The sequence below is a fragment of the Protopterus annectens genome, chromosome 6.part0 (genome assembly GCF_019279795.1).
Source record: "Protopterus annectens isolate FY-2018-M chromosome 6.part0, PAN1.0, whole genome shotgun sequence".
Lineage (NCBI taxonomy): Eukaryota > Metazoa > Chordata > Ceratodontiformes > Protopteridae > Protopterus > Protopterus annectens.
The window spans coordinates 708,457,230-708,529,318 of NC_056737.1; positions in this window are offsets into that span (position 1 = coordinate 708,457,230).

A 72,089-nucleotide genomic window follows, 5' to 3' on the forward strand; every position below is an offset into this window, starting at 1 on the left:
TCTGACCAAAAGAAACTTGCCCTGATACCTCCCAGTTGTCACCACCCACTTACACATCATCATCAACACTACTTCTGGTATCAAGTTACCTTATGCACCCCTGTTTTCATTCCCTCTGGTGAACACAATTTACAATATTCAGTTCCTGTCAAAGCTTTCAGTCCCCAATCACTGGGAAAAAAATAAGGTAATTACATTTTTGTGTGTGTTTGGGTGGGGGTGGTTAGGCAAGACTCTCATTGTTTACTTTTTATGAATTCATCAAAAAGATTATATTAATTGTGCGGATCTATATTTCCTTTATTTATTCTTCATATAGTATAGTCAAAAGAGTACAGTTTAGTGAATCCATACTAAATCTTAACAGTCTATTGACATATTCCCCTTACTATGCAGTAAAGCATTCTCAGAATTAGTATATTTAACTATCACAGGTTGATGGCCACTGTGGTGCAGGGGTTAGCATTTGTTGCCTCACAGCAAGAGGTTCTCCTGTTCGATTCTCGGCTGGAGCACCTTGTGTGTGTAGTCTGCATGTCCTCCCCGTGGTCGAGTGACATTAAAGACATGCAGGTAGGTGTGTGCGTGAATGGGTGTGCCTTCTTTGAAGGTTGGGCGTTGGGCTGGCGACTCGTCACCATAAAAATCCACTGCCAATCATTAGCGGTTGGGAGTTCTGCTGTGGCAACCCCTAACCAGGAAAAGCCGAAAGAAAGAGAACTATCACAGGTTGATGTAATGTACAGGCCCCATTGTGACAGCAAACTTTGGACTTCATTGTTTAAAATTAATCTGTTGCTTGGGTTACACATATGTTTTTTTTTACAGCAGGTCAGAAAACCATTATACTTGGCTAGTATTCAGAGATCAAAAAACAAAACAAGAAAAAAGAAGACTGCTTCTACTACCATTCAAAACTTACATCATTCTGATGCTTTCTATGGAGCAAGTAGCAATCATGCATAACATCATAACATTTAGCTACTATTCAGAATTCTGCACAAAATAAAATTTGAAATTAAATGAACAGAAAACTCTGTTTACTAATATTTTAGTTTTGCATTCCTCATATGCTTTCTTGTAAGGTAGTAGCAAGTGAGGTCATAAGATTCCTGAAAGGCTACTTTTCTCTGAGGATAGAATACACAAGCGAAACTAATGAATTACTCAGTGAGAACTGTTGTGAGTACAGTTGCAATTTGAGATGGAATTTGACTAAGATCACTGAAACTTCCTGTAAGCACCCCTCTCCCAACCTCTGCTGCCAAAGCTGGGATGTGCTCAGAAAGTCATACTGAAAATGTAAACAAAGACCAGAATCAAAACCAAAATTATCTGGGACTGTCCCTTTAAGGAAGGGAGGTAGAAAGAAGACAGTACCTGAAACTCATAAAATATCATTTTAAAACTGTGTTATTTCAGCGATTTCTTTATATTTCTACAATTACTACTTAATAATTGTGTAACATATGTAGGAAACAAATGCTTAAGTGTCACTGCATACCATCTACTAACACCTTTACTGGGGAGTCTCAGACTTAACTGTATTTTAACTGTATTTATCATTATTTCCAATAGTGAATTTAATTGTGCTCTGACTGAAGACTCACAGTGCATTGTAGGTAAGAAGTATCTTTCCAAGAAAACAAAATCACATCAAGATGTTTGCATCTATGAATGTATTCAAGGTTGTGCTGCAGATAAATTGGGATTATATAGAACTTCATGGCTAGATAAAAACATATTTTTCGTGCTCCACATACAGTGGTCCTTTAAGTAATTCTACCCAGATATTTTCAAGACTACTATACCAAGAGAGATAGTGTGTGAACATTAATATAACCTGATTAGCAGTCACTTGTCATTTCAGTTATTAAAAACACACAGGTTTTGCATTGACTGTACTTTTCAGAACAGGCATATCTCATTGTCAAAATCTACTTACAAAATAGTATGAGGAATGATATGCAAATTGATGAAATTTATGGCAGTGTGCATGTAGAACAGCACCCCTGAGAAGGTACTGTTCAAAATTAATGGAAGCATTTATATACATGGTACAACTTTGTGACAGTTATAAGGAAAATAGAAGAAGCCTTGATAAAACCAGTTTGCGTTTTTACCAAATTCATAGAAAATTACTTTAAATATACTGTTTTAAAAGACCCCAACGGTGTGAAATAAATTTATACACACACACACACACACACACACACACACACACACGCACACACACGCACACACACGCACACACACACACACACACACACACACACACACACACACACACACACACACACACACACACACACACATATTCTCTAATTTATACTAGGTGATTAGTACATGATCATCTTACAGGGCCAGGAACTGTCACTCCCTTAGCCTTTTTGACTGGCTAATCCCCTTAATATGGCTTATTTAAGCTCACCCAACCCATGGCTTTTATCCTTCTCTTGCTATCACAATCACAGTAGAGTTCTCATGGTACTAGTCTTCTGTGAAATCAGGCTGCTCCACATTTACTCTCAGAGTTATTCTGCTTAACCAGTGATGCACAGCACCTAGGAATACACAGTACATGTATTCAGCATTACTTTCTTACAATATGAATAAAAATATATATATTACACATATATACTTTTATTTAAAATACAAATTAAGAATATTGCTAGTGCTGAGTACATTAAATGACAATGTACATCAAAGCATTTTAAAAGGGCTGAGGAATAAGCTTTTTATGGATAAATCAATCAGCACAGAACAATCATTATTACCATATGCAGAATGAGAATCATAAAATTAAGAAGCGTTAAAATAAAACAAAGCACTTGTTATGTATATGCTTCTTCATTAATAGAAATTGCCCTAAGGTGTCACTTACTAGTCCACCCAAAAAATCATAAATCAAAAGTAATATGAATAGAAGAATTTTAAATGCTGCATTTCAAGGCAAAATCCACAAAAAGAAATATATTTAGCCATATTCTGTAAGGATTCTAACTGCAGTTTAATAATTTAAGGAATAATGTGAACATCAATTTGAAATGTGCACTTTAATTAAAATTAACAGTAAATAACATTCTGTTTATATAGAATTCATTATCCAATTGCCTGCCCTGGGATATTTTAGCAGATGCAGCTGTTTTAAGCAGAACAGGAAGTATTTTGCTGGCAAATGGTAATGGATGATTTACTTCTCATGGTCGCAAAACTAATGGCCTAGAAATGGGGGCTGGGCTGCTGACCATTAAATATAAATGTGTGTGTGTGTGTGTGTGTGTGTGTGTGTGTGTGTGTGTGTGTGTGTGCGTGTGTGTGTGTGTGTGTGTTTGTGTGTGTGTATGTGTGACTGATTAACTGTACCACATAACTCATGTGAATTCAGTTAAATGAGGACTAGTGCTAAAATTAATTCAGATCCCTGAAGTCCTAATATCCTTATATTTATTATATTTTCATTACTTAAATTGCAATCAAAGGCAAACTAAGTGGAATGAAATTCCATATTTCAATAAGGCTCGTTGTATGAATATTTGTGAATATTCTCCTTAGATTACTGTCACTGTGACGGACCCTTTCAGTGTGAAACTTTGAGGAATATGACATTTTTAAGACCCAAAATGAGATATGTTCCTTATAATGAGGTACACTTGAGAGTCATGTGCACCATTCTGCCTCACAGGTTGGCTGGCAGCAGCATCAAAACTTAATATTTTCAGCTTTGTCATTTTTGTTTGTTATTTAATACAATTTTCAGTAATACTATTTTAAATAGACATTTTCACATATAGAATACATTCCATAATTACCTATCAGATTGTATGCCCACTTAATCATTGCGCTGTTACTCTGTCACTTATATCCAATAGGCATAATTTATTTGTTTCTTTACTTATTTGTCCCTCAAGCATAGCCACAACACCACCCCATAAACTGGGCTATGACATTTCTTCCCCTAAGTTTCCCCTCCCTTATGCATTTTATGTTGTATAAATTACCAGATTCAAAATTCTGGAAGTATTTTTCACCGCCCTTCAATTTTTGGACAGTTACCCCATTTGGATATAGTGAACCTTACCTCCGGCAATCGCTACACCTTCACTTATCATTAATCATTCCTAAAAATGTTTTAATGCTTCAATTAAAATAAAAATTCCAGCGCTTATGCAAGCCCATCCAAGTAATCCTTTCTTTTATTTTATTCAAGTTCTCGGACACCAGTCACCCGAGGCAGCTTGAGACAACAGAATACATCTCCTTACTGATTTGTACAGCAACCCAGCCAGCCTCCCTCCAGATTTCCTGCCCTCCTAAAATAATAGGAATATCTTAATAAGGTATAATCACATTATGTCCATTTGTAGTGGGTCTAACATTTTGCTGTTTCAGAAAACAGCCCTAGCAAATAAGAAATGAGCACTCCAGTCATGTGCAGTAGGCTGCACAGTGTTCCAAGTTCCTGACATAAGAAATTCAACTACTTTTTAAACAAACAAATGAAATGTGGATCCCTGATGGTTTTGGGGAGAGAGGCTACAGTGCAGCAACCAGTACCTTGTGACAACCCTGATTTCACTGACACAATAAAAAGAGTCTTTGTTTTACTGTTTTCATGCTGTCACAGTACCTGCACTTTAAACAAAGTATTACATATGTGTGCATGCTTGTCTCATGCACACACACACACACACACACACACACACACACACACACACACACACACCAATTTGTAGGGAAGGCCAGTAATATTCTTCAGCTCAGCAGCCTTATTCTCTGACTCATGTTAGTAAACTGCAACCACCAGCAAATTATTAAGCTGGAGACCAAACAGTCTCTGTTTCATTCTTGCAAATAAACCAGATAATTATAAACACAAGTGATACTGTATAGTGGAATGGTCTGACCAATCTTGAGATGGATGCCAGCAGCTTATTACTATTTAGTAATAAATAAATAGATAGATGAGCAGTCACAAACTGTTTAGATTTGAATAATTAATCAAGATTTTACTTTGAAAAGAATGAGTTAAGCAATACAATGAACAGGTAAATATACAGAGTAATAACAGCACATGGAAACAGAAAATTATTATCTTCTTTGGTAACATTTTGTTTGTAAGCCAAAACACAGTGTCTTATGTGTTACTTGTGTTTTATTGATTTTCTTTTACATTTCCATTACTAGGTTTTCTTGATGATGGTGAATAACTTTCCAATCCCTTTTCAAAACAGATTATTTTGTAAAATGTTTAAGTTCCCCGTACTCCCTCTTATGTTTAATAGTTTTCCTAAACACGTATCATAGTTTTGAGAGTTCCTATTATGTCTATCATTCTGTTTCCCCCAGTTTCTGCAGTTTTACCCTGGCACATTCCCCACTAAAGATTTTTGTTCAGTCCAGTGCCCTATCAGAATTTTGATACTTTTCAGTGAAACTCCTGAAAGTCTGAAATAGTGTGATCCACAGGACATAACAGCAAACTGCAAAGTTTGCCATTACACCTAAAAAACATTTTGTTTTACAGAGATCAAGCCCTCTGCACCCCCTGATGCTCACATCCCATGCACCCACACTCCAGCTATTTATATGTTTTCCAACTCCAAGACTGGGGTCAGCCTCTTAGTTGGTAAGATATTTCCCTGTGGTACATTTGCCTTGAGACACATGGCTAAAGTGACATTCAGCTGCATAGACATATGGCTGTTGCAAACTTCCTGTGGGCAAAGAAAAGCTTGCAACACCATGCCCACAGCTTCAGTAAACAAGTGCATGTGTGCAGGGGAAATAATGTGTGCTGTGCTTGGTGTATCTTGCATGCTTATGTTAGTACATGTCGAAGTGTGCTGCAGCATGGGCAAAATCCTGCCTGCTATTGTAGTCACACATGTTCAAATATGTGCTTTAGGTCATTTTTGTAGACATTTTGAAGAGGTTAATGGTCCACACACACCAGCAATAAAAGCACTGCCCATTGGGTACTACGTTTTCACTGCCATACCCACGGGGCAGCCTGATGCTGATGCCTAAAGGCAATACTTGTCTTGTAAGGGAAACAGTTCCAGCTCATTACATACTTTGCATTATAAAAGGAATTATAAAGGCTTTCATGCTCTGCTCAAGGCTTGAACGCAGATGATTTGCAGTGAGCAATAATTCTTCTATTTTCTGCTTTCTTATTGTTTCCATGTTCCTGTTAACTGTCTGAGTTGTTTATTTACCCTTGTTCACCCATGTCACATAGCAAATGGAGTAACTATTCTGTTTATAGTTATTATAACAGTGAATTAAATGGACAAAATGTTCTGTATGTTTTTATATCACAGTGACACTATCTACCCACCATATATCAGTCATAATGCTGTACACAATCTGAGTATGCAGTTCTATAAACTACTAGCAAATAGACATGCTCTTTACAGGGAATATAATGCCTGCATGGTATCTGTATGTTCTAGGCATTACATAATGAATGGTCATGTCAAACATTATCTTACAAATAACCCATCAAGACCCAGTACATTGAAACAGGAAATAAATTTCATTTTCTGATGCACTACCCATAATCCAACTACAGTAAGCTGAAATTTGTCTGAATAATGGTAGTTTTATGGTAAGGGCTTTTTTAATGTTAAAATTCTCATTAGGGTTAGGGGCAGGGGCAGCTTAGGGTTAGCATGTATTACTAAGATGGAACAGGGTGCAAATATGTGCTAACCCTGCCCCTATAATGTGGAACAGAGTGCAAATATGTGCTAACCCCAGCCCTTCCCCTATAAGGTGAAACAGAGTGCAAATATGTGCTAACCCTAACCATGCCTCTGCCCCTGCCCATAACCCCAACTGGCATCTTAACTTCCCTATAACACAAACACAACACAAGACAGCTCAGACAATAAGCACACACACATATGCGCATAGGCACACACACACACACACACACACACACACACACACACACACACACACACACACACACACACCTAGAATACATGTCACTTAATTTTTTTGGCAAAGGAAATATCTGACAAAACATGCATTCAGTAAACCAGATGTTTGCTCAAACAACCCTGCACTTCTGGCTGTCAACCAAAGCAATGGTCAATCAAACACATGACACTCATTCTAGGCTGTGCACAACAGTTTCCCTTCCAAAATAGACTTGTTAGGCATGGGAAGTAATTGTGGCCACAAAGCATGATTTATGACTATTTGCATAACACAATACACTACAAATAGCAGTGAGACAACACATAAAAGAAACAGTACAAAATGAACTATGCTATAAGTTACAGTACAGACAGCATTGTTTATAAGTTCATAATTTAGTGTTCTCTTAGTCTAAAGATCATCCAGGAACACCGCTTCTACAAGATCATCATAAATCATATCCCGACCCATTTATCTAGTTCTTGATTAAATATTCTAACATTTTGGATAACCATAACATTACAGGTACATTATTCCAGAGTGCAGCCATTTTATATTGACAAAATTATGTCTTAGTTTGGTTGTGAATGTAACTTGAAATAGTTGTGCTTCAATAAAAAATTACCATGGTATGGATATACATCCAAGCTCTCTTTTAAATACTGATTGTAAAATATTCTGTGCACAAACATTATTTTGCTTTGTATGTAATGATAATACAAAGTTAAATTCATACACCTCTCCTTGTAAGACTTATGCCTGATACATTGAAATATCTTAGTGAATCTCCTTTGAGCACTTTCCAAAATGTTAAGCTGACACATAGTAAATAAAAAACCAAACGTTGAGAGCAAAAACCTTTATCAAAAACAAAGCTTTCAATAAAATCACATGTTTAAATACAAGCCCAGGACATCACATAACCCGCAGTGTTTCATTAAAGCCTGTCTTGACTAAAATACAGCACACAAGGTTAAAATAATAACATTTATTAGCAAGTATATACTTTGAATATGTTGAATAATATGATATTTTATTGAGTAAGCACATTTTTATGTAGTTTTATTAACAATATGTCTTTTTTATCTGTTTATTGTAAGTTTGTATTATTTCATGTCATATGACCTTGGCTGCGGGTTATGTGATGTCCTGGGCTTGTATTTAAACATGTGATTTTATTGTACCTTTTGTTAAGCATTGAAAAAGGGTTTTGGCCTGAAAGCTTTGTTTTTGATAAAGGTTTTTGCTCCCAACGTTTGGTTTTTTGGTCATTGTTCTATTTAACAGCAGTGTTGGTTATTACATAGTAAATAAAGAAACACTATTGTACTCCAGTATAGGATGAATACATGTGAAGTAAATCATTGTCAACAACTGGATTTGCTGCTACAACATGACACAAAGCTTTACTTTTTATTGTTAAAGTGATTACTCACATGCATGCACATAAACACACACACACACATACACAGTCACACATAAATATGTCACTATATTCTTAGTTATTGATATGCAAAAACGTATTCACATATGATAGATTTTGTGTTAAATATTGGAAAAAAAATTAAACCAATCAAAAAAAAATGCTTTCCTTTCCCGGCTGGTGATCTAAAAAGAAAAAAGTAATAAATAAATAGTACCACAGACATAGCTTCTCTGAATAGTGCTGCTGTTAGGGAAAGTTTTTTGGTACGGCAATACTGCGGTGGTGGTGCTGCGGTAGCGTTGTCGCCTCACAGTAAGACGTTGTCCTGTTCAATTCTTAGCTAGGGCGTCTTCTGTGTGGAGACATGCGTGAATGGGCGTACCTTCATTGAAGGTTGTGCATCAGGGCTGGCAACTCGGCATGTAAAAAATCTACTGCCAATCATTAGCAGACCGGAGTTCTGCTGTGGCGACCCCTAACCAGGAAAAGCCAAAAGACACAACAACAATGTGTAGGGCTGAAGTTATGGTCAACAGCACAGTTAGGGCTACCGTACAAGAGTATGGATGTACAGGGTTCTTCAATAATTGTCTAATCTAATTAATATTAAACTAACTACACAGCATAACTAAATTACAGCCAATACATCTTAACATAATCCTCACTATAATACTACAGCACACAAAAAAGGTTAAAAAATTACTTCAAGACAACAGCAGAAAACCATCAATGAGCCAGTCTCCTAATAAAAACCCTTCAGAAATAGCCTAAAGTCCTATTCAACAAATAACTTTAAACAGTTGTTAGGGGAATTCAAAAAATGCTTGGAGCCTTTGTGAAACACTAAGCATTGTGATCATGTATACTTTTATTTTCACTAGATGAACAGAGTATGATTAGATCTGCATCTTAAATTCATGTGTTTGTACCAAACATCTAGCCACATCACTATGACCTGATGAACAACTAGGAAGTATTTTACATTGCTGTCCCCAAAACACAGAATGCAACGACAACTAATGTTAAGTCATAACCATCTTGGGAAAGTTTATTTATATGATGTGCTTTGTCCTTGTAAAAAGGAATAAGATAGGTGGGATGGCACATATTTGCAAGTTACACTCTCCTTAGCTGTAACATGAGAAATATGCTTTGTATGCTGCATATTATCTTAATGTATTCTCAAATTATTAAATAAATAAATCTTAGACAAAATTTAAAAAAAAACATAAAATTCAATAAAATTTTAATAACACATCTGAACACTTGACTTCTTCAGACTGTGTTTACTACATACAAGATGCAAATAAATATACATCCAAAACTTACACATGCTCAGATTCAATTAGTTCAATGTTTAACTTCATTTTTACAAGATAAACAACGCAATTCTCTTTATCATTAAAACTAGGTGCATTACAAGCAATAAGTCACACCTACCAACAATATTTGTATTCCCAATCTTCACTGAGTTCTCTGAGAAACCTTCACAAATTTTCCAATTTAGTCTGATACTATTCATGATATTAACAGCATCAATAGACCTCTCCAAAAACATGTCAGCACTATACTTGCTATTCACAATTAAAGAACTGACATTACTGGATCCTGCCATTGACACAGAGAAATTCATTTCTTCCTCTTGGTGGACAATCCTCATATTTTATATAATAAATCAAAGGGATAATCCCTACTTATAAACTTATTGGACAAATCAACACTTTTATCAAAAATGTACATCATTCTCAATTAATCTGCATACACTCAGAAACTGACTTTTAACTATATTTTCTTTTAATCAATAAAATAAATATTATTTTGAACAGATTTCCTAAACACTTTACTTTATAAACAGTTAATCTCATAATCTTTGAATACTACCTAATCTAAAAAAAATCAATCAACATTTATTAAAATTCCAGGAAACCTCTAAATAGTCACAATTATTAGGTAAGTATTATGCAAAAACTTAAAGTGTTGCAAATCATGTCCACATATGGTAAAACTATATCATATATCAAGTGCTTATAAAAGACAATTAAACTCATAAAATCTGAACAATAAATATAACTATAAATATAAATATAACAGACTACCTATCTATGTCAAACAGAGCTCCTCATTAGCACTCTTCAAGAAAAATCTTGATGATTGGATGGGTAATAGGAAATTCACCCCGGGGATCACTTCTGTGGTTCTGTTTGACAGAGGCACAGGAAAATAATTTTCTTGGGTGGCAAAAGCCAGGGTATCTTTTTGGCTAAGCTTGTATAGGCCCTAGGGCCAATAGCCTAGTACTTACCTATGAACCTATGAACTATCCATGTTTGAGCAATAATCTATATATGAGTGTATGTATGTGTGTGTGTCTGTGTGTGTGTGTGTGTGTGTGTGTGTGTGTGTGTGTGTGTGTGTGTGTGTGTGTGTGTGTGTGTGTGTGTGTGTGCGCGTGCATTTGTGTATGCATGTGTATGCATGTGTATGCATGTGTATACGTATATATATATATATATATATATATATATATATGTGTGTGTGTGTGTGTATGTATGTATATATGTGTATGCATATATATTTATGTATACTCTTACATGTATATTTACTTGAATGTATATTTGGAACACTTAAACATTTATATACTGTTATTCAGTTGTGAAATATCTTGCAGTGCTCTACCTGGTTCTTATCTACTCTCATTGTATATTTTGTACACTTGTATTTTCAACCAAAAGGGGTAATATCCTCTTATTGTATACTAACGGCTGTAAAGTCTACAATCTGTATGCTACTTCTCTGTAATGTCTCTTTTGTAAATTTTTCGTCTCTCTGTAAACTTACAGAGTTTTTCTCCCCAGGACTCCACTGAAAACGGACATTTGTTGTTCAGTCGGACTATCCTGGCAAACAAATGTTAAATAAATAAATAACTCTTTTCCCACTGATACCTTAATGTTGTATCTTTCTGGTAAACTGATGCATATTATAGTCTGATACATTTTTTAATTATAGAGTATGATGACTTTAAAATTGTATTTCTGGTCTTTTGTAACATACACCACTCATTACATTTAAAGCAGAGACAGGCTTACACATATCATTCACATAAACATCTGCATGTGTAGAGTCATAGGAATTTCAAGGCACCTGAGCTTCATGACCATTTATGCCGTGCCAGTAACCACCCTTTGGCTGTAGCTTCTTTCTCTAGGAAAATTAGGCCAATCAAGCCCAGGGTGAATTTGTGGGTGCCATTCTAATCACGTTAGTCCTGTTTAAAGGATGAAACTGTATCACACTACTTACTCTACAGGGATAGTCTGTTCCAGAAGTGGGGGAGATGCTGTGATGAATGTGTTTCTCCACTGTATTTTTATATATTTGCAGGTGAAGATTTATGCCCCAAGTTCTGGTATTTATGAGGCTATTAGACTTGTGGAGATACAACACATCAAGAGCAACTGGATCTCTTTTGTCACAAAAGGCAAGGCATAGATCTCCTCTCAAGTGTCTATCACATACTGAATAAAAGGATAGTGCATTCAGTCTCTCTCTTTGTAGTTCAAGGACATTAAGCCCCTGATCATCTTAGGAACCACTGAAGTCTTTCGAGTGGTTTGATATGCTTAGTGAGGTGCATCCTGAAGGGAGCATTATAGTCAATAATTGGCCCAAGCACTGCTGAGTATAAGGGACCACTGACCTCTGGACATCCACATGATATTCTCTTTGCAATTATCTGTGCCAAGCAGAAGGATTTTCTGACTACTATTTTCAAGTGATGAGATCAACTCATGATCCAAGGTCCTTAACAACATTTTCATTTTGAAAAGGGGTATTGTTTATGCTGTATACGGAATGATGGAATTGTGTATCAAATGTGTCAGTGTTGCACTTTTTACATTTTATTTAAACCCATTTTAAGTACACCACTTATTTACATGTGTATGTTCTTGGAGAAAGGTTAGTTTATTAGAGGGGGACTTAACAATAACTCCCATTTTCTAGTCATCTGCAAACTTAGTCAGCCAGAGATCTTGGTTTCCAGTCTGGAGATTAGAAAACAAATGCCAAAAAGGACGGACTCAAGCAATGACCTCTGGAGACTAGGCTTTCATACTTTCTGATGAGGCACATGCCACTTGCACTGTGTGAGTTCTATCTTTTAGCCAGTTTGCTATCTATTTTACCATTAAGATCTATTTTAAGGTATTACATTTATTTACAATGGCAACATGGAATATGGTATCAAATGCCTTAGCTAGGTGAAGATACACTGTGTGAATAGTAGGATCACTTTTGCCAGTCTGTGTAACAATCATGAAAAAAATAGCAGAATTCATTAGGCAGGATCTTCCTTTTACAAGGTCAAACTGCTACAGGTCATCCAATCACCTTAAACCTCGCCCCTATAAATCATTTTAGTCTACAACTCCATACCCAATGATGTATCAGCAAAAAGTGTTGATGATTCCCATCTCAGTGAAACATCATCTTGATCAAATAAAATGCAGCCACAAGAAGATCATACCACCAGAGAGGATAGATAGATAAGAAAATGACAAGACTGGAAAATGAAGTGGAGAGTTTACATTATGGTGAAAAATTAGAATGAGTAGGACTCTACAGTATGGACACAAGGAGGGGCAGAGGGGATTTAACCTGGGCAGATGTGATCTTGAAAATTTGTGTGAGACAGTAGAGCAGAAGGCAAAGGCCAGGAGGAGCAGGAGGAAATATCAGATCCTGAATGAAGAAACCAATTTCAGTCTGAAACTGAGAAAGAATTGCTTTTGTACAATAAGAGTGGTGATTGCAAGAAGTGATCTTCATAAATGGGTGGTGAATAGCAAGACTATGGATATAATCATTAAGGCCTAGGATAAATGTTGGAGTAAAGGTGGAATACAGAGAGGAGAGGCAAAATACTAGCTGAATAACAGCAATAGGTAGATACAAAGTTTATTTCCAGCAGACTCTAACATATATGCATATATATTTAAATGCAAGCATATGGGCATTTGGTTTGATCCCCAACTTAGTAAATAACATATCCCTTTAGACAATCATATGGCATTTAAATGGGTTAGAGTATACGTATGACAAAACAAATTAGGGTACTTGCAGACACCTTTTTATCTATCAAGAGAAATACTTATTTTCAATTAATTTGTTTTGTGAACTTTAGCCTGGATTGGAACACACTCCTCAAATCATCCTCTCAGAATGTATTAAAGCTAAATTGTCTTAATAGGTTAGTGGCTCTGTTAACAAGACTAGTTAACAAATACTAGTTGAGGAAGCATGTTGACAGAATACTAATAGCCACATTTAATGATGATAAATGAAAGTAGCTTTTCATTTCCAGGGTAAAACTGCTCCCATTCAAAGACATCTCAAGGTCTGAAGCATGAAAAATTAGAAGCTAGACTGTATTAATCAAATCATTCTAAGTACACAGAGGAAAACGTTTCTCACAACATCAAACCATCAACGATTCAAAGAACAACTTTGAAACGTGTTTTTTGGGGACGATGTTTGGCACAACTCTAGACCATCAAAGATTCAAACCATTAGTGATTCTAACATTAGGAGAGACTTTCCTTCTCATTCCTCACTGAACCGAAGGGCAACATCAGCAATCCACCATTGTCCACTAATCCTTTATTTTCCTATTCTCCCCAAACTATTCCTTCTCTCTCCCATTCATACATACTTGCAATTTCCTCCTTTTTAAGGTCATTACTAAAGCCGAGGTAAAAAAGCTTCTAGAAAAAAAAGGACTATTCCTCTCAACCTTCCTATGATTCTTGTCACTCGGATATGTCTGGACTGAGTAGTAGTCTGCTTAGCAAACCTCTGGCATTTCTGTTCAACCTAACTCTCACAACCAATATCCTTCCATGTCGCTTTAAATATGCCCTTGTCAATCAACTTCCAAAAGTCTACACCCTATCCTCAGCCAATGACTTTCATCCCATTTCTAACCTCCACTCTCTTACCAGTATTCTTGAAAAAAAAAACATTTACAATCACATTCTTGATTACATTACTAAGTATGGCATTCTCAGTGACAGGCACTGTGGTTTCAGCCTTAATTACAATATTACTGCAGATGTCTGTTTTTATACTGATCACATCTACTCTAACATGGAATGACAATGTGACTGTAGCTCTCTTTCTCAATCTAAGAAAAGCTACCAAGGTGATCATTCCCTTCTGCTTCACAAACTTGATTTTACATGTTTGAAGTACTACAGTGGTTCAAAAGCTGTCTCTCCAATCATACCTTCACAATTCTTGGATCTATCATCATCTGTATCTCAAGAATGTTACACAAAGGTGCACCACAGGGTTCTGTTTTTGGGCCACTTCTCTTCTCACCTTTCTTAAATTGCCTTCCATAGGACCTTTCTTACACCAAGTGTGTACTCTGTGCAAATTACATTGTTTTCTTTTGAGTAGTTGAAAATAACTTTAGCCTCAAAAACAACTTCAGAGAACAATTTGGAGCTGGCTTCATTTTAATACTTTACTCTTGTTACCTGTGAAAAACCCTTCTCTAATTTTGCCCCTGCTAGTTGAAATTCTTTAGCCGAAGAATTCAAACAAATAGACAATTCTGCAAATTTCAAGAAGGCTCTTCATTACTAGCTACTTAAGGAACACAAATGTAGCTGCTTTATACATACTAGCTAGGAAAGTGTTCTTACCACACCTGACGTATTATTCCCAATCTCCTGCTGCATCTACATCACTAGCCTGACTCACTAATAATTATTTTTCTTGTTTTCACTTCTCTTACCTAGGCACTGTAGCTAGACCACTGTTAATCTCTGTAGACTTTGTAATTGTTGCTCTTACTGTTATTTAAAATTGTATCTTTTTCTACTAAATATCGTACCCAAACTTCTATGCTCTGCAAATGTCTATTCACCTGAGTGCTCATAGGTTCATAGGTTGGTACTAGGCTATTAGCCCTAGGGCCTATACAAGCCTAGCCATAACAATTCCCTGGCTATTTCTTCCCACACTATTTACTTCCCTGGACCCCTGTCTAGCAGGGTGACTTACATGATCCCTGGGGTGAATTTCCTTTCTCCCATCCAATCGTCAAGGTTCCTTTTGAAGAGGGCCAAAGAGTCACTCTGCTTGACATGTATGGGCAATCTATTCCATAGTCTGGGGAGTCTCTGGGTCATGAACCTATCCATCCAGCATGTTTTGTTTATTGTGATGACAAGGTTTAGATCCCTGGAGTGTGTGGCTCTGAGGGATTGGGATTTCTTTAAGTGTAGCATGTCCAACAGCTCTGGGTTTGACATGGCCTTGTATGTTAAGCAGAGATCGCCTCTGAGTAGATGATGTGCAACAGAGTATAGCTGGAGTTTTTTAAGGTGGTCAGCGTAGGGCATCTGCTTTAGGCCTGTGATTCTTTTAGTTAGGTATTTCTGTGGCCTTTCCAGTTGTTGCAGATGTCTTGAGAGGTACATACCAAACGGGGTGTTGTATTCTATAATGGGTCTAATGAGGGATGAGTACAGTGGGACAATGACCTTCTTTTTTCTGGATGAAAAGCCCTTAGTGATGAGGTGTGCCACATAGAAGGATTTCCTGACTTTTGTGGTGATGTGGTTATCGAAGGTGAGACCACTGTCCACCTGTGTCCCTAAGTCTCTTATCACACTTTCGGTGTTTAGTGTACTGCCACTTATATGGTAATTCACAGATACATGTTTTTTCCCAAAGGGGATAACTATACATTTGTTGGCATTGAGCTTGAGCCCATGGCTCTGGCACCAAGCATCTGTTTCTGTAAGGCCCTTTTGTAGAGTATCCACATCATTTTGGGATTCAATAATGGCTCCCAGTTTGCAGTCATCTGCGAACTTTGTTAGCCAGAGTCCCTTAGTGTTGGCCTGTACTTCAGAGAAGTAGATGCCAAACAAGAGCGGTCCCAGGACTGAACCCTGAGGTACTCCACTTGTCACTTGTCTGGAGCTGGATTTGGAGTCAGCTACTTTTACAGTGTGGGTTCTTTCATTAAGCCAGTTAGCAACCCATTGGGTGATGTAGGGATTAATGCCCAGCTTAGTAAGTTTATCTATGATTCCAGAGTGGAGGATGGTATCAAAGGCCTTGGCAAAGTCTAGATAGGCTGTGTGGACCACCTTACCCTTGTCCATAGCTCTGGAGACTGATTCAAAGAAGTCAATCAGGTTCAGGAGACAAGATCGGCCCTTCACGAACCCAAACTGGGTGGGGTCCAGTGTTAGAAGGTTGCCAATGTCTTTGTTTATAAGTTCCATGATAATACGCTCCATGGCCTTGCAGATAAGGCTTGTCAGACTGATGGGACAGTAGTTTCCGGGATCCAAGGTAGATCCCCCTTTGTGGAGTGGGATAACTGTAGCTCTGCGTCACTCAGTGGGCATGAAACCTGAGGTGAGGCTATGATTAAACATGACACTTAGGTGAGGTGCTAGTTCATATTGTAGTTCATGTAGTACACAGCCTGGGACGTCATCTTGTCCCATGGATGCTGTATTCTTAGCTTTGGAGAGTGGGTTTTTACCTGTGTGGCTGTTATTACTGGAATTTGGCAATCTTCCAGTATTGAGATGGGCCATTTAGGGTGTGAGAGGGGGGTGAAGTTGGCACTGAATCGATCTGCCAGGATATTGGCAATATCCTTGGGATCAGTATATTTAATGCCATTCTGTTTTAGCTCAGAGCAGATCTGAGCATTGCCATTTAAATTCTTGACATAGTTATAGAATGCCTTGTGGTTGTCTTTGGAATCTTTGGCAATTTTATTTTCGTAACTGGCTTTGGAGGATTTTATGAGGGATCTCAGTTTCTTACTGAGGCTAGTAAGGGAGTTTTTTGCATCCTGGGATTTTCCTCTTTTCTGCAACAGTTTCTTCCTTTTGTTGTAAAGTATGTTTATGGCAAGGGACCACCAGATTGGCTTCCTTTTTTTGGATGAGAGCATCTTGGTTCTATTTGGGATGGCACGATTCATGCATGAGTGGATGTGCTCGTACAATGCCTTAGTGTAGGATTCAGCAGTTGAACATTCAGTTCCCATCTGCATGGGTGTCATGAAGTTTGTCACTTCTGACTTGAGTAGCATGAAGTTGGCTTTGGAGAAGTTTTTTATGGAGGTTCCTTACTGGTGGGTGGGATGTGGATGTTAAGGGTGATTAGCTTATGGTCAGATCTGACTAACAAGGGGGTAACCATAGGTGTGGAGCATCGATTTCCCATGTTGGTAATGCTACCATCCTTTGTTCAACTGAATTACATATTACACTTAAAGCTATTCCATTTGCTTGAATTTTAATGTTATGTTTAATGGTATGTTTTTATGTGTTTCAAACCAAACTTACTTTAGGTATGCATGTTAAGTATTGTACTTTGTCTTTGCTTAATTGGTCCTGGTTGGAGCTGAAAAGGGTCCTGGGACTAGTCCACTTTCCCTGTTAAGAAATGTTATACAAATAAATAAGTAAAATGCATGTTAGATAAAGGTGCCCCTTGAAACACTTCAGGGTCAGACAGGTCTCACATTCCCAGATGTCCAGTAACCTAAAAGAGCTAATGCCTAAAATCTGCTATTTTCTAAAAAAAAAAAAAAAAAAAAAGATAAGACATTGGTGAAATATGCATCTGATGAATTCTCGCTATTCTTCTCCCAATACAGGAATCTAATAAATGTCTGCAAATCATATATTACAGAATATAAAAAGGGTTTTGGGAGCAAACAATATGGCATAGTATCACTTCAGTCCTTTTGAAAAAGCATACTAAGTTATTCCATTCAGAGAAACATTCCATTCCTTCCCTTCCTCAAATGTTACAGAAGAAACAGAAGAAACGGAATAATTATTCAACAATTCTCAGAATGCAATACTCATTGGTATCAAGTCAGATGTATTTTATATATATATATTTTTATAGATATATTTTATATATTTTTCTATGCATGTTTTAACAGAATTATTAGCTTGGATAAGGAATGTGTGATATATGATATTCATATTGCATTGTTTAGTTTTATATTTTTTATTCTGCATTGGCAACTGTGTTTCTCTTTAATTAACAGTGATTAGGGTAATTGCCTGCATCATCATGTGACTGTTTCAAGTATTTAAGGAAGTGTGGAATTTCAACAGTTGTCTGATGAAGGGGTTGATCCCTGAAAGCGCTAACCTGTGTACTGTTTGTACTGTTCTACTTAAATAAATCTCCTAGCTGTGGTACTGTTGGTGTTTCTTTATGTTTGGAGTTATTAGCTTTGTAGGTTTGGACCAGTAGTTTGTTGGCTGATCGTAGGGACCTCAAGTTGCTGTATGGCTTTATAAAAATTTATAAGTGAGGAGGTAACCTCAGGGTGGTATAGAAATCTGTGTGCTATTAAGAGTTGATTGAATTGAATTAAGCTGGGCATTTCTAGCCACTCTAGTTGTTTCAGGTTCTGGCAGCGATGAGTTCTATAGGTGGAGTCAATAGTGAATCTGGCAATATAGCTGGCTCAGTTCAGATTTGTTAGGGTTTGAGAGTACAGGAGAGGCATGTATCAGAGTAGAGAGTAGGTGTGACCGGGCAATTGCAGTTCTAGACAGTGGGGTTAAAAATTACTTGTTTCTATACAGAGATCCAAGCTTCTTATTGATGGTCTGTATATGAAAATGTGGCAGATCTATTAGTGGGAGTGAAGAGTAGAATTATAGTTACTGAGGCTCATATTAAACCCCTATATAACAGGGAGATATCAACCGAGCGGCTATAGGACTATTGCCATCCTATACTCTATGTTAAGATTTCTGGACACCAAAAACTGACAAGCTTTAATGAAACAAATAATGTACAGAATGACTCATAGCGTGGCTTTAGGCAATGTTTTTCAGTTAACACAGTTCTACTTACTCTTGTTTTCTATGTAAAATGTGAAACGTGTTCACTTCTGTAGTACAGCCTTAATCACAAATCCTCAAAAGCTGTTTGACACATAAAAAGGAACAAGACAGTTCTAAACAAGTATTTAAGGACAAGCACACACACACACACACACACACACACACACGCACACACGCATGCACGCACGCACGCACACACACACACACACACACGCACACGCACGCACGCACACATCCACATACACACGCAGACTCACACATGCAAACATACTTACTCGGATATTTCACTCATAGCTATGGACAGTTTTAAAGCCTACTAATTCATCTGTCAGTGTGTCTTTGGGAAGTGGAAGGAAATTGAATCACCATGGTAAATCCACACAGACAGAAGTAATTCATTCAGACTCCACACAGAAAGCACCCCATCTGGAAAATGAACCAGAAAACCAAATTTTTTATTGTGTGCAGGTATTATGCCTTAACATTTTACCTCCTCTGCATCCCTACCTTCCTTCCTTCTTACCCTTAATCTACCTGTCCCATGCCCTCTTGCATGTCTCCATGGATTCCTTACAAATCATCTATTTCTTGAAGTCCATTCAGTTGGTCCACGGCCCTCTCTGTGAAAAAGTAACTTTGGAAATGTAGGGAGTTGTTGCTCCCTATAATCTGCTATTGGAGCCTCCTCCTCCTCCCCTCTTTTTTTTCCATTCAGAATAACCCTCTGCATGTCCCTCACATGATCTTGTACACCAGTGTCATGCCTCCCAGCCTTTTATGGCCTCAGGAAGAAGAGCTCTAATTCCTTTTCTTATACTCATATTCCTGCTCTTCCATCCCCAGATTTTTCTAGTAATTTTCCTCTGAATTTCTTGCTACTACCTGATGCCATTATTTCCTTTAATGGTGTCCAGAACTGTATACAGTGCACATCGTGTGGTGTGATTAAATCCCTGCAGAGAGGAATTATTATCTCTTTGCATCTGAAATCTATCCCACTGAAGAGATACTTAGCATTCTGTTTGTTGCTATCACTGCCATCTTATTCTGCCCCTAATGGTCAAGTTCAGTTAGGATTAACATCCCTCATCTATTTCCTCTGTTGCCCTCAATTAAACTCTTCCTAGCTGATATTTCTTACCATGGTTGCTAAGGCTTAAGTACCTTAACAGATCGATCAATTAGAAAAGGAACTTATTCTCATGAATGCAGAAAGTAGTTTTAAATTTTGAGTTAAAGGACATATTTTACATATAAACTAAAAAACAAAAAAAAAAAACAGACAAATATACTTTATAAATATAGCAAACATGGAGCTCATTCTATGGAATTTAAATTTCAGGATTTACAGGTATCCAATCGTTCCATGAGAAATAGAGATTTAAGAAATGAACTGCTATGTGCAGAATCAGAGTGGCAATTATATATGAATAGTACAAATGAACCAAAACTTAATGTTGATGCATCTCTAAAACCATGCCTCAGAAAGAGAGGCACAAAAAGGTTTTAGTCTATGTTTTAATTTTATACCTGCAAAGTAGATTGCTTCTTTATATGCAAAAATGCTCATGTGTAATTTTCTTACAAAAGAGATTGCAAATAATAAATATTAAAATGATGGCTATGGTTTCACAGTCATGTGAATAATTTAATGTACAAATTTGTTGTTCTGTGATTGATTTTGGATACATGGAGAAATGTTTGTGTTATGTCCAAAAGCAGGTGCTAAATTATTGGTATGCACAGTGTAAGATACTTATTTATGTATATTTCTTTGCTGGGGCTTTATAATCCCAAATGCAATGATCATATGACTAAGTTTTTTTTTTTTAATTGATTGCTACTGGATTTGATTCTTGATGCCTGAGTATGGAAATGGAAGTGATAGCATTTGAGTAAAGCCTCCTCATCCATTTCCTGCTCTGGTGTCATCAGTTCCACATCTGCTAGTTATTTCATACCAGGGTTGTTGAGGCCTAAGTGTAGTACTTTGCAATTGTTTTGCATTGAATCTCTTCTTACAACTTTCTACCCAACTGTTCATCTTTCCAAATCCTTTGCTAGGCTCCTCCTCAAACCCTACACTGCTATATCTATCTTTGTGCCATCAGTAAAGAGTCTGATCCTTTTCTTGCTTTCCCCAGATATATTTGAGACACACTGAAGAGAACTGTGCCCAGAACAGATCCCTGTGATATTCCAGTAGTCACTTTCCTAATTTGCAGTGTTGTTCCTGTAAATGCTTCTGTGTCCTACCATTCAGACATGCAGTTATCTATATCTTTCAACCCCTTAGAGCAAGAAATCTAGACAAAACTGTAAATAATGGGGACAAAGACCCAAAAATAGGGACAATTTTAAATATTGTTCTTACAAATTTAGAAAGTTGATAGAATAACAGGTTTTAAATTAGTATGAATTTTCTGAAGGGTATGATGTCTGAAACTCAAGTGTCTGTCGTTATTTTCTGACTTTAAGCTTCAATGACTTGCCAATGATTTCATAGAAAACCACAATTTTGTAAAAACTGGACCAAAATATTAGGCAAAAATCTGGACATTTTGCAAAAATCTGTACAGTTGAGAGGTAGTTATCCTATTCTGCAGTCTTGGTCTTACCCCCTACCCTTCTCATTTTCCTTTTAGTCAAAGGCCTTGAGAAAGATCAGTAAGACTTTGTATAGTGATACTCCCCTGTCAAGTCTACTTGTAGCTGTATCATAAAAATAGATCAGGCTTGAGTGGCATCTCTTTCTTGCCAAAAACCTATGTTGACTGCTGTCTAAGATATTGCTGTTCTTTAGAAATGTTACCAGAGTTACCCTCAGGTTTTCCACATGACTTTCCTTGCCATTGTTGTTATGCTAACAATTTTGTAGTTCTCTGGACTTTTTTCTACCCCCCAGCGGTACCACAATTACTGTATTTCACTCCCCTGGTACTTTTGCATTAGCCAGTAATCTGCTGAAGATCTCTGAAAATCATTCTGTCAAATACTGGCCAGATTCAAATTTCACAGGATGATACCAGGCCATCCATCTGGTATTTGCATTTCTCCTACCTATTTGCACCCAGTTCCTGTTGAAACTCCTCCTTCTCTATCCTAGTATTTGTCTGCTGCCGTTCCTATAATGCACTGCTTCCCTCACGCTATGACATTCTGTCTTTGTTTTCCTTTGTGAAGACTGAAGCAAAGTAAATATTCTGACAAATATTCTGTGCTTCTGTGATTTCTTTCCACTCTTTGTTTAACCTAGTGAGTTCTGTCCCTCCCTTCATTCATTCTGCAATCTACTTAAAATATAATTTGTACCTCCCTTCATGATCCTTTCTGTTAACTCCTTTTCATCTTTAGCCTTTCCTTCCCATACCATTCTTGCTACCTTTCTGCAGCCTTCTTACACTGTACTTCCTCCATCTTCCCACCACCTCTCTTCCATCTCTTGTAGGCTCTGTGCTTTGCCCCAGTTGCCAGACTCACTTTCCCATGTAGCTAGTTTGGCCTGCTTGTAGCTACTTTGGCCTGCTTCCCTTTCTTGCCTTTTTGTCTCTTCGCATCCTCACCATAGCCCTGAACACTTGACCCCTAACATATTCCCACAGCTTGTTCACAATAATAGTTTGCTCCCAGGCTTCGATATTCATTCTTAACTCCATTAGACAAACACACACACACACACACACACACACACACACACACACACACACACACACACACACACACACACACAAACACAGTCTCTCTCTCTCAAAACCACACAGTGTCATGATTAGTATTGGTTAATGGCTCCTACATATCCATGACACTCTCTATATTGGTTAGGACCACATCCAGAATTATAACCTGTTTCTGGTACAGTCCTGTAGCTGCTGGTTGAACCTCATGATTCAAGACTTTAGTCAAATCCCCCCCGCCCGTACTGTGAACTTGAACATTTCCAATATAGTTTTCGTATATTTCGATGCCCACAAATATAAACTTTTTCTGCTTCGCACCCATTCCTTTATTCTTTCCTCAAGTCTCTTACCGATTTCTTCACTGTCTTCTCCTGTTCTGCTTGGTGGACAATACACTATATAAGTCTACTAGTTCATAACCCTCCCCCCATACACACACAGACACAGACAGGAAAATTGACAGGGAGAAAAAATACAAAACTAGTATCTTTATCAAATAAATGTTAAAATATGTGACTGCAAAGAAACTATTGAAAACTGAACAAATCTCTTAAATAGGAGCCTGTGAATAGGCTATATTAGAACAAAAAAAATATTTTTCCCATCATTTAAAAATAAAATGTGGCATGTAAAAATCAACTGCCAATCATTAGCGGACCGGAGTTCCGCTGTGGCGACCCCTAACCGGGAAAAGCCAAAAGACACAACAACATTTAAAAATAAAATGTATTAGTTATCAGCAAAGTGCTTTACTGCAGAATTATCTTTACCATTCTTTATAAAACCTCAATGTTTAAAATAGTTAGAAGGAAACTTTCTTGAGAAAGAGGGGTCAGAGTATAGTGCAGGGAACCAATGATGCAGTAGAGGGCAAGTCGACTGCCTGGTTTCTGATGCAGACTAAAGCTGTACAGTTACTGGGGATAGCAGTTTTTCCTTTTCAGATACTGTATAGGGGCTGAACTAGTACATTAGATGTGGGAGTGTGATGAACTCCTGCTGGATGTTTTGAAGATGACATGATGAATTATTTTAGCTCCACCTTATACTTTTAAAGACTTCGTCTTCTGACAGGCTTTGAATAGCATTTGTATTTAGTTACTTATGGCTATTTGTTTTCTGTATTAAACATTTTAACTTTTAGTGTCTAGTGTTTTTACTTGTTAATGATATATAAATAATTGAAACATTTTGAATGTGAATTATATCATGGTAGAACCTTAATACTGTTTCTTTAAAACTGCTTCAGGAAAGATAAATATTAACTGTGTGGCTTGTGGGACAAAGTTTATGTAAATTAACTTGCTCACAAGTTGCACAGTCAAAGATAAGTATTTATTTATTTACTAGATAAAACGTACCTGCAGCATCTTCTCTGAATGTATTTAAAGAATTTGCTGCTGCCATTTTAGTGCACGGCAGGGCCTAATTACTGTTTTACTATTCTGGCAGTTTTTCACCAGTTGAAAATATAGTTACAGCTGTCTTCTGTTCTTTACTCTCAACCTAAGCACTTAAAAAGCATCCTACAGTCCAGCACTTGCTCAGACCTAATAGCAAGCACTAATATACCCCGACACTTGATTGGCCAGCAGGACAAGGCTCATTCTTCACCCCTCGCCAGCCAAGCGACTAAGTAGCTCACCCTACTATTCAGGCATGACCAAAGGGCAATTTCAGGTATACTCTCCAGTCCAGCTGGTGAACCTGGGTATCCTGAGGCAATGTTACAACTGCCTCATGTACACAGACAACCCTCTCCTTCTACCACAAAACATTAACATATGCGAGAGATGCAATTATATAGCTAAATTGGAGGCTAAGCTGTCTTCACCCAAGACTGGAACAGGCAGTCATGAATAGAAGGTTAACACTTGCACCACACCTCCAGGCTCACATAGACATACTAAACCAGCACTGGCAAAAAATACACATAAATACACGAAATCGTACTCGGAGGCTCTAAACAAAAACTTGCAAAAGCATCACAAACCTCCAAAGCAGACACCCAAAAAACCTGCACCTCCCGTCACAAACCAGACAACACATAAAACACAAAATCAGTGTGCCACACAATCACAGCCCTTAAGGCAAAATAACATACCTAGCACACTAGTAATAGGCAACTCTATAGTCAGGCACACTGACGTCCCACTCACTAGGCTGAATAAGGAGAAGGTTACTGTTAGCTGCCTGTCGGGAGCCAGAATCCACCACATAACACAAGCACTCAACTCACTCCAGAACAAGTACAAATATGACTCTGTCATTGTTCATGTTGGTGTGAATGATGTGAGATGTACCTCCCTGGACTATATGAAAAGAGATATGGAAGAGCTCTCTGATCATGTAGCCCAGGCGGGTATGACCCTGACCCTGAGTAGCATCCTGCCCTCACCAAGAATGATACTACAGTATAAAGAAAAAAATTATCAATTTCAACAATTGGCTAAGCTTCTGGTGTCATTCAAAGGGGATCCAGTGTCTGTCAGCCTGCGACGACATGCTCGACAGGCCTCGTTGCTTCACAAAAGATGGCTTGCACCTGTCACCCCTAGGCTTTTGAAAACTGGCCAAGGCTCTTGCTGCCCCCATAGCACCATTTTTAGGCAAGGCTCAAAAGTCAAACCCACCTCTGTAAACAGCACAAATAAAAAAATTAGGGTTATGCTACTCAACGCCAGGAGTTTAAATTTCAAAATGCACACGCTCGAAGCACTCCTCAGTATGGAGAACATCAACATCTGTGCAGTTACTGAAACCTGGTTCAAGGCTCCACAGAGCACCCCAGCACTACTGGGCTACAACTCATACCACACATTTCGGCCAGAGAACATGGACCGAAACACAAAAGGAGGGGGTGTATCCATATTCATCAAGGATACCTACACCTCCAGGTTAGTGGTGCAGCAAGATACCTCCGAGATGATCCATGTGCAACTAACATCAGGCAAATCTGCAATGCAAATTGTGGCCTGCTACAGATCACCCTCCATGACCCAGGACCACCACTCCACCTTTCTGGAGACACTGGAAAACATGAAGGTCCTACCGAGCACCCTGATATTGGGTGATTTCTATTACCCTACTGTTAACTGGGAAAACTACTCAAGTTCAAACTCCCAGGTCCAGCGCTTCCTGGAATTTATCAACTCATATGCATTGGATCAGCTGGTAAACTCCCCTACCAGAAGTGAAAACATATTGGACCTGGTCATCACCAACATGGGCGACAGGTGTTCCACACCAGAGGTCAACCCATCACTGGTTAGATCAGACCATAAACTAATCACTCTGGATGTCCACACCACATCACCACCTCCAACCAAGGAAACCACAGTGAAAAACTTTTCTATAGCAAACTTCACCTTACTTAAGACAGAGGTGGTAAGTTTCACAGCCCCCACGCTAAAGGATAACAGCGTCCAAGATGCAGGAACCTTTACAAATGCACTCTATGAGCACCTACAAGGATGCATGGATCATGCTATCCCTAGAAAAACCAAGACTCACTCCCCTAAGAGAAGGAAACCAGTCTGGTGGACCCTTGCCATAAACAGGCGATACAATAGAAGGAGGAAACTAGTTCAGAAAAAAAGCAAATCCCAAGAAGGAAAGACATCCCTGATCAGTATCAATAAGAAACTAAGGTTGCTCATAAAATCCTCCAAGGCTAACTTTGAAAGAAAAATAGCTAAGGATTCGAAAGATAACCACAAAGCCTTCTTTAGCTATGTCAAGAATCTAAGTGGCAACTCGCAGATGTGCTCTGAGCTAGTGCAAAATAGCAGAAAATATACTGAACCTACTGATATTGCCAACATCCTGGCAGATAGATTCAGTGCAAACTTCACCACCCTCTCACCCCCAAAAGGGCCCACAACAATACCGGAAAAGTGTAGTGTCCCAGAAAACACAAACGCACAAGTGAAAACATCCCTTTCAAAAGCCAAAAGCACAGCGTCAATGGGGCCAGATGGTGTCCTGGGCTGCATCTTGCACAAACTACAGAATGAACTAACCCCTCACCTAAACACACTGTTCAACCTCAGCCTCTCCACAGGCTATGTACCCATAGAATGGTGCACAGCAACAGTTATTCCACTCCACAAAGGAGGGTCCACAACTGACCCTGGTAACTATCGCCCCATAAGCCTGACTAGCCTGGTCTGCAAGGCTATGGAGCGCATCATCATGGAACTCATTAACAAAGACATTGGGAACCTCCAAACACTTGACCCGACCCAGTTCGGCTTTGTTAAGGGCAGATCATGCCTGATAAACCTGGTTGACTTCTTCGAGACAGTCACCAAGGCCATAGATGAGGGGAAGGTAGTTCACACAGCCTACCTTGACCTCACCAAGGCTTTTCACACCATTCCCCACTCGGGAATTATAGAAAAACTCACCAGCCTGAACATAAACCCCTACGTCACGAGATAGGTTGCCAACTGGCTTACAGACAGAACTCACATGGTAAGAATAGCGGGCTCCGGGTCCGACTCTAAACCAGTCACAAGTGGTGTCCCACATGGCTCAGTCCTGGAACCCCTACTGTTTGGCATATACTTCTCAGAAGTACAGGCAAACACAGGAGGACTATGGCTAACCAAGTTCACCAATGACTGCAAACTGGGAGCCATAATTGACTCTCTGGCTGACATGGACATTTTCCAAAAGGGCCTTATTGAGACGGGCACCTGGTGTCAAAGTCATGGTCTCAAGCTAAATTCCAAAAAATGCATAGTCATCCCATTTGGGAAAAACAAAACACCCATGAATTACCACATAGGTGGCAGCCCCCTTAATACAGAAGAGGTAATAAGAGATCTGGGGACCCAGGTAGATAGTAATTTCTCCTTTGACAATAATATTGCCAAAGCAGTTAGGAAATCCTTCTATGTAGCCCATCTAATTACTAAAGGGTTTACATCTAGAAATAAAGAGGTTATAGTGCCCCTCTACTCATCACTCATCAGACCCATCATAGAGTACAATGCCCCATTTAGTATGTACCTCACAAGACACTTCCAACAGCTGGAAAGACCACAAACGTACCTCACCAAGAGGATTACTGGCCTCAAACATATGTCCTATGCAGCCTGACTGGAAAAACTCCAGCTGTACTCAGTGGCATATTGCTTACTCAGAGGTGATCTCTGCCTGACTTACAAAGCCATGTCCAACTCAGAATTGATGGACATGCTCCACCTAAAGAAATCCAAGTCACTGCAAGCCACTCGCTCTAGTGAGTTAAACCTCGCCACAACAATAAATAAAACATGCTGGAGGGATAGATTCTTGTCACAGAGACTCCTCATGCTTTGCAACAAAATTCCTAACTACATTAGGCAGAGCCCCTCACTTACACTCTTCAAGAGAAACCTTGACGAGTGGATGGGTAACAGAAAATACACCCCTGGGATCACTTAATTGGCTCTTCTTGACAGAGGCTCAGTTAATTAATCAATGGGGAGGCGAAAGCTGACACACACTGGCTAGGCTTATAAATGCCCTCAGGCAGATAGCCTAGTACCTACCTATGAACCATCGGATCACATGATTATTTAGAAAACTCATATTTAATTTTACTATGCTGAATTTTAAATTAGCATCTCAGTATGATGTATAATTGTAAAATTGATGGTTGCTGCAGGATTTACCAAGATATTTAAAGAATGGCTCCACTCTTCTAGCCTGTTTATATCATGCAAGAGGGTCTTCCCCCCACTGTAATGGTTTTGTTTAACCAAACACTAGGAATGCAGAAATCATCTCGTAAGTTAATTATTTCCCATCACAGGCAGCAACAGGCAGTCAATATCCCACAGTGGTTTATGTGATGGAAAGTCCATTATTTTGGGTAGGAACGTGTCTCACCCTACATTACACGTGCAGGACACTAGTCCATATTTGATACTAGTAAATTGGAGGAAGTCATTCAGACTAGATTGTAAAAATTAACTGTTAATTTCAGCTGATTGAGCAAGTCAGCCAATGGAATGAAACAGCTCTGCGCATTAGCAATACACTGTGGGGAATGCTTGAAAAAATTAAGAAATACCATGGTCCACTAACAGAAAAACAAAGATATTGTACTTGTCTTAAAGCTCAAATGATTATAGAACCTGTTTTATTCAAATAAAAGGTATTATACAATCACTGGCGGTTTCAGGTTCCTTTACTTGGCAGAGGATAATAGGGGCACATTAACTAGCTGGTGGGGCACATAGGACATATGAAGAAGAAGAAGAAAAAAACATCATGCCAATAAAGTATAAAATACGCAATATATGGTAACAACTCACCCATAATCTTCTGTTAAAAATAAAAGTCCACTTCCCTACAAAAAGAATGTGAATGCCATAATCTTACAAATCCTGGCAATGTTCACAACACAGACAAAGTAATAATTTATCATGCTTAAGGATTACGGTTTGCATGAAGTGTTGGTATGTAGCAGTGTAACAGGTCAAAGGTGAAGCCATCAACACAATAAAGGTGAGAAAATGTCAGGTGCAAAGACATTTATGCCACAACAGAAAGAGAAAATAATCATTAATCCAAATTCAAGAACAGTAAGTCAGACTTATTTTGTTCGGTTTGTGCTGCATAATAAGGAACATATTTTTAAAATAAATACAATATATTTTGCCAACATTCAAAATAAAAAACATCTTCTCACTGCAGACACTGGTAAATAGGAAAATAGTTTATATGTCTTTTAAAAATTCTTTGAAGTAAAAGCAAGAGTTGTCAGTTAACAGCTCCTACATTTCAATGATAGTTTTGAAATCTCAGCAAGCATTTGGGAGAGGCTCTGTCAGCACTTGGACTAAAAACTGGAAGCCTTAAAACATTCAGTTCAGATAGTTAGTTTTATTATTTACAACTGCTGTTAAAAAAGGTAACAGCTCCTCTGAGAATACAAATCAAAGTCTTCTTCTTCTTCTTCTTTTTCTTCTTCTTTCGGCTGCTCCCATTAGGGGTCGCCACAGCAGATCAACTGTTTCCATTTCTTCCTGTCCTCTGCATCTTGCTCTGTCACACCAACCACCTGCATGTCCTCTCTCACTACATCCATAAACTTTATCTTAGGCCTCCCTCTTTTCCTGTTACCTGCCAGCTTCATCCTTAGCATCTTTTTCCCAATATACTCTGCATCCCACCTCAGCACATGTCCAAACCAACATAATCTTGCCTCTCTGGCTTTGTCTCCAAACCTTTCAACTTGGGCTGACCCTCTAATATACTTATTCCTAATCCTGTCCATCCTCATCACACCCAGTGCAAATCTTATCATCTTCAACTCTGCCACGTCAAGCTCTGACTCCTGCCTTTTTGTCAGTGCCACTGTCTCCAACCCATATAACATAGCTGGTCTCACTACCTTCTTGTAGACCTTCCCTTTCACTCTTACTGGAACTCGTCTGTCACAAATCACTCCTGACACTATTCTCCACCCACTCCATCCTGCCTGTACTTTCTTCTTCACCTCTCTTCCACACTCACCATTACTCTGAACTGTTGATCCCAAGTACTTAAACTCATCCACCTTTGCCACCTCTACTCCCTGCATCCTCACCATTCCTCTATCCTCCCTCTCATTCACAAATCAAAGTATTTCCAGCAAAAAGGTGAACATGAAAATAGGTTCTAGAAGCCATGTAATATTTCTGTGACTCATATTATTGTGATTCTGTTTACACGAAAGTAAAAAAAAATGATTTCCTTATATCTAGCATGGCTCACATAATGGGGCTTGAAGTGGATTCTGGAAAAAAAAACTCCAAGATCACGTTACACATTACTTTACAAGTCCATTGAGATATAGTAACCACAACCACATAATAATCGTGTTGCATTAAAACAGTCAGAATATAAAGATATAATGAAATAATTGAGTTACAATGACAATCATTATTTAATTTACTTATTTTTATTTTTTGTTGACTGGGTTACTCCTACTAGACCAATGACCTCTTTTCAGGAGAGACCCAAGGTGATATTCATACTGACTAGGAGAAATTTGGGAAGGACACTGGGGGAATTCCCCTACTCTTTTTCATAAGTGCCATGAGATCTTTTACATCTACCAGAGCTACGACCAACTTAGGCAGATGGGCCTCTGTTTAAAATCTCTTATGAAGGATGGTACGACCAAGAGTGCAGCACATTCCTTATGATCCATTGCAATGTCAGTATTGGAAAATTAATCCAAGTACCTGGTGAGGGAATAAATCCCCCAGTCTTCTCAATGTTCAGCTATTGAGACTGCATATAAAACATGCATCACTCAAAACGGAATGTCTGGCCACAAAAACCCATTTCAGGATTTGAATACTTTTTTGGACATGTGGAATGCAGTTATAATATTCTGAATGTTATTATAACTATCTATGAACAATCATCAGCAGAAGAATTTAAGAATTTGTAGCTATAATGGCTGAAATAATTAAAACTACATATACTTAAATACTTAAGCTGATAATTCTTCTTTTACAGACAGTTTAATATAGTTTGATACTAGCATAACATCCATAGTACCAACAAGCAAAAAAATGAAAGAAATTGCAACCATAGTCAAATTTCCATCTTCAAAACATAGGTTCATAGGTTCATACGTGTGTACTAGGCCAATGGCCCTGGAGCCTTTACAAGCCTAGCCCATAGAAGTGCCCTGGCATTATGCTGCCATTAGTTCCTGGTGCCTCTATCAAGTAGAGCCACTGGAGTGATCCCCGGAGTGAACTTTCTATTTCCCATCCACTCATCAAGATTTCTCTTGAAAAGGGTCAGTGAGGTGCTCTGTTTGACATGTATGGGAAGACTATTCCAGAGCATGGGCAGTCTCTGGGTTATGAACCTGTCCCTCCAGCATCTTCTGTTGATTGTGGTAATGAGGTTGAGGTCCCTAGAGTGTGTGGTGCAGAGGGAATGGGATTTCTTTAGGTGTAAAATTTCTAACAGGGCTAGGTCAGACATGACTTTAAAAGTCAAGCAGAGATCGCCTCTTAATAGATGATATGAGGCAACGAAAAGCTGGAGTTTTTTGAGTCTGTCCATGTAGGGCATGTGTTTAAGGTCTAGAATCCTCTTCGTGAGGTACTTTTGTGGCCTCTCCAGTTGTTGCAGGTGTTTAGTGAGGTACATGCCAATTGGGGCATTGTACTCGATGATCGGCATAATGAGAGGAAAGTAGAGAGAGATGATGACCTCTTTCTTCCTAGTTGCAAAACCCTTGGTAATGAGATGTGCCACATAGAAGGGCTTTCTGACCACAGTGATAATGTGGTGGTTGAAGGAGAGGTTGTCGCAAACCTGTGCCCCCAGATCTCTTATAAAGCCTTCAGTGTTCCATGGGCTACCATCAATGTGGTAATTAGTGGGAACAGAGTTTTACATATCAGACTCGTCAGGCTAATGGGGTGATAATTCCCAGGGTCTGTAGTTGCTCCCCCTTTATGGAGAGGGATGACTGTAGCAGTGTACCATTCTGTAGGGACAAAGCATGAGGTAAGGCTGTGATTGAACAGGGCACACAGGTGTGGTGCCAGTTCACTTTGTAGTTCATGTGGAACACAGCCAGGGATATTGCCAGGTCCCATGGAAGCTGTATTCTTGGCCTTGGACAATGCAGCTTTAACCTGTGCTGCAGTAATGCTGGGTACCTGGCATTCTTCCGGTATTGTGATTGGTCCTTTGGGGGGGAGAGGGGTAAAGTTCGCACTAAATCTGTCAGCCAATATGTTGGCAAAATCTGTTGGCTCAGTATAGGAGGTACCATTGTGCAGTAACTCAGAGCAAATCTGGGTATTGCCATGGAGATTCTTGATATAACTGTAGTAGTCTTTGTGGTTGTTTTTAGTGTCTACCACAATTCTGGCTTCATAGCTAGCTTAAGAGGTTTTGATGAGGGATCTCAACTTTTTGTTGAGGCTAATAAGGGAGTTTTTCCAGTCTTGGGACTTTACCTTTTTCTGCAACAGTTTCTTCCTTCTATTGTAGAGTTTGTTAATGGCAGGGGACCACCAGACTGGCTTCCTTTTTTTGGAGGAGAGTGTCTTGGTTCTGTTGGGTATGGCTAGTTTCATGCATTTATTTATGTGTTCATACAGTGCCTTGGTGTATGATTTGGCAGTTCTGCACCTATTTTCCATTAGCATGGGTGCAGTGAAGTTAGCCAGCTCTGTTTTTAGGAGCTCAAAGTCAGCTTTGGAGACATTTTTCATGGTGGTCACCTTTGCTGGTGGTGTGGCTGAGATGTGGATATCCATGGTAATTAGGTTGTGGTCAGATCTAACCAGGGAGGAATTGACTATTGGTGTTGAGCAATGGTTGCCCATGTTAGTAATAACTAGGTCAAGGATGTTGCTTCCTCTAGTGGGGGTAAGAATGAGCTGGTCCAGCGCACTGAAATTAATGAATTCCAGGAAGTGTTGGTAAGTGTATTGGTGCATGAGTAGTTTTCCCAGTTGATGGAGGGGTAGTTGAAGTCACCCAGTATGAGAGTGTTGGGTTGGACCCTAATATTTTCCAGGGTGCTTAGGAACGTGGAATGAGAGTCTTGGGACATGGTTGGGGACCTATAGCAGGCTATAACCTGAATCGCTGTCTTACCCAATGTTAGTTTTACCTGAAGTATCCCCGATGCTTATGCTGGGCTACTAGTCTGGAGGTGTGCATATCCTTTATGAATATGGAGATGCCACTGCCTTTGGAGCTTCTGTCCATGTTCTGGGGCCAAAAGGTGTGGAATGAGTTATAACCTGGTAGCACACGGGTGCATTCTGCTGCTTTAAACCAGGTCTCTGGTACAGCACAAATGTCGATGTTCTCCATTTTGAGGAGTGCTTCGAGTGAGTGCATCTTTTGATTTTGACTTCTAGCACTGAGCAGCATGACCCTCAGATTGCATTTATTTATAGCTGTTATGGCGGTAATCTGGTCTTTGGAACACTGCCTAAAAAAAGGCACAATAGGAGTGGCACGAGCCTTAGCCAGTATCCAGAAACCTAGGGGTGACAGATGCAGGCCATCTCTGGCAAAGCACTGAAGTCTGTCAGTTATGTCATCCCAAGCAGACAGATACTGGATCCCCTTAGAATGACACCAGATACTTAGCCAATTGTTGAAGTCAGTCATTTTCTGCTTGTACTGCAGTATCATTCTGAGTGATGGTAGGATGCCGTTCAGGGATAGGGCATACCTGCCTGGGCCACATAATCTGAGAGCTCCTCCATGTCTCTTTTCATGTAACCCAGGGAGGGGCATTTCAGGTCATTCACACCCACATGCATAACGACAGAGTCATACTTGCAATGGTTGTGGAGTGACTTGAGTGTGTGTGTTATGTATCAAATCCTGGCACCTGACAGACAGCTGACAGTTACCTTCTCCTTATTCAACCTAGTGAGTGGGACATTAGTGTGCCTCACTATCGAGTCACCTATGATTAGTGTATTGGGCAAGCTGTTTTGCCTTAGGGACTTAGGTTGAGGGGCACACTGTGTAGGTGAGCTGTGTCTCTTGTGATTTGTGCTGTGTTGAGGTGGTCGAGTGCGTTTCTGATTTGGAGGTCTCTGCTGTTTGGATAGATTTCTTTTTAGAGCCTCCGTCAAGGTGGGTGTGTGATTTGTGTTTTTATGTGAGAGCTGTGTTGGTGCATGTTCTGGAGATCTATGTGTTCTATGTGGTGTGATGCAGGTGGTGACTGTCTCCTCTTGACCAGCTATTCTGTTCTTGGCTGGAGAGTGCATGTCTTCCAGTTTGGATATATAAGTGCATCTCTCAAAGTTCTGAGTGTTGGGAGGTAAGAGGGGAGGGTTGTCTGTGTACATGAGGCAGTTGCTAACTTCCTCAGAATGCCCAAGTTCACCAGGTTAGTTGGAGAAAGCACAGGGAATTGACCTTTAGAGATGCCAGGAGGGATGATCATTACTAATAAGTACTGGAGCTGTTTCCTTATAGGACGTTTAGTGCTGTTAGCACTTATGTGTGCCACAATAATTGCTACAAAAAGCCAGATGAAGTGCTAGGTGAATAAGCTAGTTAAATTCAAGAGAGAAGAGAACTAGCAAGGTCTAAGGGAAAATTTGAAGAGCAGACTTTCTGGCACTGGTAACAGTGGAATGGAACAATACACTACTGCACTACCTCTCATAAAGTAGAACTATTGCTCAAAATGTACAGCTGGTTAAAATGATACTTTATACGTGTTTTATTACATATCCAGTTATTCATCCATTAGACACTCTTGGGAGAAAAAAAGCAAGTTGCAAATGTACAAAGCCCAGATGGGCAAGCCAAGCAACCCTCCCTCCAAAAAAAAAAAAAAAAAAACGAGCAACTCCAGTCAACATCAACCAATCAAGTAATACAGTTAAGAGCAGGCTTGCATCATCATGAATACTATACCATACCATACCAGACCATCCATAACACCAACAAGCAAAAGAAATTACAGCCATAGTCAAACCTTCACTTTCAGAATGCACAATCCCTTACTATCTTGCACAATGTGGAACAAATGGGTAAAATGTGACACATTTACTAATAACTAAAAAGGAGGCTCACACCATGGTTAAACAATGCATTTTAAGTTCTTTGAACTCCCATACCCTCTTTGCTTGCCAGAAAAGTCACTTGGTCACAACATTTTACATACTACAAAGAAGTTATACAACAGTTGCAATATGTTGTTTTGCCACAGGGCTAGCTCTTCAAAATTAGTGACTTGGGAGTAAGTTGAAAAAGTCCACACAAACCTGGTCACACATCCATACACAAAAATAAGGAAATTATTCTTGTAGTCTCTCTTAATATCGCTAGTTACAAATTCTCAGTAACAAGCTACTTCAGCCTTTCTCCCCATCTCAGTTGTTATTTCTTCATTCTACCCACTACATTGCTAATACTTTGATATTTGACCTACACACACATACACACACACACACACACACACACACACACACACACACACACACACACACACACACACACACACACACACACACACACACACACACACACACGCACACACACACACATCCATCCATCAATTACTGCCACTTGTATGCCCATACATCTTAGATATTTGCTTGACATAAAGTAAATGAATAAATTCATAAGTAATGGTGTAGTCATGTATCTCAGCTCGCTGATGTCAGAACCATGCACTGCAACTCCCCTCTGCCTTCTCAACGTTAGTTCAAGAATCAGAAGCAAGGAACAAAATCAAGAACAGCTTTTAAACATTTCTCTTATATAAAAAAAAAAAAAAAAAAAAAAAAAAAAAGTATGTTTTCATGCATCGTTTTGTTGTTGTTTTTGTTCGGTTCTATTACAGAGACCTCATTGGTGATTGGTTTGTGTACAAAGAGCCGAGGACAGGAACTTTCATTTGAACAGCTTGGTATGGGAATATTTCTCGGGTAAATGTTTTGTTTGAGTTTGGGATAAGCTGACTGGTTTCCTAGAATAGCTTGTCATTCATGCTCAAGGTTCCGGCAGCAGAGAATTTCTTTGACGAGCAGTTTTTTTATTATTTAATGTTTCTGCCTTGATAGCAGTGCCAGGTTTGATAAGCATTTGAATATTCGCTCAAGTTTTAAAGTAAGACATCTACGGATGTCTTAGATGTTTAAAATGATGGGAATCATGTCCATGAATAGGCTCATGTTATGTGATACATCAATACTTCATTTTCATTTTCATATTAGGTTAAGGTGAGCAAGATGACCTAGGTAACCATATTGTCATTTCCTTATTGGATTCTTAACATACTTGGGATAATTATGATTACAGGATGCCTTCCTGCATTGCATTTATCAAATGCTACTTATTTTGCTTAAGCTGAGATCAGCCGGAGACTTGGACATCTTAGAATTTATATTTAGAAATCGGAACGAGATCCGGTTTTGGCACATATGTCATGTTATCACTATTTTAGAGAGGTTTACGTGACAGTTGTTTAGCATAATGTAATTCACTTTATTTGAATATTGTATCAGAAGGACATGGTCTGTTAAACTATCTGATTTTATTGGTATTAGTAACCATTTTTAATTTAGTATACTGTTTCTTTAACAAACGCACTGAGTAAATTGTTGATGAGTCAGTAATTGATCATTATTGACTAATTTTTTGGCTTGCGCACCAAAATGTTTTATATATAAGAACCTTGTTTTTATAGTTTTATTACACCTGAAGAAGCATAGTATAACTACGTGAAAGCGCTTGTGTTTTTTACTTCAATAAAGAAGATATTACGTGTACCTGAGTTCATCTCGTGTGGTGATTCCTGTGGATTCTATATTACTATTTCTCTTATATACTTAGAATAACAAATTTTGCATTATCAACTTTCTATCAGGAATTTTCTGAAGGATATAAAATCCAAAATTCACCTATTTAACAGTGACTATAATCTGCAATAATTTGCCAGAAGCCACAAGTTTTACAAGGAGTAGGTTCTTTGCTTAACAGGGGATCAAGTTATTTGCTTAAGAATTATGGACAAAGCCAAAGATAATGGGGGATAAAAAGGGACAAATTTTAAATATTACTATATTACTTATTTCTAAACCAGGTAAACCCAATGGACAAAGTGTAACTTGCCTGGGGTAACTTGGGAGCATTGTCTGGCTAAGAAACTTGCTCAGTCACAAAGTAAACAAATGGTGGTGAAAGGATTCAACCCCTGCACTTTTAACTACATTAAGCAGTTCGCTAACATGAGTGACAGACAACTCCAAACAACTTAAAATGTAACAGAACAATAAAAACTGTGTGTGTGTGTGTGTGTGTGTGTGTGTGTGTGTGTGTGTGTGTGTGTGTGTGTGTGTGTGTGTGTGTGTGTGTATATATATATATATATATATATATGGTTCTACCTGACATAATCGAAACCACACACACACACAACCACCACACCCGACACCACAACATACATATTAATAAACCACACAACCACACACACCACACATAAAATAAAAACTAAATACAACACCACGACAAAACAAACAAAAAACACAAAAAAACAACACACACACACAACACACACACACACCACACAACACAAAGCCCACCAAAAACAAGCAAGCCCACACTAAACCTCCCCCTAAGGTCCGTCCGGCTCGCTACTATACCTACTCCTAACCAACCCTACTCACTTAACCACCCTTACTAAACTCTATATCACCCCCTAACCCCTAACTCACTTAACCCCCCTAACTCCTAACCCTACCCTACCCCTACCACTAACTCCCTAACCTAACTCCCTTACCCCTATCAACTCCCTTAACCCACCCCTAAACCCCCCCCTCCCTACCTCCCCTAACCCACCTCCCCCCCCCCGCCTAACTAACCTCCGTCACCACCCTCCCCCTCCAGACCGGCTACCCATCCACACACTTTCGGCGCTCCTATCCAAACGCCCTACACGTCGTCATCCTGTGCGTGTGTTCCTTTGTTCGGCTCGGTCTTCTGATCTTCTGTTCTTCTGGGCTTTGCTGTCTTCTCTGTCGATGTTCTGCAACCCGAGTCAGGTGCCGGTCTTTCTTCTATCTTCTTCTGAGCGGTCTTCTCAGTCATATATATATATGTATATATATGTATATATGTATGTATATATATATATATATATATAAATATATATATATATATATATATATATATATATATATATATGGGTCTACTTAGTTTGTACAAAGTTTCAGTACTTCGAAACCCACTTGGTCGGTCGAACCCACTTGTTTGAAGTACCAAAACTTTGAAAACAGAGTACTGAGATCACAGTCCAGCGTGAAATGGGAATATTCCCTTTTCCTCTCTGTAGTGCAATCTCAGAGTTGGTATATTTAAGTAAGGGGTGTGCAGGGCAGCTTGCCCCCCTGCAAAACATGTTTTCTGTGTGTTTTTCAGCGAAAGTACACTTTCGTTGAAATGCACTTTCGCTGAAGTGAGCATCTACTTTGTTTGTTCGATGTAACATATTTTCAAACAAAGTAGATCCATATATATATATATATATATAGAGAGAGAGAGAGAGAGACAGTTAGGCTTCTTATGGTCTCTGTGATCATTTGCCAATATTGTTCCTATTTTCCAATGGTGCATCACTGGTCAGAATGAGAATGACCATCTGTAGACTTAGAGTGTAATTTATGTAGATATAGTAAAACTAGAGAGAAACTGACAAAGTTTAGGGGCAAGAATAGGGAAACTGTGATAAGTGCAATGATGTTTTAGTCTGGGGGTTTGAAGTAGTGGGCCTGAGTGGGAGTTTCATTTTAGTTCATAAGAGGACACGTCATAGACAAGCTCAAAGCTTAGCTGGATGTTACTTCTCAGTTTTATTTACCCTTTAAAAGAAAAATCTGTAGTTACCTTTGTTATAGTGGCTACCCTGAGTTCATACTCAAGTTGGCACCTTCTAATGGTACATTTTAGATTTTTCTTTCCTCTTTTAGTATTCTTTTTTTAGGTGGGAGATGACAATTTATTGTATGATCTGATTGTTTCCATTCTCTTGTTAAACAATTTATTGATATGAGTATCATACCATAGAGCTGAACTTCTCAATGCAACGTTTTAGGTGTAAGTAGAAACTAGATGCCTAGGTAGCTGCTTTGGCAATCAGGGTCAGTATATGGAAGGTTACACTGGAATTTATTTAGGTCATCTATATACACAAGATTGTCTCTGAGAAGCCCACAAAGACAGTGATATTCACAGTGGGGGGGTACCACTGGATTCAAAGAAGAATATAATACATTTGTAGTTGGGTTTAAATAGGCAGGGGAAGATACAGAATGAAGATGTTATGCTCAAGAAGCCAATACCAAGGATATCTGGGCCTCTAGTGGGAAGAATGAGAACCTTTTGGATAGATATATTTATTACTGGTAGTATATGTTTGCCACTTGAAGGCTGGGTAGATAATGTCACCTGGAAGAATAGCAGTGGGATATATAGTGAGTTTATCTGCCACATTTAGGTAACTATTATCATCCAAAAGATAATACACTCATCAGTGTCAGTTGCAACACAGATAGCATACTTGCCTTTGGTACAAAAGTCTGTGGGTTCTATCCTCACTCCAGGTAGATTGATTGCTGATACTGCAGTGCAGCATTAAGGTGGGTGGTGCACTTCTGAGTGTGTCATTCCTCTCTGTACAGAGAGCAAGTGTTTTGTAATATTGCCCACTCTGCAAGCTTGTTTATAGATAGGCCTTAAAATGAAGTCTATCATTTACACTAAGAGCAGTTATTTTGGAATCAGGGCAGACTTGCACTGAGAGCAACTATTTTGGAATCTGACCCTTTATTTGTCAAAATCCATTTCCTAGTCATCAAAATTTCATTCAATCTTTCACTCTAAATAACTCATATTACATAAAATAAAACCTTATTTACCTTTCTCACGTATTATTTTTTCTTATAATATCCACAAATATTCATATTTATATTGTTTATGTAATTAATATTCTCAAAAGAAATTCTTCACATAACTTTTTTAAGAGTTTTACCACTCTGTTACATAACAGAAAAATTAGACAAGGTAAAATCAGCCACGGCTGCTTGCCAAAGTAAAACAAAGCTTTAATTAACTGTAATTTGAAGCGCTTTTCATTTGCCCAGTATGCAAACTTCTTCAAAAACAGTATAAAAATTTAAAAAACGTATAAGTAGTCTCAGGTGTAAACATTTGACCAATCATGTTAAGACAATACTTGATGATTATATTCTTCATTCTTAATGATTATATTCTTAATTTTAGTGATGGATATTTCATATATATTTTTATAACAATACACTCAGTATTCTTGTGTGCCTTTAAGGAAGTAAGGTATGAAGTATTGTCTTAACATGATTGGTCAAAGTTAATTAAAGCTTCGTTTTACTTTGGCAAGCAGCTGTGGCTGATTTTACCTTGTCTAGTTGTTTAGTGTGCTTTAATAGTTTATACATAACAGAAAAAATATTGGGCTAAATTCCAAAGTACCTGCTCTCATTATAAATCTGCCCTGATTCTAAAAGATCTTCTCTCAGTGTAAGTGACTTACTTTGGTGTATCTATAAATGGGCTTACTACAGGGGCCAGACTCCAAAACACCTGCTCTTAGCCTGCTCTGAATGTAAGTGATAACTTACACTGAGAGTAAGTCTTTTGTAATCAGGGCCATGCTCTGTTGCCTCTTCTTCCCCACAAAATAAACACACTCTTTTAATTTTTTTTAAATGGCATATAACCCATTGCTAATAATTTATTTATTACTAGTCTCCATAGAAAATCCTGACAGTCTGCTATCTTGGTACACCACTTTGTCCTTACTTTAATGGCTTTTATCTGTTCTTCTGATAACTTTCCCCAGAGATTTGCATAATAATAATATTGTTTCATCGCATTGTTATACCACATCCTTCTATCTTTTTCTGTATCACCATTTTTTTTTATTTTCCATGTTAGTGTTTTTGTCTTTATAATGTTGAATTTTCCTTTCTCATATTCTTTTTCTTTTTTTATTCACATCATCTCCCAGAATGTTTGTACTTGTATTTAAACATTCTTATTACTACGTTCTTATTCTCTTCATTTACCCACTTTAATACTCTATACTACTTTTTAAAGAAACAGAATAAACAACTGAATTTAGTAACCCCAATCCCCCTTCATCTTTACTTATATATAACACACCTCCTTTCACTGGGATTAATCTTGAACCCCATATAAAGGAAAACACCAGTTGCACAATTTTCTTTTCATATTTTTTCTGGGATCATACAAAATTTGACATATATGCTATTTTGCCCATTAATACTAAATTCACAAGCTAAACTTTTTTTCTTGAGCACTAATCTATACCTCCATCACAGAATAGATATTTATTTCCCTGCCCACTGCCTCAAAATTGCATAATTTTCCCCAAATTTTATTCCTAGCAAAGACACTTCATTCACTGAAAAATACACCCCCCCAATTTTCACATTACCCAAACCTCTTACTTTTATCTTTATTCAATGTTGTTCCCATTTCCTTTAAACATCTATTGAGACAAACCAACATTTCCCTAATCCATATTTTGTTCTTTGCAACTACAACTATATTGTCTGTGTATGCAAAACTACCAGTATCACCACCTCCTTTTGCATCACATATCTAGCAAGCATCTTTAATTTTATAAGCTACTTCATTCACTATCACATTTATCACCATTTCAAACAATATTCCACTCTTGGGACATCCTCTTCTTATACCACACTCCATGCATTTTTTTATTCAGCCACCCATTCACTCACACTCTTACTCTATTATTTGGGTATACTGACATACACACTCTACTAATTATATTACCTATTTCCATGCTTCTCTATAACATCCCACACAGCATTATGTTCTACTGTATCAAATGCCTTGCTAATATCACCTACCATAAGTTTCACATCCTCCCTTTTACTTATAACATCATGCACAATTTCTCTTACAACTAATAACAATTCTTGACATCCCTTCTCTTTTATACATATATACTTTTTCGATAATATCCATCATCCGTACTTCCATTCTCCTATGTATTATTCTTAGAGGAATCATCAGTGTTATCTGATGTGATGGATTTCATTTTTCTCATCTTTAATCTCCAACTGCATAACTCTTTGTAAACAAATAAATCCAACAGAAAATGACACCAAAAGGGAGTCAATCACAATGCAGCTACAGAACAACCACTGTCTTTATTGCAAGCCATAAAACATGCTTTCTCAAAAAAATCATTGGAGTGTGTTCAAAGTCTGTATCTCCACTTGTTGAGTTGCTGTTAGGAGAACAACGTACCGCCAATGGACGAGAGCAGGTACGAGGAAATTGGAGAAACTAGAAAGCTGATTGGACAGCTAACACAACTGGTTGAGCTGCTTACGCCAATCAGCCAATCCATGATTGTCATACTTTCCAAGGTTTCAAATGAGCATTTTCAGAAAGTGAACAACACATGTAATTGTGGAGTGACGTAATTGTGGAGTGAGGGTTACCAGCGGTATGGTGATGAGAAGGAGACAGGATATGGCTAAAAGCAACTCAACAAGTGAAGATACGGACTTTGAACACACTCAAATGATTTTTAGAGAAACAATATTTTATAGCTCACAATAAAGATGGTGGTTGTCCTGTAGCTTTGTGTATTGTGATTGACTCCCTTTTGGTGCCATTTTCTGTTGGATTTATTGTTTTTTTTTTATCGATACTGCTTCTACATTTTGGTTGTCTTTGTAAACAAACCCTTCCTTCAACTATTCATTCAGTACATTCAAAAAACATTTTCTTTGCTAGTCTATTTATTTATTGTACATTCCATACCCTATACCATCTGAGCCTGATACTGAATCAAAATGTACTTTCTTAAGTACTTCGTCCAATCCACTAATAGTAATTTCTTTTTCAAATCCTTCTTTAAATCATTCTGGAAAATGCTTTACTTTCCATTCTGTCTTATTTCTGTCCTTATACTCATATATATTTTCCATGTACTGTACTACAATACTCATAATTCGATCTTGTGTTCTTTTTACCTCTCTTACATTTTTCATCTCTCTCATTATATTAATATCTTCCTTTACTATTTCACTCAAACAAGCAGACACCTTCTCCCCTTTCCCTTGTAAATACCTCTGCCTAAACAATACTGCTTAATTTTTTTTCTCAATTTCTTTTATATATTTCTTTTTCCATATCATAATACTCTCTTGTATTGTCCTCTAAATTCTCTAACACCTTTCTATAAATTTTCCCATACTTCACTTTTTTTCCTTTTTTACATCATCTTGCCACTAAAAAATAATTTTATACTACTTTCTTTTAAATTCCATACACCACTCAGACCAGTTTTTATAAATGTCCTCTATGGTTATATGATCCTTCAAAAATGTAACACTTCCCACTCTCCAATTTTACCCCATAATTTTTGCATTTATTGTTTTTATTCCCTTTCCTATTTTATGTACTTCACCTTCATCCATATTGCTAAATTATCTGAAAAACCCGTCACAACTGTATTACCATCTGCTACCCCAAGCCTTCTAATAATAAAAAAATAATCAATTTCAGATCCAAGTGCACCTTCTGTAAGTGCACTGGCTTTTGCTCCTCACAGCTAAGTTACCGTATTTTATTACTTCCTATACTTTTTACTTCTTCCCCTTTTATTTTTTGCATATTCCCCATACATCACAATTAAAGTCCCCTGCAATTATATTTTTCATGTTGACTACCACAAAGTGTAATATTTGATGAAACAGATCCTCTCAGTCCTTGCTATCTATAATATTATAATTCTGTAAACATGTTCTCTCCACCTCACATCTACAACAGTTAACCTTCACATCCTATCCAGCATTACAACTAGTACTTTCACTGTTTTATACACAACACAACCACTCCAGAAAACATCACTTTCCTAAGTTCTATATTATATTTCCACCCCATAATATTTCTGTTTGCAGTTTTTCTTCACTTATCAGGAATCTTACATTTTCTAACATAATAAGCGCACATCATTCCAGTATCCATATCCTTCTTACAGTGTTAATAATACTGTTCACATTTACTGAAAGTACTCTAAAATTGTTGTTTTTCCTTCTTTTTAAATTTTGGGGATTTTTTTTTTATTTTCTTTGTCTTATTTTTACTCTTTCCCCATTTAATATTCTTCCTGGGTTTAAGTACAAATAATCCTTGATCCTCAGAATCAGGTTTTTCACTGGCTGGAACTTCAAAAAAATTTTAGTGGAAACCCTTCTGCTAACCTCTCTTTCTGGATACAAACTCTCTCTCTACGCCTTTTCCCCCCTTCATATTTTTTCTTCTTCTACAGTTTTTTCTTTACCTAGTTCATCATGACTTATTAGTTTAAAATATTGTTCATATACCTAGAAGTTCATATTTACCTTTCACTAACCTACAAGATGGTAGGATGGTAAGAACTTGTAACCCTTCCTTCTCCAGTGCAGCAGCCTCTATAATGTTTCATCCTTGCAGACCATTCCCTTTCTGACTGTGTTGAAGTAATGTGCATATTTGACCTTCCAAAATTTTTAGCCAGCACATGTAATAACTTTGCCTTCAGGTAGATTCAAAGACCTTACTGGTTGAAGGTATCACAAAGCTGATATGAGATGAATCTAAACGCAGGATTTTTTCTGCAATGCTTCTGGTCCTGAAATCTATAGGAAGTCATTGTCTTCCTGATATTCCTCACTATATGCAATCAGCGTCTTCCTGAATGTTCTGGTGTTGGATTAATCCATACTATTACTCTGCTCATAAGACCAAACTGGATGATCATCACACAGTATTTGACTACACCAATACAGCTCTTATCCAGAGTATTAAAACAGTCTTTAATTTCTACCATCAGGGAGTGTTACCACAATGGCTCATCTACCTACTTTAAATGGTTTAATTCTGAAAAGCAGCTGTACTTGCTAATCATAAATATCATGTAAATCTGCCTCAGAGAGTGGAGAGATGATGTGCTACCTTGTAATACTGGGCTTCAGTTTTAGGAACACCTGATGTAGTGCCATCCTTTTGAGCAAAAAATTCACGATGGATTGTTGCATCTGCTTATTTCTTCAGCTCTTTGTAGGGTACATGCATACCTTGGAATGATTCCTCTAGAGAAAAAAAAATAATTGGATGCATTTGTATGGAACCTATGGCCTAGCAGAGCTTTGCCTTCTTACCCTTGAACCTACTCTCCTGTCATCTAAAACATATTTGGTAGAACCATCATCTTAAACTTCTTACTTTATGATGACCATGGCTAAAACTCCATTGCAAAGAAATGAAAATCATGTTTATCACCTACAGTTTGTGATGTTCAACCTGTCTTCAAAGATGTTTCCTTTGCAGTCAAGTTGGCTTTGAAGCAACAGTCTGCTAAATAAATGGCATCCTTGGTTACTTCGAAAAAATGTCATTTCTCCCTTGGGATCACATTGCATTTTTTTCCCTAGAGCAAGCATGTATTATGCTACAGAAATATTTTACTCATAAGGATAAATTCTTATAAAACCAAACATTGAAAATAGCTTATATTTGTGCTATTTTCTTCAGACACCTTTCTTCTTTTTTGTTATGACTGAGTTTATATGTGTTAGTTAATGTTTGCCACTACACCAGTTGTATATGTTTGTACATCCGAGAATGTAATTGCAGAATCCTCAATACAAATTTTGAAATAATGGGCAACAGACCTTCTTTGCCACCTTTTGCTTCTTTCTGAGATTTGTTTTCATTGTGTCGCTAGCTTATCCGTGCTGTTTTCTCGCATTCTGTTTCGTGTTCATATCCCCCTGATTTTCTTTCTTACTCACAAACTCCAAATGTTTTTCATGTGACCTAGTTGTACTTTTTAATATTATTTGCATGTTCCAAAGTCACGTCATATTCATTGTGGCTCATTTAACTTTACCTGCAAGTACCCACCCTCCCTAATTCTTTTCCCTGACCACGCTGCCCTTAAGGTATTTTTGTTATAAATCTGTCTTCTTGGTGTGTTCGGCACTTTGCATGGTATGAGTCATAACTCACCAGCTGCTATTATTCTCAATCACACTAATGAGTTAATCACATAGATGGGCATTTTCTAATGTTACCTGTGAGCTAAAGTCAGGTCTAGTATAATCACCATGAATAGATCCATCGACTGCCCAAGATATTGCCCATGGAAGATTATTCAAGTCAACCTTATTTCTGATTAAATCTAGTAAGCAGTTTCCACTCTGCATTCCAAAGCAATACCTCTCAGATTTTAGCTGATCTTTTCTTAATATGTAGCCCAGTCTTTCAATGAATATTACAACCCAAACCTCACCCAATGGATGGAAAACTAAGAACGAACTTGTCTAGTGAGTACACTTTTCTTCTATATTTCAACTTGCAATACATCTGTTCACATGTCCCCCTCTATCTTGACACATATTAAATTTTCCCTTTAGAAAACCCTTCTTCCTTGCCCCTTTCCTTCTGTTAAACCATTCCCTTCTAAAAGCTGCCCTTCTTTGTCCCTTTCTTTCTGATTTACTTTTACTAAGCAGATTATAGCTTGCTAGGTTTGCAATGATGTCATTTAAGTATAAAGTGTAAATTGCTATATCTCAGATTCTTGAAAATTATTTCAAGAACATCCATAAACTCAACTTTTGAAGTGGATGTTAAGAAAGTGAAGCAGTAGTTAGATGTGATGTTGTTTGACCTGGATTTTATATTTAAAGTTTGTCTGGCTATGATATGTACTCTCCCAATGATATCTTAGCTGTTTGAAACAATTACTTCACCTGTCCTCTCTCTCTGCAGGGTGGAATGGTGGACTTTGAGTTATTAGAAACTCTTTCACCATCTGCAGTTTAAGATCTCAGAAAAAAAACTTTATAAACGGATGCTAATATATATTTTATACCCCAGCTCACAGCTGTGAAACCACTTGAAATATTGTCGTCACAGACCAAGCAAGTAGCAGGTGTTCTCTCACAGCTGCATACCCCATGTCTAACTTGACTTTACCCATTTGACGTATAACACTATTAACCTAGAATATGATGAGCTGTGTTGTAAGTGGGATGGGGCAAGCTAATTAAATGCATACATCTCATTCAAAGATGTGATAAGGCAAATGACATGTATATGTTATACTCTCACACAGGAAAGCTATTTGTTCTGCTAAAATCAGTGTTGCTATCATAACAGATAGAACTTGGCATAGACAGTTATGATTTATTAGGCAAGAAGAATCTAAAATATTTGATTAATTCCACTGTCACATATTTCTTTTTCAATGTCCAACTATGCTGTGGGGGATGATATATTACCAAATGCAAGCCTTTGCCATGGATTCCAACAGGCTGTTAAACCTGCTCAAAGGGGTAAAGAAGATAGGATTACACAATATTGTAAGAAGCAGCTCAAAGAATGTAGCTTAGATATGGGCATACATTCCATCAGCCTGTAACTAGAAGTCTCTGATCATAAAAGTGTATGTGACCAGATCCATATGTCTCGACTGTCCAGAATTTCACAGATTGTCCAAATTATTGTCTCATATTTTGGTCTGTCCTAGTAAAATGTCTGCCAAATTGTTGATTATTGAAGTCACTAAATAATGACAAACATTTGAGTTTCAAACTTCATATCCTTCAGAAAAAATGCATGGTAATGCAAAACCTATTATTCTAATAACTAAATTTATAATAGCAATATTTAACATCCGTTCCTAATATGGGGCTTTTGTATCCTTCCACCCATTATTTTTGGCTTTGTCCAAAATCATTGAGTTTGAGAGGTATGTAATGATCAAATGGGCAGATCTGAGGGGATAACTGCCTTTCATGTGCTCAGAGTGAGACATTTATCACTGAAATGTGACATTTTCCAGTGAACCTCCATCCCTATATAAAAAATATATTTTTCTTTATGACCAAATTAATGATTCCCTGTTGTAGAATTTGAGTTGCAATTATTGTATTATTGCAGTAAAGTATTTAAAATATAGTTTGCTGATTCCACAATATTTAGACACATAATTTATAGAAAAGTTAAATGCATTTTCTCTCCATAAATATTAGGACATCTATCACTTTTTGTATTTTCTGCACCACATATGTACCAATAAAACATGTTCTATGAAATCAGAAACAAGTGCAAACCTAGGCTAGGGAATTTAGTGTTCTTTTCAATGTAAGATCACATCCACTGGTAAAAGAGAATAGGCAATATTTCATGAAGAAAGGGAACTATAATGTATTTTCTGAAAGATTTTTACCACTACTTTACTGAAAAATTATTATCATACAAATATGTGTTCATTGCTCTGAAACTTAAGCAGTAGGAATTTTAGGGCTGACATAAATATTTTTTTTGGTTAGGATCCATAAACATTTGACATAGACCATACTTTATATAGCTAAAAACATACTCAGTGCCAGAAGTCCTTTGAGGATTTAGCCAAAGTAAACAGTTACATAGGTATAGAAAAATATGTTGTGCAAAACCAACAATAATAATGCACCACTCCGTACTCAGGAGTGGTGTATTTAATAATGCCAAAAAGATTGATTTATTTATTGTAAAAATTAAGTTCTGTCCATGTGCCACTACACTATGGTGACAATACGTCCATATTTAAGGGGTTCTGCCCTATAAATACACAAATAAATAAAAGAAGGCAGTAAATTAATAAATAAAGCCAGAAATAAAACAGAAGTAAAAGGCACACAAATTAAACAATAAAAAAGAAAAATTATGAAAGTAAGACACTCAACACAGTCAGATAAAATGTAAATAGGTCCACCAAACAGCAGGAAAATCAGTCATTATGCAGTGAAAAAGCAAATAAACTAATAAATAATCTGCCTAGAAATATATGCCTGTTTCACATATTATTTGTAACATAGATATGTTGGTACAGTGTAAAATGTGTGAGCATTATTCACTGACCTTTGCTGCCCTTTAAGTAGTGTAATGATGAAGAGTCCATACAATAATATCAAAGAAGAAACCCCACATGTATGATCAGATCAGCTCTGAGCTACAGCAGAATGGCATTAAATATACTGATCCCAAGGATATTCCCAATATCCTGGCAGATCAATTCAGTGCCAACTTCACCCTCTCTCACCCCCTAAATGGCCCATCTCAATAACAGAAGATTGCCAAATTCCAGTAATAACGGCCACACAGGTAAAAAATGCACTCTACAAAGCTAAGAATACAGCATCCATGGGACCAGATGACATCCCGGGCTGTGTACTACATGAACTACAAAATGAACTGGCACCTCACCTAAGTGTCATGTTTAATCATAGCCTCACATCAGACTTCATGCCCACTGAGTGGTGCACAGCTACAGTTATCCCACTCCACAAGGAGGGATCCACCTTGGATCCCGAGAACTACTGACGAGCCTGATCTGCAAGGCCATGGAACGTATTACCATGGAACTTATAAACAAAGACATTGGCAACCTTCAAACAGTGTAACCCACTTAGTTTGGGTTCGTGAAGGGCTGATCTTGTCTCCTGAACCTGATTGACTTCTTCAAATCAGTCTCCAGAGCCGTGGACAAGGGTAAGATGGCCCACACAGCCTATCTGGATCTCGTCAAGGCCTTTGACACCATCCCCCAATCTGGAATCATAGATAGACTTACTAAGCTGGGCATTAATCCCTACATCACTAGATGGGTTGCCAACTGGCTTACTGACAAAACCCACACTGAAAAAGTAACCCACTCCAAATCCAGCTCCATACAAGTGACAAGTGGAGTACCTCAGGGTTCAGTCCTGGGACCGCTCTTGTTTGGCATCTACTTCTCTGAAGTACAGGCCAACACTAAGGGACTCTGGCTAACAAATTTCGCAGATGACTGCAAACTGGGAGCCATTATTTAATCCCAAATGATGTGGATACTCTACAAAAGGGCCTTACAGAAACAGATGCTTGGTGCCAGAGCCATGGGCTCAAGCTCAATGCCAAAAAATGTATAGTTATCCCCTTTGGGAAATAACATGTACCCATGAATTATCACATAGGTGGCAGTACACTAAACACCGAAAGTGTGATAAGAGACTTAGGGCTACAGGTGGACAGTAGTCTCACCTTCGATAACCACATCGCCACAACAGTCAGGAAATCCTTCTATGTGGCACACCTCATCACTAAGGGCTTTTCATCCAGAAAAAAGGAGGTCATTGTCCCACTGTACTCATCCCTCATTAGACCCACTATAGAATACAACATCCCGTTTTGGTATGTACCTCTCAAGACATCTGCAATAACTGGAAAGGCCACAGAAATACCTCACTAAAAGAATCACAGGTCTACAGCAGATGCCCTATGCTGACCGCCTTAAAAAACTCCAGCTATACTCTGTAGCATATCATCTACTTAGAGGCGATCTCTGCTTAACATACAAGGCCACATCAAACCCAGAGTTGCTGGACATGCTACACTTAAAGAAATCCCAATCCCTCAGAGCCACATGCTCCAGGGATCTAAACCTTGTCATCACAATAAACAAAACATGTTGGAGGGATAGGTTCCTGACCCAGAAACTCCCCAGACTCTGGAATAGACTGCCCATACATGTCAAGCAGAGTGCCTCTTTGGCCCTCTTCAAAAGGAACCTCAACGATTGGATGGGAGAAAGGAAATTCACCCCGGGGATCAAGTCAGTCGTCCTGCTAGACAGGGGTCCAGGGAAGTAAATAGTGTGGGAAGAAATAGCCAGGGAATTGTTATGGCTAGGCTTGTATAGACCCTAGGGTCGATAGCCTAGTACCAACCTATGAACCTGTCCCTGAGGTCCTGAAATGTCCACATACCTCTCAACTGTGAAGAATTTCACAGAATGTCCAGATTTTTGCTTCATATTTTTGATCAATTCCTCATATAATTTGGGGTTTTCTGACAAACCAGTGGGGATAGAAGTCACTAAATAATGACATGCATTTGGGTTTCAGGCTTCATATCCTTCAGAAAATGCATGATATCACAAAACCTGTTAAAACCTGTTATTCTAGCAACTTTCCTAAGTTTATAAAAGCAATATTTAAAATCTGTCCCTATTTTGGGGGCTTTATACTCCCATTATTTCTGGCTTTGTTCAGATTTCTTATGCTAGGAGATTGAGAGGTATGGATGTCCACAACTGTGTCATACACATTTCATAGTCCGTCCTATATGTTGTAAGACCACTATAGAACAGGAATTCAAGGTAACAAAACAAAATGTCAGGCAATACAGAAGCATAAGTATAAATCCTGCGAAAATGCTAGTCACTGTATAGCATACATCTAGGATGTATTTATTCCTGTATGTGTCTGTTGTACACGTTTCAAAAGACAGAGTGATAAACCTGAGAGAGACTACACTGCAGTCATACAGACAGCACTAAAGTGTCCAGTCTGTAGCTGTATTCCATAATAAAATTGTAAATCAACATACAAGGATATATCAAAGCAGAGCTAGTATTTCACCAAAATAGATTATCAGTATGCAGTCCAGAATTAAAGTACATATATAATCATGAATCTGTCTGAGCTCTGTAGAGGCACACACACAGGTGATGTGTAATGTCCAGTGCAGGCCATAAATGTTGACCGTTACTTTATGTTACTTCTGCTTCATGGTAAAAGGAGACAATAAGTCTATGTAATCAATAAATGTCTCATCATTTTACCTCCCCCATCCCTATTATTAATTAATTTATTTATTTATTCACATTTATTAACTGACTAGGCATGCTGGCTTGTGGGCCATTTACAGGTGGATATAGGCTAATTAAATGAACACCATAAATTAAAATGATATAAATAAGGTGCAAACAACATTTGATAGAGCATTATAACTTATAATGATATCAAATGAATATGAAGCAAAATTATTTTCATAAAATTGGCAATAGGTGCTAAATGTCTATGTGAACTGCATGTCCAGTATTCATTCTGATAGTCCATTCCATAGATCCACAACTCCTTTAAGTGTTGAAGGGAGTAGTTAGTCCCTACAGTCTATTTTATTCAGAATGACCACTTCACATCTCCCTGATGTGAACTTCTGCACAGGCATATTATTTCCCTATTTTTTCTTCTATTCAAGGGACCAGGTGGGTAAAGACCAAGCACAGTAAAGCAACAAAAATGAAAAACGTAAGTCAACATAAATAATGAACTCTCTCTGAGGACCTGTCTAACAAGCAGGTATTGACAGGACACATAAGACTATCTAAACAGAATGTTTCACAACATGTCTTAAAGCCACATTCCAGTAACAACACACGGCAGCTGTCTGCCAATGCACATGTCCATAGAATTAACTGAAAGCAGTTGTAAATAAGTTCCTCTTAAAAACAACCAAATACTGCCCTGCTCTTGTGTCACATGATGCTATCAAACTAGACAGTAATGAAGAGATATGAATAGATACCCCACTACTGCCAAAGATACATCAGTAAGCTGCTACTCTGCAGTTGACATACCTATTATCTGACTAAAAAATAAGGACCAATATTATTTAGATCAAGTACGTGTGAAGGATGCTTGTCAAATATTTACCTCTCAGACATTATCAGGCATCACACTTTGTAGTCAGGGCACCTGTCCTCCAACCAGAATTTAAGGAAGCAGACATTACTTGAAGAAAACAGTTGTGAAGGGCTCATAATGACTGCCATAAGTGTACTGCTCAGATAACATACTGTGCAGTCACAGCATAAATCTTCTTGCAAAAAAAATAAGAAAGTAAATGTTACTCAGAGAATGCAGCAGAGCCAGACACCAAACCTCAGCTAAGTGTGTACCTTTGAGATATTGCACTGTGCTGTCACATAACTCACTATCCTGTAACAAAGCAAAGAATCACAAAAGAACAAGGAGAAAGCCATAGTCCCCATGTTTTCATGCTACAGAGGGGTGTCCCTGAATGTGATTAATGATTATTGTATCTCTACTGAAAATGTATGGATTTGGTCATACCATTAAGAACTACAGTCCAACATTCATGCCACAAATCATAATTGTATGTCTTATTCTTTATGAAATTTACACAAATATAAAACAGTTTGATCTGTTAACATTGTAAGTAAATAATAAGATTAATGAAACATGTTCCTGATTTTTTGCCATCTGCCTCTAATTATTTGTAAGTGACGTTCTCATTTTTAGTGAAGTGGGTAAGAGCTAAATGCCCAGTCAGGGCCTAATTCAAAGTGCCCTGACACAGTACACTGGCACTTTTGGAAAGAATGATAAAAGCATGTCATGTACTGCATATATGTGTTTTATTGCAGTGTGGCTGTATATAATGCCATCTGGCCACAAATCAAGACTGCACAGGCATAATATTCATTAATAATAAGAGCAGCAAGTACAGTGTGCCTCAGTGAATCGGTATGTCCACCTACACATATCTCCTAAAATTACTTGCAGAGTGAGTGAGATACACATAGACATCAGTACCTACCTAGTTAACATATCATCCACAACTGTCATATGGTTTAGTGACCATACCAAAAGGTGAACTAGAATATAGGAAACATGATTACCACAAAGTCCAGTCTACTTGTAGGTGCCAGACATATGCCCATATGTTAGTACAGTATGGAAAATGGGTAGCATATAATTAAAACTTTTCCATCTACATACTAGTTCAGAGCATTATGGTCGATATCCATTACATAACAACACATGGATCACATGTCACCAATAGTACAAGACCACTATGAAGAAGTGTCAGTGCTACATGCCACTCAGGTTATATATGCTAACTGTCATACAAAGTTTCAAAACTTCGAATTTCTTATGATTGAGATCATTGGATCAAAGTTTTGAAACTTCAAACCGTTTAGATGGAGATCGCCATACAGTGCAGAACGGTATGTTTACCCTTTTCATCACTGTAGTGTGATCTTGGAGTTGGTATATTTAATTAGCAGGGGTGTGGGGGATACAGAGGCGCTTGCCCCCTCTGCAAAAACATAAAAAAATAAAAAAATAAAGATTTTTTTTTTTTTACATTTTGAAGTTTCAAAACTTTGACGTTATGGTCTCGGCCATAAGAAATAAAAAGTTTTGAAACTTTGAAATTTAGAAGTAGACCTGTTTGCAGATCCAAATGTTACCATAAATATTTTTTAGAAAAGTTAACAGAACAGAAATGTACTTGATAAACACATTATTATTATTATTATTATTATTATTATTATTATTATTATTATTAATAATAATAATAATAAAAACATCCCACAACACTGTCAAAGGAAAATAATAACAAAAAAAAAAAATTTAACATCCCACCCTGCACAACAGCATTAGCAGTTCAGATGTCTCTGACATTATTCATAGAACACCATTTAACACTCAGGGGCACCTCAGATGCCTCTGACATTTTAATTTAAAAATATAACAAGTATACTGTAATAGTCAGAGTCACCTTAGATACTTCTCTGACAATAGTGCAGCACTGCCAATGGACTCTGATCTGTAGAAGAAATGAGAGCATGAAAAGCACACCATCACAAGCTAAATGTGTCTGTCATTATTTTGCACAAAGCAATTCATTTCATTTTTTTTAAACTGAACGTGTCTGCTATTATTTTGCATAAAGAAGTTGATGTTAATTGGCATATTTTTAATAGTGTTTCTTGCTTTCTTCTTAAGTAGTATTATCATTTTGTTTTTTTTTTATTAATTAGTGCATAATAAAATCAGGTAACTGGGAATATTGTATATTTTTTAAACTCTGGGTGATATGACAGTACATATTTTTGCAAATGTTGTCCCATATAAACTTAATAGTTATATACTTTATTTTCAGCTATTCCAATCTTCAGTGAGAAAAAAGATGTTTTTTAATGCATAATTGTAGCTCTTGACACAGCTGTTTCCTTACCTTCACAGTGGCCACTGTCAATCATCAAAGCCATGCACAAACCTTTGCGAAAGGAATAGGATCATGTGTCTTTGATAAATAACTGCAAAAAAATTCCAGAAAAGAGAAACATGAGGTGTGTATGCTGAGGGGTGGTGAGGGAGTAGAGGTGGATAGAAAAAGGATTCACTTGCCTGAAAGTGGGAAATCTTAAGAGAAACAGTTTGATTCATAAATGTAATACAGGGATATCACAGTTTCAAAGTCACATACAAAATGTGTGTGTGTGTGTGGGGGGGGGTGATAAGCAAAAAATTAAAACTAGAAAATGGTTGGACTGGACTGGAGAAGAATTTTGTGGTGAAGTGTGCTACAGAAAGCTAAACAAATGTTTGCATGTTCTGCCTACATCCATGGGGGTTTCCTTAAGGCATTCCGATTTCCTCCCTCCTGCCAAAACATAAAGATTAGTGACTACTATAAATTATTCCTGCATTTAATCCTTACTGTTGGCCCTGTGACCTGTGGTACAACACAAAAAGATTTGCACATATTAGACTACTTATCCAGTTTAACAAATAATTAAATAAATACAACAGACCTTTTGGAATAGTTATAAGTGGCGGGGTATGTGAGCAATGCCGTTTCTAAGGAAAAGTTAGAGATTATTGTAACACAATCATAAGTAGATATGATACAATAATTTAATAAGTAAAATCATTAAGAAGAGTAGCTGTACAGTATCATAACATCACATACTATAATGTTTCTATGATGAAAATAATATGCAAAACATAAAGTATTTGCAGTAAGTACTACTGCTGGACATAGGTTCATAGGTTCATAGGTGTGTATTAGGCTAATGGCCCTGGAGCCTTTACAAACCTAGCCCATAGACGTGTCCTGGCATAGTGCCACCTGACATTAGTTCCCAGTGCCTCTATCAAGAATAACACTGGAGTGATCCCTGGGGTGAACTTTCTATTTCCCATCCACTCATCAAGATTTCTGTTGAAGTGGGCCAGTAAGGTGCTCTGCTTAACATGTATGGGAAATCTATTCCAGAGCATATGCAGTCTCTGTGTTATTAACCTGTCCCTCCAGCATGTTCTGTTGATTGTGGTAATGAGGTTGAGGTCTCTAGAGCGTGCGGTGTGAAGGAATTGGGATTTCTTTAGATGCAGCATTTCTAACAGAGCTGGGTCAGACATGGCTTTGTAAGTCAAGCAGAGATCACCTGATCTTAGTAGACGATATAAGACACAGAATAGCTGGAGTTTTTTGAGTCTGTGCATGTAGGACATGTGTTTAAGGCCTAGGATCCTCTTCATGAGGTACTTTTGTGGCCTTTCCACCTGTTGCATGGGTCTAGTGTGCTACAAGACAAATGGGGCATTATACTCGATGACTGGTCTAATGAGGGAAGAGTAGAGAGAGATGATGACCTCTTTCTTCCTGGATGCAAAAGCCTTGGTAATGAGATGTGCCACATAGAAGGACTTTCTGACCAAAGTGGCAATGTGGTGGTCCAAGGAGAGGTTGCTGTCAGCTTTTGTCCCCAGATCTCTTAGGTTCATAGGTTCATAGATTAGTACTAGGCTAAGTGCCCTTGTGGGCCATTTTAAGCCTAGACAATTGCCCCATGTGAGAATCAAACCCTGCGCCTTGTGTCTGTAAGGTAAACACCTTAACCATTATGCCAATGCCTTCAGTGTTCTGTGGGCTCCAATCAATGTTGTAATTAGTAGGAACTGAGTTTTTCCCAAAGGGGATGATGACGCATTTTTTTGGCATTAAGGTTAAGGCCATGGTTTTGACACCAGTCATTGGTCTCAGTGAAGCCTTTCTTTAGGATGTCTACATCACTTGGGGAGTTAATAATAATGGCTCCCATCTTGCAGTCATCTGCGAACATGGTCTGCTACTTTCACACTGTGGGTTCTATCTGTGAGCCAATTTGCAACCCACCAAGTGATATAGGGATTAATGCCTAGTTTGGTGAGTTTATCAATAATTCCTGAGTGGAGAATGGTATCAAAGGCCTTGGCCAGATTGAGGTATACTGCATGAACTGCATTGCCCTAATCCACAGCTCTGGTGACTAACTCAAAGAAGTCAATCAGGTTGAGCAGGCATGATCTACCTTTCACAAAACCAAATTGTGTGGGATCTAGAGTTTGGATATTCCGTATATCCTTGTTAATTAGGTCCATGATGATGTGCTCCTTAGCCTTACATATCAGACTCATCAGGCTAATGGGATGATAATTCCCAGGGTCTGCAGTCACTACCCCTTTATGGAGAGGGATGACTGTAGCAGTGTGCCATTTGTTAGGGACAAAGCCTGAGGTGTGGCTGTGATTGAACAGGTCATACAGATGTGGTGCCAGTTCACTTTGTAGTTTATGTAGAGCACATCCAGGGATATTGTTGGGTCCTGTGGAAGCTGTATTCTTGGCTTTGGACAATGCAGCTTTAACCTGTGCTGTGGTAATGCTGGGTGCCTGGCAATCCTCTGGTATTGTGAATGGTCCTTTAGGGGGAGAGAGGGGTAAAGTTGGTACTGAATCTATCAGCCAGTATGTTGGCAATATCTGTTAGCTCAGTATAAGAGGTACCATTGTGCAATAACTCAGAGCAAACCTGGGTATTGCCATGGAGATTCTTGATATAATTATAGAAGGCTTTATGGTTGTTTTTAGTGTCTGCCACAATTCTGCCTTCATAGCTGGCTTTAGAGGTTTTGATGAGGGATTTCAACTTTTTATTGAGGCTAATAAGGGAGTTTTTCCAGTCTTGGGACTTCACCTTTTCTGCAACAGTTTCTTACTTCTGTTGTAGAGTTTATTAATGGCGAGGGACCACCAGATTGGCTTCCTTTTTTTGGAGGAGAGCGTCTTGGTTCTGTTGGGTATGGCTAGTTCTATGCATTTATATACGTATTCGTACAGTGCACTGGTGTATGATTCAGCAGTCATGCATCTATTTTCCATTGACATGGGTGTCATGAAATTAGTCACCTTTGTTTTTAGGAGCCCAAAGTCATCTTTGGAGAAGTTATACATGGTGGTTACCTTTGCGGGGTGTGTGGGTGAGATGTGGATTTCCACCAGGGAGGAACTGACTATTGGTGTAGAGCAACAGTTGCCCATGTTAGTAATAACCAGGTCAAGGATGTTGCTTCCTCTAGTGGGGGTAAGAATGAGCTGGTCCAGGGCATTAGAACTGATGAATTCCAGGAAACATTGGGCCACTGTATTGGTGCATGAGTAGTTTTCCCAGTTGATGGAGGGGTAGTTGAAGTCACCTAGTATGAGAGTGTTGGGTTGGAACCTAATAGCTTCCAGGGTGTTTAGGAACATGGAGTGAGAGTCTTGGGACATGGTTGGGGACCTATAGCAGGCTATGACCTGAATTGCTGTCTTACACAATGTTAGTTGTACCTGAGGTATCTCAGATGCGTTATGCTGAGCTACTAGTCTAGAGGTGTGGATATCCTCTATGAATATGGAGACACCACTCCCTTTGGAGCTTCAGTCCATGTTCTGGGGCTGAAAGGTGTGGAATGAGTTATAGCCTGGTAGCATAGGGGTGCTTTCTGCTGCGTTATACCAGGTCTCTGTTACAGCACAAATGTCGATGTTCTCCATTTTGAGGAGTGCTTCGAGCAAGTGCATCTTGAGATTTAGACTTCTAGCATTGAGCAGCATGACCCTCATATTGCATTTATTTATGGCTATTACGGTAGTAAATTGGTCTTTGGAGCATCGCCTAAAAAAGGCACTATAGGGGTGGCAAGAGCCTTAGCCAGTATCTGCAAACCCAGGGGTGACAAATGCAGGCCATCTCTGGCAAAACATCAAGGTCTGTCAATCATGTCATCCCAAGAAGACAGATACTGGATCCCCTTAGAATGACACCAGAAACTTAACCAATTGTTGAAGTCAATCATTTTCTGCTTGTACTATGGTATCATTCTGGGTGATGATAGGATGCTGCTCAGGGCTAGGGTCATACCTGCCTGGGCCACATAATCTGAGAGCTCCACTATGTCTCTTTTCATTTAGTCCAGGGAGGTGCATCTCAGGTCATTCACACACACATGGACAGTGACAGTCATAGTTGTACTTGTTGTGGCGTGACCTGGGACGTGAAGGGGAGTACTGAGTACTGAGTACTAGTGGCGGACATAGGATGTGAAGGAGAGTATGGTGTGAGTCAAATGAGGTGAGGAAGGGAAATGAGCAAGACAGAAAAGAAAAAATAAACAATGAAGATCTATGAGGGTGACACAAGTGGTAAAGTGTGCAACTACCTCCTACATAGGTTCAGGAAATGCGCTAGCCTCCTCTGTGTATTTAAAGTAATTTAAGCTCTGCATTTCTGTTGTTTCTGAAAAAAATATTCCTTGTTTTCCCGCCTTTCTGAACTAGTCTAGTCCAGTTTTCAGGTTTTGCTGAATCCAGGACTGTGGTAAAGGTTCCTGTGTTGCCCCTATCATACTTGGATAGTTAGGTGGCCTCCTTGTTCACTGTGAGAGAGGGAACTCTGAGCAGCCTATCTGTCCCTGTAGGAGTGGTCCCAGTCCAGCAACTTGTAGCTCATTGGCCATTTTGGGTTAATTTCTATCCTTTTTGATCTCCCTGGTATAAAAACCAGTTAGCCCGGTTTTGAGCGCCGCACAGTGCTGTTTAGCTGCGGTTAAACTATTCCAGGCTCCACTAAGTCTGCACTTCAGTTTTTCCCTTGAAACTTGAAACACTTCAACCCAGCACTAGAAATAAGGCAATTTAAGACTGGCACTTACTAAAACTCACTAAAACTAGCACTAGCTTACAGCTTGCACTTCAGCCCTTTACTCAGGAAGTGTAAGGCTCTTTACTCATCCAATCAGGAATACAGTCCCAACCATCTATTCAGGCATGTTCAAGGGACAGCTTCAGGTGTGCTCTCCAGTCCAGCTAGTGAATCTGGTCTTCCTGAGGCAATGTTACAATTGCCTCATGTACACAGACAACCCCCTCCTCCTCCTCCCAACCAACACAAACATATGTGAGAGATGCAGCTACACAGCCAAACTGTAGGCTAAGCTCTCTCAACCCACGACTGGATCAACCAGTCACAAGGAGAAGGGCAACACTAGCACCACATTACCAGACTCACATAGACCAGCCATAGCTGCACCAGAAAACAACTCTCAGAAGCACGCAAAAACATACTCGGAGGCTCTAAATAAGAACCTGTCTAAACAACAGAGACCTCCTAAGCATACACCCAAGCAACCCCCAAACCACAACAGAAACCAGGTAACACATACATCACAATGTCAATGTGCCAAGCAAAAACAGCCCCTAAGGCTAAATAACACACTAGTAATCAGTGATTCTATCATCAGGCACACAGACGTCCCACCCGCTAGACTGAACAAGGAGAAGGTTACCGTAAGCTGCCTGTCGGGTGCCAGAATCCGCCACATAACACATGCACTCAGGTCATGCCACAACAAGTACAAATATGACTCTGTCATTGTACATGTTGGCGTAAATGACCCGAGACGTACCTCCCTGGACTACATGAAAAGAGACACGGAGGAGCTCTCTGACCATGTAGCCCAGGCTGGTATGACTCTGACTCTGAGTAGCATCCTGCCCTCACCCAAAATGATGCCAGCATATGAAGAAAAAATGATCAGTTTCAACAATTGGTTAAACTACTGGTGTCATTCAAAGGGGATCCAGTACTTGTCAGCCTGGGACAACATGCTTGACAAGCCACGTTACTTCGCCAGAGGCGGCTTGCACCTGTGGCCCCTGGGCTTTCGAATACTGGCCAAGACTCTTGCTGCCCCAATACTGCCTTTTTTAGGCAAGGCTCAAAAGACAAACCCACCTCCATAAACAACAATAATAAACAAAAACTGAGGGTAATGCTGCTCAATGCCAGAAGTCTAAACCTCAAAATGCACGCACTCAAGGCTCTCCTTAGTATGGAAGAAATCGACGTATGTGCAGTGACAGAAACCAGGTTCAAGGCTCCAGAGAGCACCCCAGCACTACCAGGCTATAACTTCTATCATACCTTTAGGTCCCAAAACCAGGACCGGAACACAAAAGGAGGGGGTGTGTCCATATTCATCAAGAACACCCACACCTCCAGGTTAGTAGCACAGCACGCAGAATCTGAGACCATCCAAGTGCAATTGACAGCGAGTAAATTCACTGTATAGCTTGCTACAGATCTCCCACCTTGTCTCAGGACCCTCACGCAGCATTCCTGAGAACATTAGAAAGTATGAAGATTCTACCCAACACCATGCTACTGGGTGACTTCAACTATCCAAACATTGATTGGGAAACTACTCAAGCTCAAACGCTCTAGCCCAATACTTCCTTGAGTTTATAAACTCAAATGTCCTTGAACAGCTGGTCACCACTCCCACAAGAGGTGACAACATACTGGACCTGGTCATCACCAACATGGGGAACCTATGTTCCACACCTGAGGTAAACTCGTCATTGGTAAGATCAGATCACAAACTAATCACACTGGACATCCACATCCCGACCCCCCCCCCACAAGTCAAGGAAATCAAGGTAAAAAACTACTCTAAAGCCAACTTCACGCTCCTCAAGACCAAGGTGGGAAGTTTCAAAGCTCCAAATCAAATGGAAAATTATGTTCCATCGGCAGAATCCTTTAAAAGTGCATTCTATGAACACCTTCAAGAATGCATGGACCGAGCCATCCCAAGTAAAACCAAGACCAACTCCTCAAAAAAGAGGAACCCAGTCTGGTGGACCCCGGCCATAAATAAACTTTACAACAAAAGGAGGAAACTCCTACAAGATAGAACAAAATCCCAAAATAAGAAGGCATCTCTGATTAACATCAGTAAAAAACTGCGCTCCCTCATTAAATCATCCAAGGCCAACTTCGAAGGAAAAATAGCCAGTGACTCTAAGGATAACCACAAGGCCTTCTTTAACTATGTCAAGAGTCTAGGGGCAAACTCTCAGATATGCTCCGAGCTAGTGCATAATGGCCATAAATACACTGAACCAACTGACATTGCCAACATCCTGGCTGACAAGTTCAGTGCAGACTTCACCCCCCCCCTCCACCAAAGGGGCTAGAACCCATCCCAGAAGAATGTGGCACTCCAGATATCTCAGACACACAAGTAAAGACAGCCCTTGCAAAGGCCAAAAACACAGCATCAGTGGGACCAGATGCTATCCCAGGTTGTGTCTTACACGAGCTTCAAAATTAAATAACCCCCATCTCAAATCACTATTCAAACTCAGCCTCTCTACAGGCTATGTACCCAAAGAATGGCATACAACAACAGTCGTGCCACTCCACAAAGGTGGTGCCACAACTGACCCTGGGAACTATCTCCCTATAAGCTTGACTAGCTTGGTCTGCAAAGCCATGGAATGCATTATCATGGAGCTCATTATCAGGGACATTGGGAACCTCCAGACACTGGACCCCACCCAGTTCGGCTTTGTTAAAGGCAGATCTTGCCTCCTGAACTTGGTCAACTTCTTCGAAACAGTCACCAAGGCCATAGATGAAGGGAAGGTGGTCCACACAGCATATTTGGACCTCGCTAAGGTGTTCGACACCATCCCACACTCAGGAATCATAGACAAACTCACCAGCTTAAATATTAACCTCTATGTCACGAGATGGGTTGCCAATTGGATCTCAGACACAACCCACACGGTAAGAGTGGCAGGCGCCATGTCTGACTCTAAACCAGTCACAAGTGGAGTCCCACAGGGCTCAGTCCTGGGACCCCCCCCCGTTCGGTATATATTTCTCCGAAGTACAGACAAAGGCGGAGGGACTGTGGCTACCCAAGTTCGCAGATGACTGTAAATTGGGTGCAATAATTGACTCTCCAGCTGACACAGACATCCTGCAAAAGGGTCTCACAGAGACAAACACCTGGTCTCAAAATCACGGCCTCAAGCTAAATGCCAAAAAATGCATAGCAATCACATTTGGGAAAAACAAAGTACCTACAAACTACCACATAGATGAGAATCCACTAAGTACAGAAGAAGTAATTAGGGACCTGGGTACCCAAGTAGATAGCATGCTCTCCTTTGATAACCACATAGCCAAAACGGTCAGGAAATCCTTCTATGTGGCATACCTGATCACAAAGGGTTTCTCATCCAGATCCAAGGAGGTGATTGTGCCCCTTTACTCCTCACTCATTAGGCCCATAATAGAGTACAGTGCCCCATTTGGGATGTACCTCACTAGACACCTGCAACAACTAGAAAGACCACAGAAGTACCTCACTAAGAGGATTAAGGGCCTTAAACAATTACCCTATGAAGCACAACTAAAAAAGCTCCAGCTCTACTCAGTCGCTTACCGTCTGCTCAGAGGTGACCTATGCCTAACCTATAGGGCCATGTCAAACCCTGAACTAATGGACATGCTTCACCTTAAAAAAATGAGATCCCTCAGAATCACTCGTTCTAGCAACTTGAACCTATGTACAACAATAAACAGGACATGCTGGAGGGATAGATTCCTGTCCCAGTGACTCCCCTCACTCTGGAATAGAATCCCAATCCATATTCGACAGAGCTCCTCTCTGACCCTCTTCAAGAGAAATCTTGATGAGTGGATGGGTAATCGTAAGTTCTACCCTGGGATCACTTCAGGAGCCCTGTTGACAGAGGCCCAGGTTACTAATATAATGGGGAGGCGAAAGCCATCTCTCTGTGGCTAGGCTTATAAATGCCCATGGGCAGATAGCCTAGTACTTACCTATGAACCTATGAACCTAAATCTGGGCAGTACTACAGGAGTTTGGGAACATGTTTACTGGTAAGCCAGGATGCACCTCCCTGATGAAGCACCATATAGGAAAGACACATCAAACATGCCCCTTATAGTAAGCCAGAGTGAACTAAGCAGACCCTTAGAGAGGAACTGTCAGCAGGAGATGTTGGATCTGAGGGGTAATCAGGGAATCCAATAGCTTTTTCTTGTTTTAACATCATATGAAATAATATAAACAATAAATAAATATATTGTATTGTATTTAATACTAAGAAATAGTGTACATTCCTAATACCTAATTTGAAAAGTCTTTTGTCCAGGAAACCATTATGGAGAAGTGTGGATTTTTTTGAGGATCCCTACCAAAATGGTCCAGATTGGACCTCACAAGTGATAAGGCTGGCTTTGATTACCACCATGCAGCACTGTATAATTGAGAAAGTCAAATGCAAGTATTACAAACAGCTATGACAAATTAGTCATTTAGGCTTATGCACATATAGGGCAGAGTTCTTCCAGTCTCATTGTCAGCATCATGTATTGTAAAACCTAACAGCATTACTATACTGGAGAACAAAACAAGCATGTACTCAAAGGTGCAACAGGACAGTATACCTAATTTTGGCATATAGCATCACTGTGTATGTGACAGTTAAGCGTTTATCAGTACCCTGCAGGTTGTGTGAGTCTGCTACTTCCACCCTACAAGTGTTCTATTACAAGCACTTCGGTCACAAGTGCTTGAAAACCACTGTTTCATAGCCAGAAACTGAAGCATCTTGTAACTTGTACAGCCTGCCGCTAAAGCTCAGACTCAAATATGAGTTCATGCACGCAGCTGCCACACCTTACCCAAACACATTAATTAAGTTCGAATGAAGTAAGTGCAGCAGCCATGAGGAGGGAGCAAAAGGGAGGTGAGAGTGTACATTAGGCCATCAATCAGGAAGGGGATTTAGTGTTACAGAATTGGTGGGGAGTTTTAGGGTTAAGGAACAGGAAGGGAGTTTTAGGTTTAGGAGGAAGAAAGGGAAGTTCATGGTTAGGGAGTGGGAACGGCATTTTAGAGTTAAGAAGCAATCAGGGAAGTTATGTTTAGAGAGAGGGGTTGGAGTCTTATATTTAGGGAGCAACTGGAGACTTTAGGGTTGGAGTGACTTTTAGGGTTAGAATTAGGGCTGTGGTAGGGCTATATAGCTTTACAGTGTCATGTGTTGGGAGAACTAAGTAGCTGGAGATGGACTAGTGGGAGTAAGAGTTCTTACTTTCTCAAGCAAGAGGAAGCGAGCAAGAGTGCTGCAAGCTACTGATACTCTAGCACTTATAGTCAACCCACAATATCTTCTTCTTCTTTCATCTTTTCCCAGTTAGGGGTCACCACAGCGGGTCACCTGTCCGGTGTCGGGTTGCCAGCCCGGTGCCCAACCTTTCACAGAAGGCACACACATGCACGCACTCACACCTAGGGCCAATTTAGAGTGTCCAATCCACCTACAGCATGTCTTTGGGATATGGGAGGAAACCAGGGCACCCGGAGGAAACTCACGTGACTACAGGAAGGACACACAGACTCCACACAGGAGGCACCCCAGCTGAGGATTGAACCAGAGAACCCCTTGCTGTGAGGCAGCAATGCCAACCGCTGCACCACCGCAGCCACCCATACTTATTTATGAAGAAACTACAGGTTGATATTCATTTAATAAACATGAGACTTAATAACCTTCCCTAACAGTCCGCCCTCTGACACTATGAGTGTCATCCTCAATTACATTCTGAACCCGCAATATAGTACAAAATATAGTAATGTGCATACATGGACTTTCCCGGTCAACAAATAATAAATAAATAAATAAATAAATACATAAATAAATAAAAAAAGAAACTAGAAAGAGAGTAATACAGCATCACACTAGCATGTGAAAAAGACAAAAAACTGACAAGTGGCATAAGATATCATACATTTTGATAATATTTGTAGACTGATCTAGTGCAATGTAATATAGTATAAAATTCAAACCATCAAATCTGAACATTCCCCTTCCCAGCTTAAAACCTGTGGATATTCTCTATAGCTTCAGTAGCACTGTGTATTGCTTTTTGGCAAGGGCATACCTAGGCATACTCTTTGTACTCTACTGTGTACATTTGTTTTCTGAGCATCACATCAACATGGCTTTTTTCAGGTCATATTATGTCTACAACTGCCTAAGTGAATGCCTTTAACAATGGGTGCGACATTGTTAATCTAAAAACAATATTTTTAATAGTTTTAGGGTGAACAACTGAAAACGTTACTTGCATTTATTAACTGCTGGGAGCAGCATTTTGAGAGATGTGTCTATTTTTAAGTGCCAGGTATCCAATGGGGATAGCACTAAGAGCTTGTGAGAACAAAATGGAATTTGCTTGCTACACCCCTGCTTTTTGGAAACTGATTTAAACAAAAACACAGTACTCCAGCCATATTAATGACACTGACTTAACAGAAAACACTCCATAAAATGGTAGTATTTAAAATTCAGTGTTTACAGAGTGCCTCTTGCTTCATTTTATGCAATGGCTACAAAAAAGAGCTCTCCTCTGCAAGTGGCAGTAAAGGTGGTATATGGTTTAGCATAAGACTTTATTCTAAACAAATGCACAGTGTGTTTGCTATTGTAGTCAACAGACAATTTTTTGCTTAAAAATGGCTTTGAAATGAGGAAATGCTCTACAGTTGTTGTATTGTTTTTATGTTATTGTATTTTGCTTCCTCAGTGTTCTGACTTTTTGAAGGACTCCTTGATTGCCAAATAAAATATTTATTATACTTTAGTCTTCCACATGGCTTATCAGTTAAATAAACAAATGGCAGGATGAAAGAAATACAAATAACTGCTGCTTTTCTAGAGGAAGGAAGTGTTGACATAAAGCATGTAGGAAACAAGAAAATGTTGAGCAGATGGTTGAAGTGACATGCAGGGCAGCTAAATTATTGTGAAAGAAAAAGTCCACTTCAAGTTAAGCACCTAAAATAAGTTGAGATTTTAGTTGATTATCAACAAAAGTCATACCTGAAATTAATCTTATACAAATACATTTTAGAAAACTATCAAGAACAGCAATCTAAGATCTGTCACATAAAATACTGCTGAAAATAGTTAAGGACAGTTAAGGAACCCATCTTCCTGAGGTAGTTATAATATATAAGGATATTAAAGACTGTTTACACATCCCACAGAGAAAAAACAAAAGAATGAGAGAATTTCCCTGATGTCCCAGCCACATTTCCCATACCATGTATAAATGGCACCTCAGGTTTCCCATGAAAAATGGCCATATGTCTACTGGGGCAAAGCCTGGTTAACAAAAAAAAATAAATAAATCTTTAAAAGTATTTCAGGTATTCACTATCGGTCCACACATCCCTAAATTTTCAGTAATGTTTTTATTATACCATAATTACAAATGTTATTTATGTGTCTATACATAACAGTAAATAATGGTAGCCATTTGAAAGGTCGGGACCCTCTACAGCAAGTTCCAAAAGATGGAGACTGAAAGGCCGAAAAAACAGACTTATGTATATTAAGTCTGAGATGGCCATTTCCCAGAGTATTCCTTTTTCTCCAAGTTATGGTGATCTTGGAGTCATGATATATCATTTTGGGTGGTGTGGGTGTGCATTGCGGGTTTGTCGCCCCCCCCACAAAAAGAAGTTTAAAGGAGAAGAACAATGTTTGAAACTCACTCTTCTGCATTTCCTGTCTTTTTTATTCAGTGTGTCGGCACTCAGCATTATGAGTGCTGACATTTCTATAAGGAGCCAATGTAGCGACTAAATTTTAAAGGGTTTGATGTGAATATTGGTGTAAAGAAAAACAGCAACATTTGAAATGAGTGTTATTACTGTGAATGTTTATGCTTTGATGTATGCTTCCTGGCAGCAGACATAATTTGAGAAAACAATGAGTAAAAAGCAGCTCTTGCTGGATAAAGCACCTTCAAACCGAAAAAGACCAAATGTATAAAATATATAAGAAGGTGCACCATGAGCCAAATGGCTTGAAAAGATGTAGCTCCAGTTGTTAAAAAATATAGCTCCAGTTGTAAAAACAGGTTTATTAACATATAACACGAACAGACTGCAGTAGGGTAAGCGCTTTCACGTTATGTTTAACGCTTCATCAGACATTAAGGCAGCCCCAAGAGATCTGTTTAAATACACATGACTGATGCATCATCTGTTCAAACTAACAAATCAAAACACAGAAACAATGAACCTAACATAAAACTGCAAACATCATAAAAATCTAAAATCATTAAAACATATATCAATATTGATATTGACCTTAATGTCTTAAGGGTCTGTTAACTAAGAAAGGTTTAAGCGCTAGTCTATCATTTAAACCAAAAATGTGCGCTTGTAATTTTAGTATCCATCTACCCTCTCTTTCCTCAACCTTGTTTCTAATGTCCCCTAGTCTACCATTTTTCGCAACCAACTCAAGTACCTGAAATTGAAAACAATGTGTTTGTCCTTGTTCCTTAACGTGTTTGGCTAGGGCGTTGGTAACATTGCACTTGGCAATGGCATAGATGTGTTCCCTAACACGTTCACGTAAGCTTCTGGTTGGCATGACATTAGTTAACAGACCCTTAAGACATTAAGGTCAATATCAATATTGATATATGTTTTAATGATTTTTAGATTTTTATGATGTTTGCAGTTTTATGTTAGGTTCATTGTTTCTGTGTTTTGATTTGTTAGTTTGAACAGATGATGCATCAGTCATGTGTATTTAAACAGATCTCTTGGGGCTGCCTTAATGTCTGATGAAGCGTTAAACATAACGTGAAAGCGCTTACCCTACTGCAGTCTGTTCGTGTTATATGTTAATAAACCTGTTTTTACAACTGGAGCTATATTTTTTAACAACTGGAGCTACATCTTTTCAAGCCATTTGGCTCATGGTGCACCTTCTTATATAATTTGAGAAAAGCTGAACTAGTTCATGTTTGTGTAATGAGGAGCTAAAGCAGTAAGTAGTCAGTGCAATTAAATGTGTGCATTTATGGTGGGAGGGGGGTCAGCAAACAGAACTTGCCTGTCTGAAAGCAATGGTACATAATATGGTGTTCCCATGTGATCAGTTAATGGCAAGAAAACCTTTAAATTTTGCTGAGGGGCTATAGTTGAATAGGATACCAATAATGGCAAGATATGAGGCTTTTAAAAACGAAGTACAACTGGTAGCTCTATAAATATTTAATGAGAATTTGACATTTCATCATGTCTCATCTTGGGTGACAGAAAACAATATTTCATTGGCCTATTAATGGGTTGTTATATGTCTACCACCCTGCATGGCAGTTTCTCCATTTTGTTTGCAGCTTACATTACAATTACCAAGATAGAAAGATTTCCAGTATGAGTGAAGATGTTGGCCTGTGGTTGCATGGATTTTTGTTTTTTACTATTTCAGCAGCAATATGAACTCTCTTCATACCTCTCAACTTCCTAACACAAAAAATTTGGACAAAGCCTTAAACAATGTGAGGAGAAATATTTTAAATATTGATCTTATAAATTTAAAAAGTTGTTAGAATAACAGATTTCGTCTTAGGATGCATTTTCTGTCTGAAACTCAAATGTATGTTATTATTTATTGACTTCAGTCATCTGTAGTTTGCCAGAAAAACACAAATTTATTTAAGAGGAGCAGGCCAAAATATGAGGCAAAAATCTGGACATTCTGCAAAAATCTGTACAGCTGAGAAGTATGACTCTCTTGCTTTTCCCTTCAGAAATGGGCCTGAGCTCTATTGGAATATGGAAAACTACATAGGGAGGAACCAGAAATGCATAACTTCTACTTCATTCCCATCTGCAGCATTTCCACCCTCATCTTCTGTAACATTATGGCCAATATTTTATTCAATGGCATTAATGCCCTATTTTGCTGTCAGCATACTGCCATAATATGTGCATTGCATCTTTCAGTGGGACCTCTACATATAGCCCAACAGTCAGTCTCACTCATTTTTTCATGTTGGCCAAAAACCCAGTCCAATGAATTGCTCATATCTCTCATACATGATATGCTATTTTTTGGAGGTTTTTCTCCCATCTACATCCTCCTACCAGTGCCTCATATCTATTGCTAGGTCTACTAGCCACCGTCTACCCCCCCCCAGACTTTCTCCACTATGGCTGGGCCAGCACAGATCTTAACGGCATCCTGGGGCCTGTTTGTAAACATCTGCCACAGGGTTCACTTTTTAGCCTACTCCATTACTTCTCCATCCCAAGGTTCTCATTGTAGTGTCTGAGGGGAGGTTATGCAATAAGGATGTGTGGCTTTTTGCACAGCCTCTTCTGTGGCTCAGCCAAGTCCTCATCCTATACCCCCATGGACCACGCCTCCTAATAGCTATGTCCCCAGTCTCCACCAGGAATGAACATAGGAAATGCTCTCTGAACCTCTGGTCCCACTAGGGATGGTAATGCCTATCCCTCCCTGCCACTCCATCAACTGCCAGAGCTAGTAATTGAACCTGGGTCAGATGGGCCATTGTCAGGGCTTTTATCCCTCTATGCCACTGGAGTGGTAGAAGATATTTTCACCCCAGCCAAAAAAAATAACCATATGCTCACTTAATATATATTATGATGTGCACCTTTGCTTACTCAGTGATATCAAGCAGTTATGTAATTAACATTAGGATACACTATCATTTTTAACAAAAAAGTTTAACTTTTATTCTGCAGAAAATGGTAGCTGACTAAGAATGATGTTCACAGTTCAATCATATCAAATAGACTGATACTAGGCACTAGACTCAGTATATTTTTTGGGATACAGTCATTCTTAAAATTGTTATGCTATACGATCATTTAAAAAAAATGGTAGTGGCTATAATACATATTGATAGTATACACAGACCCAACAACTTTACATTAATTATTATCACATATTCCCCCATGCCAACCTACGTTGTCTGTCCCCATGCAAGTATTATCTTTAGCCTTTGACAGTGATTCTTTGACTTGTTCCAAATTGCTTTCAGAGGAAACTACATTTTTGGGAAAATGTGGGCAACAATGTGGGTGTGTGGGGTAAATTGGGCACTAAATTTGTTCGTTAATATATTGGCTATATCCTTGGTATCAGAATGTGCAGTATTATTACGGATGAGCTCAGTCCATTGTATGACATTATTCCTTAGTTTTCTGCTATAAGTTAGGGAAGATTTGCAGTTTCCTATGGTATCTCTAGTAACCCTAAGTTCACACTCTGCTTTATATTTTGAAATAGTGCTCTAATGTTCCTAGCTTGCATGTTTCAGTATGGTTTTAAGATAGGATGTGGGGATTTTTTACAACTTTGCATTACTTTCCTTCTTTAGTTATACAGCTTACAGGAAGTTTATTTCTAAGTTTACCATTATGTTTAGGGCAGTTCAGCCTGTAAAAGTTTGAGATGAATGCAGCAGCCTTTTAAAACAGGTCCATTTGCAGTGATTTGTTCGGAAGTTTGCATATGCCTTCTACATGTTGAAGAAGGCTTTCCCTAGAGTTCCTTAAGACAGTCTCATCTGTTGGTAGGTGGAACCACAGATCCTAACAGAGACAATAACTGTCTGTGGACAGAATTAACCAGAGATGAGGAGATGCAGAGATGTTACATGCAGGGGCTGGATTGGTAAAGACCGGGTCAAGTATATTAGAACCTGTAGTGGGTAGTTTTACAATTAGCTCCAGAACATTGTTATTAACAAAATCCAGAAAATGCTGAGCATATCCTTTTGAAGATCTTTAAGTATGCTAATCAATGCTTACATAATTGAAGTAAGAAGTTTATTGGTTTAATATTTAACACCTCAGTGATGCTAAACTAATTTTTGTGATCTTTGGAG